We start from the raw sequence: 72089 nt of genomic DNA on the forward strand, positions 1-72089 counted from the left end.
TGTTTGAAGACTAAACTAGAATAATAACGCTCTAAATCCAAGAAAACCCTTACAAGCTGCTCCAGTTTCAACAGTGATCTGACACAAGAAAACGTGTTACAGTTATACAACAGCGGGGGGTGGGGGGGGGGAGAGAGATCTCTTCATCCCAGCAGTAATACAAGCGTATAGATCTTGCAGCTTTGTCAACTCTCTGGGCTCCTTATATATAAATTATAGACTGTGAGTTCTTCATTGTTGCCTTATGATCACTCAAACCCAACCTCTGGCTTTTAAAAAAGAAACAAAAGAAATTAAACCTGAACCTCATCTGATTCACACAACATTTAGAGAAGATTCAGATGTGAGTTTCCCACATCAAAAGGGAGGCTGCGGGTTTTTGGATTCATGACCATTGAGGCTTGGGCTCCTCTTCACTTATGTATTTAGTCTTGGCATGTTAAAAGAATTTACAACAAATATATATTTTGCTTTTGCTTTTACATGTGGCAAGACACACTCTTATATTAGAGATCTGGTCTTGGCAAGTCACTCTGGTGGCTTACTGAATTCAGACAATACTTACTTTGGGGACATTCCACATCATGCCTCACTTTGACTAGCTATTGTGTCATTACAGTGGAGGCCTCTCTGTAGGGACCTTGGTATTTTCAAATATTCATCTTAGCAGGGCTTTTTTTTAAGCAGGAATGCACAAGAATGCAGTTCCAGCTGCCTTGGCATCAGGGGTGTGGCCTAATATGCAAATGAACTCCTGCTGGGCTTTTTCTACAAAACAAAGCCCTGCATCTTAGTCTTTTCAAAAAACATTTTTGTTCTCTAGGTTTCTCCCATTTCTCATATAACATACCTTCCCTTCTGTTGAGTCAAGGAACTGGGTCAAAATTTAAGTTCCAAACCAGATTTATGACATCACTTCTGCATCACCCAGAAAAAATAGACTAGGCCCAAGACAAATCTCCTCCCTCCTGCTCTGTTTCCTGCCAGACTACATCTAAAAGCAAGTAGTGCTTCCATCTCTGTTTATAGCCACTACTATAAGAACACCACACTTCAGTTTTAGTGTATTTTATGTGTGTTAATTGCATTATACTATACTTGCAAAAACCAAGTTGGTGCTGTGCCTGTAAGGGAAGGTAGGATAGAGTTGCCAGATCCCCCTGGCCACTGGCAGGGGATGGGGGTGTAGGGTTGCCATATCCAGGTTGAGAAACTCCTGGAGATTTGGGGACGGAGCCTGGGGAGGAGGGATGTCAGTGGCATACAATTCCATAGAGTCCACCCTCCAAAGCATCTAGGGGAACTGATCTCTGTACTGAGATGAGCTGTGATTACAGGGAGTCCCCAGGTCCTACCTGGAGGCTAGCATCCCAAGTAGTAAAGATTGGGGAGGAACACCTTTGCCAGTTGTAACACCATGTTGATCATTTTCCTTCCTGTTGCAGGTATAAAACTTGACCGTAGCCAGTGGTATGAGCCTTGGGCCCAAACTAAAGCTTTTAATCTATTGCTTGCAAGTTGTGCCTTCATATGATCAAGCCCTTGAAAACAGAACCCAAAACATACATTGTCGCTTTTTTGTTTGATTGATTCATTGGTATTGTATTCTTTACTGTGTAAGGCTTCAGAGAGAAAGCAGGGTGATGTCTCCACTTTTTATGATTCTGCCTAGGTTCGCCATAGCTGTCCTCCCAAGGAGCAAACCTCTTTTAATTTCATGGCTACAGTCACCATCTGCAGTGATCTTGGATCCCAGAAAAGTGAAGTCTGTCACTACTTCCATGTCTTCCCCTTCTATTTGCCAAGGTGTGATGGGGCCAGATGGCATTATCTTAGTTTATTTTATGTTGAGTTTCAAGCCTACTTTTGTGCTCTCCTCTTTCACCCTCAACAAGAGGTTCTTTAGGTCCTCCTCACTTTCTGCCATTAGAGTGGTGTCATCTGCATATCTGAGATTGTTGATGTTTTTCCCGGCAATCTTAATTCCAGCTTCTGCTTCATCCAGGCCAGCATTTCGCATGATGTACTCTGCATATAAATTAAATAAACAGGGTGACAATATACATCCTTGTCGAACTCCTTTCCCTATTCTAAACCAATCTGTTGTTCCATATCCCATTCTGACAGTTGCTTCTTGACCCTTATACAGGTTTCTCAGGAGACATGTGAGATGGTCTGGTACTACCATCTCTTTAAGGACTTGCCACAGTTTGTTGTGATCCACACAATCAAAGGCTTTAGCGTAGTCAATGAAACAGAAATAGATGTTTTTCTGATACTCCCATTCTTTCTTCATAATCCAGTGAATGTTGGCAATTTGATCTCTAGTTCCTCTACCTCTCCGAAACCCAGCTTGAACTTCTGGTAGTTCCCGATCTACATACTGCTGAAGCCTAGCTTGTAGGATCTTTAACATGACCTTGCTGGCATGTGAAATGAGTGCAATGGTGCGATAGTTTGAACATTCCTTGGCATTACCCTTCTTTGGGATTGTGATATAAACTGACCTTTTCCAATCCTGTGGCCACTGTTGTGTTTTCCAAATTTGTTGACATAATGTGTGCATCACTTTAACAGCATCATCTTTTAGAACTTTAAATAGCTCAAATGGGATATCATCATCTTTGTTGTTAGTAATGCTTTCTAATGTCCATTTGACTTCACACTCCAGAATGTCTGACTCAAGGTCAGCGATTTCACTGTCATGGTTGTCCAGGACATTGAGATCCTTCTTGTATAATTCTTCTGTGTATTCTTGCCACCTCTTCCTGATCTCTTCTGCTTCTGTTAGGTCCCTACTGTTTTTGTCCTTTATCATGGCCATCTTTGCACAAAACATTCCTTGATTTCTTTAATTTTCTCGAAGAGATCTCTTGTCCTTCCCATTCTATTATTTTCCTCTATTACTTTGCATTGTTCCTTCAGGAAGGCCTCCTTATCTCTCTTTGCTGTTCTCTGAAAATCTGCATTCAGTTGAGTGAATTTTTCCTTTTCACCTTTGCCTTTCACTTTCCTTCTTTCCTCTGCTATTTGTTGAGTGAATTTTTCCTTTTCACCTTTGCCTTTCACTTTCCTTCTTTCCTCATCAGACAGCTTTCTTGCATTTCTTTTTCTTTGGGATGGTGCTGATTGCTGCCTTCTGTACAATGTCACAAACCCCCATCCATAGTTCTTCCAGCACTCTATCAACTCTAGTTCCTTAAACCTATTCTTCACCGCCACTGTATATTCATAAGGGATGTGATCAAGGTCAAACCTGAATGGCCTAATGGCTTCCCCAGTTTTCTTCAGTTTAAGCCTGAATTTTGCAATAAGCAGCTCATGATATGAGCCACAGTCAGCTCCAGGTCTTGTTTTTGCTGACTGTACGAAGCTTCTCCATCTTTGACTGCAGAGTATGGAATAAATCTGATTTCTATGTTTCCCATCAGGTGATGTCCACGTGTAGAGTCACCTTTTAGGTTGTTGGAAGGGGGTGTTCGCTATGACCAGCTTGTTCTCTTGACAAAACTCTATTAGCCTTTGCCCAGCTTCATTTTGTTCTCCAAAGCCAAACTTGTCAGTTGTTCCGGTTACCTTTTGACTTCCCACTTTGGCATTCCAGTCCCCTATGATGACGAGGACATCTTTTTTTGGTGTTAATTCTAGAAGGCATTGTAGATCTTCATAGAACTGGTCCACTTCAGTCTCTTCTGCATCAGTGGTTGGGGCATAGACTTGGATTACTGTGATATTGAATGGTTTGCCTTGGATTCTTTCCCTACACATGTATAACTCTGACTATTGCCCTAGGTATAGTTTCTCCTCATTCCCCCTCCCCCAAGAGCATTACACTGGATTCTTTTGTTGCTTTTACTAGTATTGTGCCAATCCCATTATTAAGTGTACCAAATGAAAAGGCTTATAGATTCCTATCTGGAAGATCATTGTTATCATGTGATTGTCTGCAATCTGACCTTGGTGTTCAGTCTAAATAATTACTTTCTTTAATTCATACCATCACCTCAAGTTACAATAGTTTGTGTATAAAGGATAGAACTAGGCTTTTAAAAGAGAGGCATCTTTCCAATGGCTGAAGAAAAAGGGCAACCAGTCAAGGTCTAGACTCTGTATGCAGTTGGCTGGCCAATGCTGTTCTTATGTCTTTATCATTTCTCTCAGACTTATATCCTCTTCAGAAAAGACATTTATCCTCCCATTTTAAAAACATGTATTCATTATTTTTACATGAAAGGCAACTCCAAAGGAAAATATATTTCAACGTGTTATTCAAGGAAACACCTTAGTGTTCTCCTCCAAGCCTTCAGTTAACACATATTCCAAATCCTTTGTCTAAAAGAAAAGATGACATTCTTTGGTCATTTATATAGGACATAATCCAGTGTCAGCAAAGTATCCCTGCTGTAGTTGTTGTCCAGTATAAACCATCTACAGATTAACATCTCTGTGAGGATTTACATACATACATACAATAACTACACACTTAATAAAATAGCTAGATACTGTGGTTACATCTACAAATCCCCTTTCTTTTGACTTAACTATAGCCCTATTTCTATAATAGCTGCACTAACATAGATCCACGCAATCTTTGCTCATGAGGGTCACACCAATACAAGGTCATAGCTAGAACTCTTATGGCTACATCCCACTCACAGAGAGGTTTGCAAACACTGTCTCAGACTGACCCTCCCGACCATTACAAATATACTTGGGTCGTTTTCGCACTCACCTTCCGCCGGCGCGACCCCCCTCTTCACCGCGCAGGATCTGCACGGATTTCGCACTAAACGCTGCGGAGCAGCCAGAAAAGCCGGAAGCTCCCGTCGCAAAAGCCGCGCAAACGCCAAACTGCTTTTTGGCGGTTTCAGTTTGAGCGGCTTTTGCACCGGGAGCTTCCGGCTTTTCTGGCTGCTCCGCAGCGTTTAGTGCGAAATCCGCGCAGATCCTGCACGGTGAAGAGGGGGGTTGCGCCGGCGGAAGGTGAGTGCGAAAACGACCTTGGTGTTCAATGACTCCTGAATAATTGGCCATACACTCTCCACATTCGTATGTCCTCAAAAGTCACAAATGATGGATCTGGGTGCAGAAACCCCAGCTACCCCAGCAGAAACCCCAGCTACCTATCAGAAGAAAAGTCACATTTAATGCCACTAAAACTAACAGTTTAGTGGGCAGGACAGAAAGTGTTGTGGCCAGGCCCATAGGTGGGGGAGCCCAGGGGATAAAATTTTAGGTGGAGGGGCCGTGAGGCCAAGAATGACATCACAAAAGATGTCACAAATTTTTAAAAAATAAAATAAAACCCTGGGCAGCCAGCTGCAAGATAAATAAAAACCTTGCATGGCAGCCAGCTGCAAGAGTCCTCTCCCCAGAGAAGGCTGACTGACCCCCACTGTTTTCCCAATCTCTGCAACTGCACGTTTGGGGGAGCAGGAGAGGAGAGTGTGGCAGACAAACTCTGATGTTGGACAGCACTTCCTCATCCCAGAGATGGGAGAAGCAAAGAGAAAAGGGGGTAGTCCCGCCCCTCCACTCTTATTCAGACATGTGGTATTCTGACTTAGGATGGAGCAAGAGAAGGAAGCACCAGGGCAAAGAGTGAAAGAGGATGAGAGCCTGCCCCTTGTTGCTTTCGCTACCCCCACTGCTGCTGGTGGGACCCCTGGCCACTGGCAGCCTTAGCAGTGGAAGAAGGTGGAAGCAGTATTGTTGCTTGATCGGAGCAGTGGGGGTGGCCGGTGCTGTTTGTTTGGAGTGAAGGCAGATAAGGAGGCCAACAGCATTGTTAGGAGCAATTTGCTACAGTAGTAATGCTGCTTTTCAGAGTGGCAGCAGAAAGCAGAGGTGAGCAACAGTGGACAGATTGGAGGGGGCATACATATGGAAAGGAGGTTTGATTGAAGGTGCCTGCATCCCCACCCCCACCCCCCAGGGCCTCCCATAGCTACGGGCCTGGTTATGGCATGTGCACATGTGTTAGCCTCCACTGCAGCATGTGCACATATTAGTCTTTGGTGTGTTGTGTGTGTATGTCATGAAAAGTCTTCTTGCATGAACCTATATCACAGAGGGTGAGAAACAATCCATAGTGGTGTGTGTGTTCATGCATCCATGTCATGATGTTTCAGAAGGACTCTGCGGTTTCTCACAAGATCACTTATTTCACTGTTTCTCTAGATACTGGCTAAAAGCTACCATTCTCACAATGTCCTGCTAAGCTTTGTTTAAATCTCCTGGTAAATTTTCTTCCATTATATTAATCAGAAACAAAGGCAGGAGATGCCCTCTACTGATTCCCTGTGTCTCTGCAGCATAGACCACAGAGATAATGCTGTTCTGCTCCCTGTCATTTCCACCCCTAATAAGCATGTGTGCCTTGTCAACAAGCTACTGTAAATAGCCTCGAACAAGAGATCTGTTATAAACACACAAAAGAGCAAATTGCTCTTTGGTGCATCATCTTTTTCATCTTGAATGAGAGTCTCCCTTGTTTTATGAACACTCTCACTGTACCAGTGCTCCTAGGAGACAGCAGGAAGTTGCAATAAAAGTGATTTATAGATATACGATTCCTTAACCCCACCCCAGTTTACACAGACCTTCCTCTTGCTCTTTGTCTGGATAACTTAACTTGAGTAAACAAGCACATATGAGACAAGGAAACACGTCAGAAAAAATTGACATAGCTAATAGGCCCTGATCCAACTTAAACAGGCATACTTTAAAAGCAATAGAAACCAGTGGGCTTCAATGAGCTGCAATTAGTAGGTAGCACTGATTAAAAAATAGTCTTGTGCAGCTACTTTTACTTGGGTCAGAGTCTATATAGCAGCTAATACATACTATAAAAGGGCTCAGTCCTTCTATTCCTTCCAGAGTTTGGGGCAGAATAGATCTTATGGCATGTATTTTGCAACTGATGATCTAAAGCAAGAGTGACTGACTGACAGAATGTCAAAAGACAAAACAGAATGAGGCCCCTTTCAGAGAGGATCATTCTAACTACAAAATGGCCAATACGCTTAGCATGAAAGAGAATTAGTAGACAGCGAAAAATATTTTCGCTTTCTGCCTCTTTTCCATTGCTATCCAGAGCCAGTTTGGTGTAGTGGTTAAGTGTGCAGACTCTATCTGGGAGAACCGGGTTTGATTCCCCACTCCTCCACTTGCACCTGCTGGCATGGCCTTGGGTCAGCCATAGCTCTGGCAGAGGTTGTCCTTGAAAGGGCAGCTGCTGTGAGAGCCCTCACCAGCCCCACCCACCTCACAGGGTGTTTGTTGTGGGGGAGGAAGGTAAAGGAGATTGTGAGCCGCTCTGAGACTCTTCGGAGTGGAGGGCAGGATATAAATCCAATATCTTCTTCTTCTTCTTTCTTCCATCTTGGAACTCACGACACTTTATATCTTCTCCAGAAGTTCACCCAATCAAGCTGCTTAGATTCAGATATCTTGTACCATCCCCCCCCCTCCCCAATAATAGTATGGCCAAATTCAATCCCTAGAATATAAATTCCCTGTATTTTGGAAGGTATTTACAGCTACACTGCATTGAGAGCATTCATTCATGAATTGCCCACAATTACATGAAGGGGATCTCCCATTGAAATGTTATGTTTGCAACATGATTTGAAATAATATTTGTGACCTTATTCTTTCTCTTATGGACCCATATTTTTGGCTTGCCATACTTAAATTAGATAAAATGGCTCTTTCACCCTCTACCTCAGCATTTTAGAATTGTCCTCCATGCGGTAAGGCAGGCCTTCTAGTTACACTATTGCAATTAAGCCTGGTTTAATGTGATACTGCTAATCCAAAAGGTCACACCCATGTGACTTTGCACTTATACAGCAACTTTTAGCCCTTTTCCATTATTATGATCAACCACATGTAAAAGGAGATGGCTTGGTCTTGTTCATACATGCCATTGCCATGTTGTGTGAATGTGTATTTTGCTGCTTTGGTACATAGAGTCAGAGAAGCCAGATTTGTTGGGATGACTTGCTCATAAATGATTTAGAGTTGGGAGTGAGCAGTGAAATACAAATTGATGGGGTGTGAACTGGCAGAGACTGACCAAGAGAGAGATCTTGGGGTCGTGGTAGATAACTCACTGAAAATGTCAAGACAGTGAGTGATTGCAATAAAAAAAGCCAACACCATGGTGGGAATTATTAGGAAGGGAATTGAAAAAGGGTTGGAACACTTTCCCTATGAAGAAAGGTTAAAACGCTTGGGGCTCTTTTGCTTGGAGAAACGTCGACTGTGGGGTGATATGATAGAGGTTTACAAGATTATGCATGGATGGAGAAAGTAGAGAAAGAAGTACATTTCTCCCTTTCTCACAATACAATAACTCGTGGGCATTCGATGAAATTGCTGAGCAGTCAGGTTAAAACGGATAAAAGGAAGTACTTCTTCACCCAAAGGGTGATTAACATGTGGAATTCACTGCCACAGGAGGTTGTGGCAGCTACAAGCATAGCCAGCTTCAAGAGGGGGTTAGATAACAATATGGAGCAGATGTCCATCAGTGGCTATTAGCCACAGTGTGTGTGTGTGTGTGTGTATAATTTTTTGGGCCACTGTGCGACACAGAGTGTTGGACTGGATGGGCCATTGGCCTGATCTAACATGGCTTCTCTTATGTTCTTATGACTATTTGTGCATACTGAAACTGTAAAAAAATGGTTCGCAAATTGGTAGCCATGCATATTGAGAAGACAGTGCTACATGCAGTCTCTCCTTACATTCAATTGATTGTAACAACTGGAAAAGGGTTTTACTTTGATAGCATCAGCTTTAAATCAGACCTGTAGTCTGGGATGTAGGGCTTTCAAGCAACAGGCTGCTGAAGGCTAGATTTTAGGCTGTGTGCATAAAGAATTAAAGATATCCATCAGAAATAAAAACATGACACAAAGACGCCATCATACCTCTCTTTGGCCTCAAAGCACTTACTGGAATAGTCTTACAGAAGCTGATGGGAGTATTCCAGAATAAGAAGTACAACATTGTCTATATGGACTTTCCAAAGAAGGCAAAGAATTCTTCTTAAGTGGATTTCCCACCACAGTAGAGCTATTAAAGGCAAAAAGATGGTTGACAGTTATAGCTTATCATAGGTGAAAACAGCCTTGATGGCATAAAAACATGGAAGTGGAACATTATCATAGCATGACAAGGACATGTATAGTGCAGGACACAATTCTGAAGTGTCAAACACTTGATGGGGAGGAGGAAGCTGCTTTTTCTTCAGATTAAATGTCATGGAAGAAGGAAGCCAGTCATTACAAAGATGCCATTTTGGAAAAACACTCTGATAAGGTAAGGGGAATTCTACGGATGTATGTGAGACAGGGTGCTAGAGACAAAACACCAACAAGCACACTCTTTCCAGTAATATTAGCTAAAGTATAGTCTTAAATATACAATTTTAAGGGCAGGCAGCAGTTTGGGGGCAGGCTGTGAATAGTTTATAAAAAGAACTGATATCACACATTAAACTGCAAGAAGCAGAGCAAAATTAAAGGATTTGTGAAACAGCTAACAGACCAATCCTAAAGACATGTTCTTGGGAATAAGCCTCCTTAAGTAATATGGATCTGTAGACTTGCTAGGATTGCTCCTTAAGTCATTACCTGCATAGTTTTATACCAACACTGTCATCATTTTACCTCATTAAATCCTGAATTACAAGTTTTTTAATTAATTAAAAACAGTTTAACAATAGTTAAGACTCTCTTATCCTTACTAATTTTACACTGAACAGGCAGGCTCATGTCCTAAACAAGAATTCCTCTGTTTATTATAGACTGCTTATACCCACTTGGGCTGCCAGATGCATCGCTGTGCCTTCATGCAAATGAGACTTTTAATTGTGTATAAAGCAAGGATGTTTCCTCCTGTCTGTTTGAAATTTGGCCGGGGAGGGGGGGGAGGGGGGATGGGATGGGAATTCCCCTGAGTAAACAACAATCCCTGAAAATATTATCTTGGCTGGATAAAGGGGGTAAACTTATAGAGCACATTTGTGTTTCCACTGAAACCAATGAAAATGGAAACTAAATTGAATAATTAAATGGCATAATTTTAAATTAAACATTAAATTTTAAATTTTAAAAATAACTAAAATGCAGTTTTAATAACTAATTTAATGAAACTAAATCAAGGGTGTGTTTTTAAAAACAAAGATGATGGTGAATTTTAAAAACTGGTGGATTTCCCTTCTGGAGACCAAAAAATTGGTGCATAACCCAGTAGAGACCTTTTTTTTTTTAATACAGTGTGAAGTCTATTGTGATGAACTTCACACACACACATACTTAGTAATGGGTGTTTTCCTACTTCGATTTTTTTTTTTTGGTAAACACAGCTTTATTGCATGACTCATTTGCTCCTTAGAAAGAAAGAAAAATGTGTAAAAAAGCAAACAAATGCAATCCTTGTTAATAAAACAAGCTCTTGAATAAAAGTTTCACATGTATTTAAGAGTCTTGTTTTGTTGAGAAATCTGAGTTCTTCCAAATTGTCTTGGAACATACCATTTGGAAACAATTATTAACCACAGCGTTTACTAACCTTACTTTTATTTGCATTTGTTTTTCTTTGCTATTGAGAATTGCATTTACCACAGACCATGAAGGTCTCCACCATCTACAGAGTATTACTACCTGCAGAACTGAGATTCATCTCTCCTTCTGTGCAGAAGACTTCCTGGAAGAAATAGGAAGGCATTTCTTCTATCCACCCTTTGAGGCATAGATAATCATCTATCCCATCTCCTACCCCTGAAAGACAGAGTCACTCTAAACTCCAGATAGTAGTCTCCAAAATGGCTAGTACCCAAGCCAATCACCAATCCCCATTCACTGGATAGAAGGCCAGTTCTGATCAGCTGCAATCTTCTTTTTAAAAGACTTTTATAACCCTATTTTGTTTATTTGTTTGTTTGTTTCAATTTGTATCCTGCCCTCCCCACCAAAGCAGGCTCAAGGCAGCTTACATATTCATGTATAGACATGAAACACAAAAATACAATTAAAATTAATTGTAATCAGGACAGACAAAAGCAAAGATTTTTTTCTAACTAACTTGTGGAACACTGCCGCAGGGTATCATAGTGGCTTTTGAAAAGGATTATCAACCTCATGCATTTATATCAGTTATAGTATGCCTTTCTCACTGAGACTCTAGTGTAAATCAATACAATCAACAGGCTGAGTCATCCAACAAGCAGTGAAATAGGATTAGGATTGCAGGAATCTGAAACAAAATATAACTATTAATATGATATGTTAAACAAGGCAGGAATTACATAGTAGAATAATATAAATTGCAAGGGCTAGCACATACTGTTCACAGTAGTATAGTACACAGTCCCTATCCCTTTACCTCTCAAAGAAGGTTATAGGTTATAGAGACAGAAACACCTCTCCATACATCACCCCAACATCTTAATGCAGGGCATTGCTTGGGCCAAAGCGGACCAAAATGGATGCCAATTAGGCATCAGCCTGAGAAACAATTTCAAAATGTGACTCAGAGCTAGGGTTGCCAAATCCAATTCAAGAAATATCTGGGGACTTTGGGGGTGGAGCCAGGAGACTTTGGGGGTGTAGCCAGGAGACATTGGGGGCGGAGCCAGGAGCAAGGGTGTGACAAGCATAATTGAACTCCAAGGGAGTTCTGGCCATCACATTTAAAGGGACAGCACACCTTTTAGAATGCCTTCCTTCCATAGAAAATAATGAAGGATAGTGGCACCTTTTTGGGGGGCTCATAGAATTGGACCCCCTAGTCCAATCCTTTTGAAACTTGGGAGGTATTTTGGGGAGAGGCACTAGATGCTATACGGAAAATTTGGCACCTCTACCTCAAAAAACAGCCTTTCCAGAGCCCCTGACACCCGCGGATCAATTCCCCATCATTCCCTATGGGAATCGTTCCTGGAGGTGCATAATGGCTGTGGGGGTGGAGCTTCCCCCGCCGGCCAGCTGGCTGGGGGAGGGGGGAAGCCTTTAAAACCAGGGGATCCCCCGCTGGGACCTGGGGATTGGGAAGCCTACTCAGAGCAGCTGGCTGGCTACTACCCCCTCCTTGCCCTGGAGAGATCCATAACTTTAGAACAATGGATTGCCCAGGACCTATTGATTCACTCGGCATAATCTCATAAACACCCCAGCCTCACTTCCCCATACTCATTACCAACTGATTAAGTGAAAATTAATCAATGCTTAAATCTTTTCACATTCCCAATTGCTCTTCCCGTCCAGTGCTTGTATAGCCATCCAGTCTCTCACACCATTTTGTCTACCAGGGGTAAAACCATTAAGTGTGTTTTCTGGCAAGTATGTAATCCCTGTATAATTATGGCATCCTGCTACCCAGCAGTGTGTATGTTCCTGGTACCAGCTGTATACTTGATACACTCTCTCTTGCCTCTTGAAACACTGGCCATTTTGTTCTTCAACTTCCTGCTTCTACAGACCTCTTCCAGATTGGTAATTATCACTCTTCACTAAAATTCTCTGTCCTTTTCTCTGTGCTTTCCTTAGTTAGCTCTTGTATGTGTTCCACTTTATGTGTGTATTTTTGTTTGTTTCCTTTTCTTGTTAATGAAAACCTTTTCAGCTGAACATCTGCCTAGTATATTTCAAGAGTTCTCTTAAAGGGAAAAATTCTGGTATACATAAATGGAGAATCCCAGTTACCTGCCTCTTGCTCTGTCTCTTTTGCTAATTAACTGGAGGCTACCTATTTGGGTGATAGTTAGTGGCTTTTATATTTTTCAGGCTAAAGGCATATTATTCAAGTGGCTGGATATGGATTGTTTAGTCTGAATCCATTTGGGATTGTTTGATTATGAGGTACTTTTATTAGTTTTATGGGTTTTGTTAGACTTGGTATTTTAGTATTGTATGGTTTATATATTTTAATTTCTGTTAGCTTCTTTATGGTTTGAAGAAAGTAGGATATACATTATAAAATAAATGACTAGCTTGCATAAGACTAATTTAACATTTGGGACTTCTTTCCCTAAGTAGAAAGCCTCTTGTAGGCTTTTCAATACACATGCCTGACTCTTCCTTACAGGGCAAATTGCAGCAAGAAAGAAGGGGAAGGTTGGTTAACTACTGTTATTGCTATGGGTGGGTGCAACCCTGCAATGAGACATCATATTACTTCAGAATGGGTTGGCTGGTGTTTCAGGATAAGCAAAAGAATGCTTAGATTTAAATAAAAATCCTAGTGACTAGAAATACATTAGGTTCACTCCCCCCCCCCAAAAAAAAAATCTTCAGTGGAGTAATTTGAGTTAATACACCTTACCTGTCAAGTGGGAGCATGCTACATAAATGAGACAAGTTCAAAGAAATGATCATGCCTCAGGAATCAGATATGACATCACTTCCCAGGGATGCAAGCCTCAACCTTTACAGGGCAAGATCAGCCTTTTATCTTTCGACAGCAGATAAAATGAATAACTTGAAGTTCAAGGAGTGCACAGGCCTTAGAAACAGTAAAACTTCTTTTCTCTGCATGGACCTCTTTTCCTGGCTTCTTGGTCAAAAATCCTCATCCCATTGCTATGATTCTGAATCTAGGCACTGGACTTTCCACTCTATCAAAGCAGACTCATGCTCACCAAATCGATGTGTAGGATAAAATGCTGGATCTTTCGCTCTTACATAGAGAACACTCCCATTGGATTCAAGCGAAGTTTTAGTTTGCAATGGAGAGATTTAGCCTCTGGCTTGTAAATACTTAAGGAATTCAAATTAGCATTATATCACTTACTTCAAAAAAACAAAGGCTTTTTGTGGCTTCACATTTACCCAATACGTGGCTAGTTCAATCACACACATTAAAAAATCACCCAAGTATGTGACAAAAGGTATCCAGACTATAAACAGTACTATAAAAACATAGTATTACAAGTGTCTTGTCAATTTACCCATTAGTACCATCATATTAGAGAAAATACTAACATTTCAGTCATGACTATTTAGTAATCCCAACAAATCATGCTATTCACTTACTTCCAAGTAGGCAGCCATGTTGGTCTGAAGCAATAAAACAAAGTAAAACAAAGCTACTAGACTCCCACTTTGTTCTATTCCAAGTAGGTATACTTAGTTTTGGAATAAAGTTTTGTGCTCTGGTGTACACAGATCTGGAACAAGCAGCTGCCTAGGGTGGCTCAACTCCATTGGACCTAGGTTCTAGAAAGACACACTCTTGCTTTTGAGACAAGATAGTTAAAGACGTGGGGGAAAGAGTTCCCCCTTTTCCCTCATTACACAAAATGAATGGAATATAGGGAACAAAGAAAAATCATACAGGACTTCCCCACTCTCTCTCTCTCTCACAAATAGGGTGACCATAATGTCTGAAGGCCAGCCAGGGACACCTTAGGGGGGGGGGTGGAAGGTAGGGGTGTGCGTGCGCTCTGCACGCGCGCCGCCGGAAACAGGAAGTGACGTCACTTCCGGTGACGTCACTTCCGGTGACATCATGCCACCGCCGGAAACAGGAAGTGACACCACTTCCAGTGACATCATTTCCCCGCGTCACCTGCCGGAAACGGGAAGTGACATCACTTCCTGTGACATCACTTCCCCCAAATGACATCATTTCCCCCAAATGCCACTGCCGGAAACAGGAAGTGACTTCACAGCACTTCCTGTGACGTCCCCAAAAATCCCCCAAATATCACCGCCGGAAACAATTTTGTTCTCAAATCCTGTATATACTTCATCAGTATATGGGATAAGGCACTTTCTCAACTGTGCTGCATAATGCAGCCTATTTATTTTGTCCTGTTTGCTCTGTTGGCTCTATCTGCGCCACCTTCATCACTTTCGGTGTGTGGATCCCCCAGTGGGGTGGTCTCGCGACTCCCTCCGCCGGCTGTTTCTGATAGCCCTGCGCCCCCTCTTTCATTTGATATGTGTCCCGTGCGGGTGCCACCCTCCCGCCGGGAGATGCCGCAAAATGAGCCCCCTTGAGGCTTATGGCGGCAGGGCTCGGGGGAAGCGAGCTAGACTGCTGTTCTTTTGAGGGGTCATAGAGTGTTTCGAGCCCGCCCCTGTGGCATTGGTCCCATCATTGTGGGACCCAGGGGGCCGGCGCAGCAGCACGCCGAAGCAGCCTGTCACAGGTCGAGATGCAGGACAGGAACCCGGAAGTGACCGACAGGCTGCTTCAGCGTGCCACTGCGCCGGCCCCCTGGGCCCCACAATGATGGGACCGATGCCACAGGGACGGGCTCGAAACACTCTATGACCCCTCAAAAGAACAGCAGTCTAGCTCGCTTCCCCCGAGCCCTGTCGCCATAAGCCTCAAGGGGGCTCATTTTGCGGCATCTCCCGGCGGGAGGGTGGCATCCGCATGGGACACATATCAAATGAAAGAGGGGGCGCAGGGCTATCAGAAACAGCCAGCGGAGGGAGTCGCGAGACCACCCCACTGGGGGATCCACACCCCGAAAGTGATGAAGGTGGCGCAGATAGAGCCAACAGAGCAAACAGGACAAAATAAATAGGCTGCATTATGCAGCACAGTTGAGAAAGTGCCTTATCCCATATACTGATGAAGTAAATACAGGATCTGAGAACAAAATTGCACCAGAAGACACAAACACAAAGCTCCCTTACACTGAATCAGTGCTTGGGTCCACCAAAGTCAGTATTGTCTACTCCAGTCACAAACACAAAGCTCCCTTACACTGAATCAGTGCTTGGGTCCACCAAAGTCCACTCCAGTCCACTCCAGTCCACCAAAGTCCACTCCAGTCACAAACACAAAGCTCCCTTACACTGAATCAGTGCTTGGGTCCACCAAAGTCAGTATTGTCCACTCCAGTCACAAACACAAAGCTCCCTTACACTGAATCAGTGCTTGGGTCCACCAAAGTCAGTATTGTCACATAAGAACATAAGAGAAGCCCTGTTGGATCAGGCCAGTGGCCCATCCAGTCCAACACTCTGCGTCACATAAGAACATAAGAGAAGCCCTGTTGGATCAGGCCAGTGGCCCATCCAGTCCAACACTCTGCGTCACATAAGAACATAAGAGAAGCCCTGTTGGATCAGGCCAGTGGCCCATCCAGTCCAACACACTGTGTCACAAAAGAACATAAGAGAAGCCCTGTTGGATCAGGCCAGTGGCCCATCCAGTCCAACACACTGTGTCACATAAGAACATAAGAGAAGCCCTGTTGGATCAGGCCAGTGGCCCATCCAGTCCAACACACTGTGTCACATAAGAACATAAGAGAAGCCCTGTTGGATCAGGCCAGTGGCCCATTCAGTCAGGAAGGGAGGAGGGAGGGAGGGAGGGAGGGAGGGAGGGAGGGAGGGAGGGAAGGAAGGAAGGAAGGAAGGAAGGAAGGAAGGAAGGAAGGAAGGAAGGAAGGAAGGAAGGAAGGAAGGAAGGAAGGAAGGAAGGAAGGAAGGAAGGAAGGAAGGAAGGAAGGGAGGGAGGGAGGAGGGAAGGAGGGAAGGGAGGGAGGGAAGGAAGGAAGGAAGGGAGGGAGGAGGAAGGGAAGGAAGGAAGGAAGGGAGGGAGGAAGGAAGGAAGGAAGGAAGGAAGGAAGGAAGGAAGGAAGGAAGGAGGGAGGGAGGGAGGGAGGGAGGGAAGGAAGGAAGGGAGGAGGGAGGGAAGGAGGGAAGGAAGAAAGGAAGGAAGGGAGGAGGGAGGGAGGGAAGGAAGGAAGGAAGAAAGGAAGGAAGGAGGGAGGAAGGAGGGAGGGAGGGAAGGAAAGAAGGGCAGCCGCCCCCCCCCCCCGCTTTTGGCTTACCTGGATCCAGGGCGGTGGCGGCCTCTCCTCCGGGCTGCTGGCGGGGCTGGCGGCGGCTGCGGAGGCCGGAGAGGCCGGCGCTGGTCTCTGGAGGCCTCCAGGGACCAGCGCTGGCCTCTCCACGCTGCCTCCACTGGCCTCTGGAGGCCTCCAGGGACCAGCGCAGGCCTCTCCACGATGCCTCCGCTGGCCTCTGGAGGCCTCCAGGGACCAAAGCAGGCCTCTCCACGAAGCCTCCGCTGGTCTCTGGAGGCCTCCAGGGACCAGCGCAGGCCTCTCCACGAAGCCTCCGCTGGCCTCTGGAGGCCTCCAGGGACCAGCGCAGGCCTCTCCACGATGCCTCCGCTGGCCTCTGGAGGCCTCCAGGGACCAGCGCCGGCCTCTCCACGAAGCCTCCGCTGGCCTCTGGAGGCCTCCAGGGACCAGCGCCGGCCTCTCCACGATGCCTCCGCTGGCCTCTGGAGGCCTCCAGGGACCAGCGCAGGCCTCTCCACGAAGCCTCCGCTGGCCTCTGGAGGCCTCCAGGGACCAGCGCCGGCCTCTCCACGATGCCTCCGCTGGCCTCTGGAGGCCTCCAGGGACCAGCGCCGGCCTCTCCACGACGCCGGCGCTGGCCTCTGGAGGCCTCCAGGGACCAGCGCCGGCCTCTCCGGACCCCGTGCGCGGGTGGGGAAGGCGGGGAGTGAGGCAGCCAGCGTCCCTGCGCGTGCGCACACCGCTGTGGGCACGCGCAGGGACGCTGGCTGCCTCACTCCCCGCCTTCCCGGCCCGCGCGCGCGGCCCGCCGGCTCCCCGCTGGCTATACCGGGACTTTGTAATGGTCCCGGTATAGGCAGCCCGGGAGCCGGGAATTGGTGGCCAGAACCGGGAAAGTCCCGGGAGACCGGGACGGTCTGGCCACCCTACTCACAAACACACACACACATTACATACAAGATATGTAGATAGGAGAATTAACACTTACCCTGAGCAATATAACAGATTGAATTGGTACTGGAGGCATATGTGGGATCCGCCCCCCTGGGCTTTTTTGTAGTAAAGCCCAGAAGAAACTCATTTGCATATTAGGCCACGCCACACTCCTGACGCCAAGTCAGCTGAAATTGCATTCCTGTCCATTCCAGCTCAAAAAAAGCCCTGGATTCCCCCTAAGAAATTGTTTTTCCACTTTGTATGCTATGATTTTTCAATCCCAACCATAATTAAAGATTACTGGAGCTACACTTTTAAAAACCATTACCTTTACAACCATTAGATTTTACTCTTGAAAGCTCATACCCTGATAATCTTCCTGCTCTTTAAGGTGTTGCTAGATTCGTATCTAGCAGTTCTACTGCTGACCAACATGATTACCCTCTGAAACTTTACAAAGGTGTTTTCCAAATCATCATAAGCTTTTAAACACATCCTTGTTTACAAATATATCCATGTACCTTAGCAGTTTTTAACTTAAAATAAGGAGTCTTTCCCTTGCTTCCATCTTCCATTCCTTTTCCTTTTCTATTTTTTTCTATGCTGATATTATTAATCAGTGATACTATGAATCAAGGAGAAAAAGATATCTGGTACAGAGAAAAATCCTGTCTACCTACTGTGTATTGTGCTACCTGTGCACCGTGAAAACATTTCTGTATTTGCTATCTGGACAGACAGAAATCAGTAGTGATTATGTTTAGGTACTGTATGGTTTGCAAAGAGTGAATGTAGTAAAGAATGCATCACACTCCAGTAATGAAAGAGAATCACTTGATAGCTCAGTCACCTATAATGACATACTATAACTCTGAACTCACAACCTAACTACGTTATACGCTTTTCATGAGTATGTTCTCAGACCTAGTCAATAGAAGTGGTCTAGGAGTTCTGTGCTCAGAACTTACCGTAATTCCCAGGCATTCTGCACCTTATTTGGATCAGGACCATGGTGTGCAGGAATACGGGGTTTAAGCATTCTTCTTATGTCATTCTCCCATTCTGTAATAGCCCCAAGCTGTTGCTCTTTACCTTACTAGGGAAAATTTATGTACTCCATCATTTTACATTTTTCCAGTGGGGCAAAGAACCATTTCAGATCAGAAAAATGACACACAGGGAGGCTTAAGCCTCATATTTCCAAAGCACCATGATCCAAATAGGACCTCCATATGCCTGGGAATTAAGTTCCAAGTATGTAACTCTCAGACCACATCTGTCAACTGTCCACATGGAAGACCTGATGACTGTATAATGTGTGAATTGATCCTCAGAGGTTAATATCTTTGAGTGCCTATCCAATGTAGCAATGATCAATGGGCTGTTTAGTCAATGTACATCCATTCCTTGATTACTACAACTATCATAACTTTAATAAAACAAACTGCTTCCATAACTCCTCATATTGCCTCAAACATTTCGGCTTACACACTCAGTTGCCAGTCATACATTAATCCAACAGACAGAAGTGATGCATGTGTGAACCAAAGTGACCTGTATTTCACATTCAACCTTTTGGAATGGTTTTGATTTGCATTGATACTCAAGCCAAGCAGTTCTGCGTTGCTAAGAGATGTTTTGCCACATTTTTAAAACATTTTGTAGGCACTCAGAACTTACCTGTTCCTGTATACTATTCGCCATATGCCAAACACCAACATCACTCCCCCCTTTTTCTGACATTTATTTATTTATTTTATGACTTCTATCCCGCCCTTCCCAACAAGTGGCTCAGGGCGGCTTACAACACAAGAATATAACATAAATAGAAGTTAAAGATAAAACATTTAGATTTAAGTATTAAACCATTAAAACATTAAAACATGTAGACATGCCTATTAGATAATGTATTCCTAACATGGAACACAATTTGTGCAGTTATTATTTAATTTTCAAATCCCTTCTGATATTCAACCTCCTGATATTCAACAAAAAAACAAGAGTCTGATTGGGATTGAATTTCTTCTAGCCTTAGTTGCTTTTTTTAATCCTTCCTGCCTTGAATAATTACGTAATACTTCACTTACAGAAAACAGATGCATTGTGTTAGGGCGGGGGGGAGGGGGGGGAGGAGAGAATGAAGCCTGGCCACCAGCCAAGGAAACTATTATTTTTACCTGAAGTAGTGCTCTGTCTTTATCCCTTTATGTTTGCAGATTTCAGAAGGAGTCACATCTTCCTGACCTCAAAATGTGTGTGGCAGAACTTCCAACACCTGCAGGAATAGAAGGTGGTTGTCTATTGTTAGCGGGCTTTGTCCTGACACTGTTCTGTTATTAATTGAAAGTCTGACTCTACACTGAAGAGGAATGTGCCAGTCCTGAGGCCTTAGGGGGAAAAGAGGCTGAAAGAGGAAGAGACAAGTATTATTTTAAGATCACGTTTTGTTTTTCGTGCACAATTGCTGCAGGTTTCCATCATCCTTACAGGTGGCAACATACCAGCTGCTGTTTAACCTGTGTCTGTTGACACATACGTCATATCACACTGTGATTTATAGAGGCTTCAGTCAAATCAACACTGAAGGATCTGGAAAGCAGGAACAGATAACAAACACATGGAGACTGTGAATCCACTGTCCATCAATATATCCATTATTATTCCAGGATCTGACATCCTCTTTTCCCAAAAGGCCTGGGTGCTGGTGAACTGAATCCAAATCACTATCACTTTTTTATTATTAATTATTATTATTAATAATAGTTTATTATATTCTGCCCATTCCCCCGTGGGGGCTCAGGGTGGAGCACAACATAAATAAAATCACTTTAATGTATTAATCATATATCACTTTAATGCTATAGCAAGTTGGACAAATCTTAGTTACCACAAAGGGAGCCTTCACCTTCTCAATAGTTCCTCACAAAACTTTGTTGTCTGAAATACTTTCCTCACAACTTTACCACTGAAAGTCCATTTGAGGATAGAAGCACTTGAAGCAACAAAGAACACTGAAGCAAAGTTTGAGGTAGCTTTAGCTTCATTCATATGCTCTGTTTCCCCTACAGAACAGGAAAGTCCACTTGAATTTCATATTAAAAGTAAGAAGGGCAGGCACACGAATGAATATACAAGTCTGCCCCCCCCCCAATAACTACTTTGACCTTAAAACAAGAACAATATGGATTGTAGATCTTTAATATAATCTGGCCATCTTTTCACAAGAAACATAAGACAAGATAACAAAAATTTTAGCTGACTTGACTGTTACTATTCACACTAAACTGTGGGGTCTTTTCCCTTTCACAATAAAAAGCTCTAGTCTTTGTAAAGCTATAATTACACAGGTTTTCTGCCCAAGGCACTGAATAATTTCCATTGCTTTATTGAGTGCAGATCCCCCTTTTTATAGCTGTAATCTTCTCTAATTCCTTTTCAGGTGACAACCAGTAATCTTCTGGGATCTTTACAGGTTATAAAGAAGAAACACTCATTGTGTCTATGCAAGCTCAGCCTGACAGAATTAGAAGGGCTGGTTTCTTCTTAAGCATCTGCATCCCTTTAGTTAAGTAATACACTCTGCCCAGACTTTTATGGCACTTCAAGGCATCCCTGACCTGACCTCCTTCTGAGTCAGTCTGCCTGAGGCTCCAGTAGCTACCTTTTGTTAAGGAGAATGGAAATTATAATAGTGAGGGGAGGGGGGAGGACAGGTTGACCCAGTGAAGAAAAGATTATACAAGGGAAGAATTGCCAATGGGGTTCATCCTTGTTAATGTAAGTTCTCCCCACCCCCAATACAAATCAAAAACAAAAAACAAACTAAGTTGGTCTTAAAGGTGCAATCGACTCCTATTTTGTTCTACTACTTCAGACCAACACAGCTACCTACTTGGATCTATCAAGAAGGAAACATGCAGGATTTTTACTTACAAATGATGTGCTCAGTTTTAATAGGTGAACCAATCATAAGTTGAAACATTATCTTTCTCTGTAGACTATGATGCTGAGCAAGCACAAGAGACACCCCCCCATGCTAGTCTAAAAAGGTAAAGGTAATCTCCTGTGCAAGCACCAGTTGTTTCCGACTCTGGGGTGACGTTGCATCACAATGTTTCAAAACAGACTTTTTACAGGGTGGTCCCCAGTCATCTACACTTTTCCTTAGCAAGTTGGGTACTCATTTTACCGACCTCAGAAGGATGGAAGGCTGAGTCAACCTTGAGCTGGCTATCTGAACCCAGCTTCCACCGGGATTGAACGCAGAGAGCTTGGACTGCAGTACTGCAGTGCCACTGTGCTGGATGGGGGAAAAGCAGATCAATGCCTGTGGAGAGGCCGTTTCCACAAACTGAGGAGACCCACATAACCTTCAATGATTTTTGGGAAACTATGTTTGTTTTAAATGTTAAATATTTCCCTAAAGGTAGCAAGTGCATAGGCATTGGGTTTACTGCCATGAGGTAAGTTTTGTGGTGAGTATAAATAAAATATGAAGATCACTGAGGCATAGGGTTGCCAAGTCCCTCCACAGTTGTGGGGGAGGGCTTGTTCCTTGCATGTGCAAAGCATGCACAGCATGATGACATCACCCGGAAGTGACGTCATCACGCTAGGAACATTGCACCAGGGACGATCTAGGACTAGTGATAAAACTCTGTGGCACCATAGAGTTTTACTGTGATTCCTAGAGCATCACACTGGAAATGCTCTAGGATTCATGGTAAAACTCTATGGTACCATAAAGTTTTTAGCACAAGTCTTATTATGTGCCCGGCGCAACGTCCCCAGCACAATTATGTCACTTCTGGGTTACATCACAAGCCAACAGGGCTCTTTGGAGGTAGGGATCCTGTTCAGCATCAGTATTTCGAATAAACAAGCAGTTGTTTGATACAAAGACTCGTTTTATTGATAATCCATTGTTGGCTGAAGGTATGGTACCTTGTATCACCCCTCTTTTTAATCTGGCATCTAGAATTTCTTGAACTTCATGGTGACTCTGATTCCCAATCTGGATAGGTTGTGGAGCTTGTGGTCGAGAGTGCCAAAACGTAGCTCCAGGATCTCGGCGTAATAGGCTGCAATGAAAGACAGGGTGGATTTTACTAAACATTTTTGGTAGTTCTAGTTCCACGGTAACTTTATTGATGACTCTCTTTATCTTGAATGGACCCAGGAATTTGTAAGCTAATTTCCTTGAAGGCTGAGACATGGGTAAGTTCTTAGTTGATAGGAAAACGTTTTCCCCTACTTTGAAGTCCCATACTGAAACATGATTTTTATCATAGTGTCTTTTATAAGTGTCTTTAGCCGTTTCCAGATTCTCTTGTATTACCTTCCACACTTTCCCTAAGTTTCCCCACCAATGTGGATAATTCTGGGGCAGTTCCCCCTGGTAGCAAGGGAAAAGGTTTTCCTTCAAAACCATTCACTACTCTAAAAGGAGAGGTCTTTGTGGAACTGTGGACACTGTTGTTATATCCATACTCCACAAATGGAAACAACTCTACCCAATTGGATTGTTGGTAATTTATATAGCACCGTAAATGCTGTTGTCGGTTCACCAAATTGTCGGTTCACCAAATGTAAAGTTTTCACATAACCAAAGTGCCTCGAAAGTTTACTACTGTGACAAAATTGTAGCACCTGCTTCTGGAGGCTTTCCGGAACATACAGTTTCCCTTCTCGGTACCAGAATCCTCCTCCTTCCTTAATAACCCCATCTGGTTTATTATCTCCCTCCTTTTCCACCTCGGTGATCAGTCTTTCTCCTCCCCACTTCTCTTCTATGTTTCCTTTTTTCGCTTTAGATCTAGTAGTAACTGCCCCCACTAGATGATTGGGTGATATAATAGAGTCAATGACTTCTTCTCTTTGACTGTTGTGTTGAGTTTGATCAATACATGGTTCCCCTTTCATTAGTGTCCCGTCCATTTGCTCAAATTGTATGGGTTGTGGTAAAGGGATCTTAGGGAGACCCAAAGCTTCCACTAACTTGGGCGTAATTATTTTAGTGCATCCTGAATCAATCAGGGCCCGTACAGGGGTCTTTAGCTTCGAGTTTAATAAAGTCAATGGGACAAAAAATAAAGATCCAGTTATTCTCACCCTTAATGGTGCCGTTAGTTCCACGACCTGCTGCTCGGCACCTCTCAGTGCAGGTCATTCCCATTTCCCGCCAGCTCATCCTCCCAGGACATTTCGCTCAGCTCATTGATGATGATGGTTTCTTCATCCAGTGAGGTGGTGGCCACTGTGCTCCCTTTCACCGATTCTTTAGAACAACTAGTAGTCTTCTTTGGTGCGAATGTGCTGGGCTTTGGAGTGAGGGGGGGCCTCAAGATCATTCCGGGCAGTTAGCCGCCAGATGATTTAGATCCCCACACCGGAAACAAAGTTGTGGAGTGGCCGGCTTGTTGGTTCTCCCAGCGGCCCAACGAGTGTCTAGTATGTGCCATGGGGGGGGGGGTCTGCACCTCAATCTTGTCTTCTCTGCTCTCACCTTGTCCTTTCTCCAGAGGGCTCGGGAGTTCACTGTTATCTGGAGCTCTCTCCGCAATTGCTACAGATATTCAAAAATACTACCAGTTACTATCATGTGGTTATAACTTCCCTGGTTCCCAGACATTCCTGCTTCTCTTGATAAACGGTATGAATGGGAACTCTTCGGGGGAGGCGCCTCCTTTCCATCTATCATCAAAGTTACTTGCATTCCTACATTTTCTAACCAGAGGTGAGAAAGGAAGAGAAAGGCGAGAAAAAGGAAGGGGGGAGTAAGCTTTGAAATGCAACCACGGGAAAGAAGAGATTTCAGAGCAGAGAGAGAGGAATTGAATTCCCATAATTGTATTGATCTAATACACAGAAATAGCATGCTTGACAGATCCCCCTAGCAGCCTGCTCCCTGCCAGTGGGTTGGGGTCCTCCCAGGCAGGGGATCCCCTGCTCCCAGCAGGAACTTGGCTGCCCTACTAAGGCAGGAATTGTGCATAAAAACACAGAAGATTGCCCTGGCCTGGATAGCCCAGGCAAGCCCAATCAGATCATTAGGTCTTGCCAGATCTCAGAAGCTAAGCAGGGTCGACTCTGGCAAGCAGAAGTGGAATTCTAGCAGGAGCTCCTTTGTATATTAGGCCACACACCCCTGATGTAGCCAATCCTGCAAGAGCTTACAAAAAAGAGCCTTGTAAGCTCCTGGAGGATTGGTTACATTAGGGGTGTGTGGCCTAATATGCAAAGGAGCTCCAGCTAGAATTTCACCCCTGTTGGCAAGTACTTGGATGGGAGACCTCCTTGAAATACCAGGAGTTGGGAGGACAGGGGCAGGCTTTATTCCACCATCTTTCTGAATATCTTCCAGGCCCCCAGTAGGATCAGTCACCAGACGTCACCGTGACTTCCGAGTGTGCACACACACACACACATAAAATACAAAAACAAAACAAAACACACAGATTTATTTATTTACAAGTTGATTTCAAGAACAGACCAATACCACAGATCTCCAGATGGTCAGAAGGGAAACCCAGGTGAGGCACATAAATTCAAGTTTGTTATATCTTTTGAGTGTGTTTGAATTCTCTTTAAGCTTTCAGGTACAAACAAGCTTTTACTGACTAGTCACTAGGTCGTATGCTTTCCACCTACACCAGCCTGCCAATTCCTAAGAGTCAGACTAAATCAAGAGTGTCAAAATCATTTGTTATGAGGGCCAGATCTGATATAAATGAGACCTTGTCAGGTCGAGCCATGTGTATCATAGAAGATATTGAAGAAGATATTGGATTTATATCCCGCCCTCCACTCCGAAGAGTCTCAGAGTGGCTCACAATCTCCTTTACCTTCCTCCCCGACAACAGAAACCCTGTGAGGTGGGTGGGGCTAGAGAGGGCTCTCACAGCAGCTGCCCTTTCAAGGACAACCTCTGCCAAGGCTATGGCTGACCCAAGGCCATGCTAGCAGGTGCAAGTGGAGGAGTGGGGAATCAAACCCGGTTCTCCCAGATAAGAGTCCGTGCACTTAACCACTACACCAAACTGGCTCTCCAAAATGGGCCTCCAAACTGGCTCTCTCATAAAATGTAATGCCAAGTAGTAGAGATATAAATTTTATAAAGGACACAGAAAAATACAAAGGTTTTTTAAAAGCTTAAAATAAAACATGCTTAAAACATTAGCACTCATTGGTCTTAAAGGTGCTTTCTTTGTATCTCTCCCATGGGTATCTCTCCCATGGGATTCAGGAACTGGGCAAAGGAAGCTCTGGCTCTTTCCTTCCTTCCCCGGGGGATCAGAAGAGGGAAGAGCCTCAGCCAATAGAAGAGAAGCTTGGCTCAGTCACTCTGCTGTGTGACTGAGAGAGCCTAGCAAAGCAAATTCTCCCTCCCTGCTTTCTCCTCAAAGAAGAAGCCTCAGCCAATGGAAAAAATAGAGGCTTTGCTCTGTAGCTCCTGTGCAATTGAGCAAGCCTAGAAAAGCAAGCTGTGATGCAGAAGGAAGCAAGAGAGAGGGAGAAGGATACATATGACATCCAGTTGCTCAGAGGCCTGATAGGAGCCCTCGGGGGACCTGATTTGGCCCCAGGGCTGCATATTTGACAACCCTGGACTAAATGATAGGTCTGCTCATAAGCAGAGACAGGTCTAACTATCGGGTATTCTGACTGCTTTTTTTATGAGCCAGACCTGAGCTCTCATTCCTCTCTCTCCTTGAGGCAGAACTCAACTCTTCTCTGCTATGCTTCTCTCCAACATTCCACCCCCTTTCCGAAAGGTGATTGGATGCTGGAGCAACACTCCCATAGACTCAAGCAAGCGGCTATTTTCCCCTTCAGGGGCAGGGTAGCTTCCTGTCCATCACAGACTTCCTCAAATAGAATGAACTGGTAAACAAAGTGCATGAAAGAGGAAAAATTAATGACACACCTACCAATATAATGCTAGTGTAAATTACAGAATGCATTTCATCTACAAATATCTGTCAGAATGTCCCCCAGATTAATTAGTAGTGGACATCATTTCTAGCACTCAAGTACAGTTTTAATTCTTACATCTATCTTGCTGGGGAAGAGGGTTTCTCATATATTGCACCATCATTTATGTTCCCATGATCAAACTGAAATGTGGTAGAAGTGGATGATGTTAGTCCCATTAGCTTACATTAGCCGTGCTCTGTGATTAATTACGTATATGGTTACGAAGGCATTATCAAATGATCTTCTACATGATGATCCTGCCTTTCCTCCAAGTCACTCAGAAAGGCAGATAGTAGCTGGATTCAACTGAGTGTTGCATGGGCAGAAGGAGTTCCACTCTTGAACTTGACTTTCTTGTCCTCCCCTTCTGCTGCTGATCCAAATATCACCCCTCAAAATGCTGCACCTGGGGGTCCCCAACCTCCAGGAGCAACATTTGTAGGAGGGGCATTTGGGAGTTGCAGCAGAATAGAGAGGCAAGAAAGTCAGGTTCCCTTGGTGGAAATCCTTCCAGCTGGAAACATTCTTTTGAGTCCAAGCCAGAATTCTTCCCTCTTCCATTTTATCCTCAGGTTATGTTGACAGAGAATGAGTAGTCTGGGTTTTCTGTGTCCATCAGACACTGTAACTGGTATCCCATACTTGCTGCAAACCAGTGGTCCCCAACCTTTTTGGCCCCGGGTACCAGCCCCAGGGTCAGCCTGCCCACAGTGGCCCAGGGCCAGCGGGGGGGTACCAAATTTGGCCTCCCCCCGTGATGCCTCCTCCCTGCCCCCCCCCACGGTGCCTCCTCTTCCTCCTCCCTCTGTTTCTCCATTTCCTCACGATGCCTCCTCCTGGCCACCCCCGCGGCGCATCCTCCTCCCTCCATTTCTCCATGATGCCTCCTCCTTCCCGCGATACCTCTTCCTCCCTGCCTACCCCCGTGGCGCCTTCTACTCCCTCTGTTTCCCCGTTTCCCCACAATGCCTCCTCCTCCCCACCCACCCCCATGGTGCTTCCTCCTCCCTTCGTTGCTTCAAGTTTAAGGCCAGGGAAGGCGGCAGCAAAGTGCTTTCCCAGCTCTTTAAAAGCCAACCCCTCGACAGGGAAACCGCGGCAGCAGAGCAAGCAACTGGCTGAAAAAGCCGTGCTGCCCATGCTTCCTGGAGGACAAATGGAGGGTGAAGGAGGTGCCGTGGGGTGGGCAGGGTGGTGAGGCTGCCCATCACGGGGGGGGGCAGGGCAGCGGGGCTGTGCAGCCCAGTCACCAACACTCCACGGACTGGGGCCAGTCTCTGGCCCGGGGGTTGGGGACCCCTGCTGTAAACTATTTGCTGATGTACCACGTATTCCAGCAACAAACTCCAAAGTACAAGTCATGTTCTTTCCATTTCATCCACATTGTAATGTGCATCCAATAATACTGACCCCGAAACCTGGTAAGAGAAGTGTATGAAGTATCAATGGAACTGGAGCCCTCACAACCTACAGGACTATTCATTCCAAATTCATTCAAATATATTTTGGTGTACAATCAAAATAACTGTATGAGTTAGAACTAGAAGTGGAGAATGTGTGAAAAGTCAAACCCAAGACTTGGAAGAGGTTCCTGAATCCTGACCTACATGGATGAATATTTCTTTTTTCTCTGCTACAAAACCCTATCCAGACACTGAGCATCTCAGAAGGATGCCATTCATTGTGGCACCATACCCTACCCTAGGAAAAGACAGTGCTTTAAATCAGACTACTCCTTGTATGTGGCATGAATGTGACAGCAACTTCCCAGAGAAGAAGATTGCAGATTTATACCCCACCCTTCTCTCTGAATCAGACTCAGAGCGACTTACAATCTCCTATATCTTATCCCCCCACAACAGCCACCCTGTGAGGTGGGTGGGACTGAGAGGGCTCTCACAGCAGCTGCCCTTTCAAGGACAACCTCTACCAGAGCTATGGCTGACTCAAGGCCATTTCAGCAGCTGCAGATGGAGGAGTGGCGAATCAAACCCGGTTCTCCAAGATAAGAGTCCACACACTTAACCACTACACCAAACTGGCTCTCCAGAGCCTGTGAACTGTGTTCTGGCCATAATGTGTCTCTGACCACATGTATAACTAATTTCACATCCTCATGCCCCATGCTGTATTCTTGATTGCTATAGAAAGCCAAAGAAAGCAAATAGCTTCAGTGAGGTAATTCCTGTAACTCCACTTAAATTATTTGTCTATGTTCCGATTAGGTATAATGCTCCTACAGTGGTAATTGAAATCAGTGGGCTAAGACCATAATAAATCTGCATAGCACTACAATTCTAATCAACTAATACATCCAAGCAAGAATAACCATTTCCAGAAAACACTGAGCAGAAAGCCTGAGAAGCAATCAAATTAGTAGTTCCAATATTTTTTTCCACAATTATTCAGAGTCTGAGCTATAAACATTCACCAAAATGTTTCAGTTCAGACCCAAGTTCATTACTAACGTTTGATAAGACTTTGTGCTGAGTGCCCTGCTGGTTGAAATATATACAGTCTAGCCAAATTTAAACATTTGAAGCCCCTTTAACTTTAATAGAAGAGACTTAGTCATTTATATACTATAAATGAAAAAATGAAAAATAAGGAACCAATAAAGTCAACAACAAACTTAAAAATGGTCAGCAGCAGCAGCAGAGTTTTTTTTTAAAATTGCTGCTGATGAAACCATTGAGCAGCAATAAAAGCAGCAGTTGAAGACCCAGTAAAATAATGAAATCAGTTTGCAGTAAAATCTCTTTAGCAGCAGTAAAATAAGCAATTAAGAAAAGTCAGGGACACAAGGAAAACAACCAGTTATATGTAAACCTAGCTGCTGAGAGCTTATTTTAGTAATAATTTATCTGTTGTGGTGGCAAATCTGACCATCCTGATTGGTTGAGACTTATTGGGACTGTGGGGTATCAGCCTTTGGCCCACCAAACTATCAATCAAGAGCACTTGCGTGCCATTGGTTGAGTCCGCTCCTTTCTCCCACCTGAGTGGCTGTTGCTAGCCAGCAAAACTGATTCTGTCAGTAAAACACAACCAGCCTTAGTTCTGGCAGTTACTGTGGGAACACACTACTGTGTCGGTCACATGTTGGTGACTATCTCTAGTCTCCCAATGGTTGGCTTCCCTGCCCCCACCTATTACAGGCCCAGGAATATTGAACACACTGCCAAAAGCAGTCTTACCTCAGAGACAGCCACATCTTCAACTGTTCTCTGTGTTCTTTTTGGCAACTGACCTCAGAAAGGGCTGCAGAGCTTTTGCAGCCTCATAAAAGGCCTCCCAGCACATGCAGCCCCCAAAGGCCACAGAAATAGCAAGGGAGGCCAGACCCAACTGGGAGTGTTTTCTTAGAGCCCATGGCTGTCCCCTGGGAAGTGCTAATCAGAGACTGTTTCTAGGCAACCCAACTGCTTTTGTCAGAAAAGGGAGAGGCCTCAGAGGAATATAATGCCATATGGTCTACCCCCAAAATCAGTTATTTTCTCCAGGATGGGAAGAGAGATCTGTTGTCTAGAGTACAAATTGCAGAGATCAGCTCCCCTTGAGGTGTGGGGGGAGCAGGAGCAGCGCTGAGGTTTTTGCTGCCCCAGGCCATCTGCATGGCTGTGCCCCCCCATGAGGGAGTCTGAGTGAGGCTGTGCAATTCCTTTCATCTGCCCAGGGCTGCGGGGCTGCTGTGCCTCACTCTGAGGCTGTCTCCCCTTGCAGGGGAGGCAGCTTTAGAGTGATGCCGTGCCTTCTCCTCCCTTCGCCCAGGTACCAGGCAGGGGGAAGGGGCTGCAGGGCTGCCATGCCTCACTCTGAGGCTGTCTCTCCTTGCACGGGGGGGGGCAGCCAGGAATGAAGCTGCATGGCCCTTTTCATCTATCCAGCTGCCAGGCAGGGAAAAGGGCTGTGGGACTGCCATGCCTTTGCAGGGGAGGCAGCTTCAGAGCTAGGCCGCTTTCTACTGAGCCCAGCTAGGAAGCCGGGCTTGGAGGAGAGCACAAACTGGCACACAGTTCCACCACTTTCAGCTTCCGGGGTCTGCAACCAGGGAAGCCGAGATCAGCTGTAGGCGAGGTAGGCTTCCCAATCCCCAGGTCCCAGCGAGGGATCCCCCATTTTTACAGGCTTCCCCCTCGCCCCCTGTCCCCAGTCAGCTGGCCGGCGGGGGAAGCCTCGCCCCCACAGTCACCATGTACCTTTAGAGCTCTGGCAGGCTTAGAAACCTGCAAACAGGTCTATTTTTAAAATGTGTGCCTTTAAAGCTGAGCAGGAAACAGGAAGCGCTTCATGGGAAAGGGTCCATAACCGTTTCGTCAAAGAACAGCCCCTCCCTTTGTTTTGCTTTCGTTTTCAGAGCAAGTAAAGTTCTACAGGAACCAGACCCAGTAAGTGTTTGTGTGTGAGAGAGAGGGAGGGGACAGGGGATTCCCTGGTTTGGAGGCCCTCCCCTTGCTTTAGAAAGCAGAGGGGGGAAGGAAATGTCTACTGGGCACTCTATTATTCCCTGTTGAGAACAATTCCCATAGGGAATAATGGGGAATTGATCCGTGGATATTCGGGGCTCGGGGGGGCTGTGTTTTGAGGTAGAGGCATCAAATTTTTAGTATAGCATCTAGTGCCTCTCGCCAAAATACCCCCAAAGTTTTGAAATGATTGGACCAGGGGACCCAATTTTATGAGCCCCAAAAGAAGGTGCCCCTTTCCTTCATTATTTCCTATGGAAGGAAGGCATTTAAAAAGGTGTGCTGTCCCTTTAAATGTGATGGCCAGAACTTCCTTGGAGTTCAATTATGCTTGTCACACCCTTGTTCCTGGCTCCATCCCAATGTCTCCTGGCTCTACCCCCAAAGTCTCCTGGCTCCACCCCTAAAGTCCCCAGATATTTCTTGAATTGGACTTTGCAACTCTAAGGCGAGGTGGCACCCAAGTCAGCCACCTATCTCACCAATTCCCACCCTCCAGCCTTGTTGGGGAGTGACTACCTTCACATGAGTGGGTGGGAAGACAGCAAGTGTGGGGCGCCCTCACCCAGAGCCTCCTTCTAAAACCCATTGTATTTTTCACCACAACGAGCCTTATTCCTAGTAGAAGAATAAAGACAGTTTTACATGCCACCTCACACTTTACAAAGAAGGCTGAAGATGTACAGCAGGGGACAGCAGTCCATGGAGGGGAGGGCGAGGAGAGAGAAACAATCTATCCCTTATGGCCAACCAGTTCATTTCTGTAAAAGGTGGCACCCTTTACAAGACCCAAGAGTTGGATCTTAATATTCAGGCAAGTTCATATAGAAGGTGCTACTTAAAGTAGCCAGGTCTACTGAGGCCTTCAAAGGCAAGCACCACCTCTTTTAATTGCACTCAGAAACCAGTTTGTAGGCTACACTGCTTTTTCAGGACTGGTGAGATGCATTCGAGTGCCTTGCTGCTCTATTCTGTACTCAGTGAAGGGCTACATTTTGGCTGGATCATGCCCACATCAACTATTCATGACACATTGCAAATAAATATTTTTACCAAGGGAAATTGAATGAACAAATATGAATGAATGACAACAAAAATCAGCATCACAGCACCCATAAGATATGGGGAAATTAGTGCTGACATTGATTTTCCCTGGATGTAAGGATCAAAACAATACAATGTGCATGAAGAAATTTTAACAGTCTAACAGTGACATCGTAACCAGAGTCACACCCTTGTAAGCATCAATGTACTTACAAGGGAGTAGTTCTGCTTAGGATGGTGCTATAAAGTGCAATCTAAAACCAATGAATTATTATATAAATACTAGTCTTGTGCCCTGACTTGGATAACCCAGGCTAACCCAATCTCATCAGCTCTCAGAAGATGAGCAGAGTTGGCCTTGGCTAGTATTTGGGTGAGAGACTATGGAGGAAAAGCAAAGGTTACTACACAGAGCAAAGCAATGGCCTTGAAAACTCTATGAGAGGTTGCCATGAATTGACTGGAACTTGATGGGGGGAGCATTATTTCAGCACTGTGCTTGTGCACATATTAGCAGATGTGATAACTATTAGTTTAATTTGCTCTGCTTCTTCAATGGGGAACAAATAGTCATGGTAATGTACCATCGTGTTACTGCCAACTGAGCCACTTCGGTATGGGAGTATCTTTATTATGCCAAAGATTATTCAAGAATGCTTTTAAATGATAAAAATGAAGACAGCCTTATAACAAATACATCTTTTCAGCAACATTCTCTCTCTCACACACACACACACACACACACACAGGTGGTAGTAACAAACCTGGAGCAAAGTTTTGTGAAATTCAGAATTAAGGGTATTGGTTTGTAATTTTAATTGGTCCCTGCTAAAAGAGAGCACGGAAGACATTTATTTGACTAATATTAGAACTAGCCACTAGAGGGCAACCATGCTCTGTGTAAACAAAATCCTCAGAATTCGCTTGCTTAGTTTCCTTGTTATTTATTACACGCCAAAGCATTCTTTGGGGATATGCTTCCTGAAACTGTGTATTTGGTGGTGCCCCAACAACTTGACACTTTGTATGTTAATCATACAGTATAAACAACTGTTCTCACATACTGCAATGCATCAAGTAAATCTGACGCAGAACATTACACACCCAGATTTAGGGCCAAATTAAGATGTGAGGGTGTCCCTTGTGATCACCATGCAGATGCCACCACCATTTTAAAATATCACGAGAGCACCCACAACACCCCCCCCCCACACACACACACACACACACACATGCACCTGATGAATTAAGAGCCTAACTAGATGCTATAAACTGCTCAAGTTCACCATGAGTACTTACAGCTATACTATAGCTGCTAGTTCCCAATGTCAACTCACAAGTAAATGTGCAGAAGGGTCCAATTCACATCACATGCTGGCTCTCAGCTGAGTGAATAATGCTCACCCTGTGGTCCTCGGGGTGTTTGAGCCAAGGACCACAAAAAAAGCAGAGTAGAGGGCAGAAATTCTTCTTTCATGGGCTCAAATGAGTCAGGCCCTTCAGATGGCAAATCAGGCTCTGCTACAAGTCTATCTATGAGTTGCCACCGGGAACTAGCAGCTGTAGTACAGCTGCAAGTCCCTATGGCCAACTTGTATGGTTCATAACATCTAGTTAGACTCTAAGTCCTTGTCTATTGTGCATGAGCTTTCAGAAACAGTTTCAGGCAGGAGTCAGAAGGATGATCCATGTGCGTTCTCAGAAACCACCCATGGTACACAGCAAACCATTCTTGAAACTAAGGGGAATTTCAAAAGCAATTTGCAGCTTCAGCTGAATGTGGTCTTCTGTTTTATGAGGGGAAGTTTTCAAATCCTACTGTGTACAAGGTCTTGTGTGCTCTGCCCTATCCCCAGAGATCTTGGACTCCCAGCATTTTTGTTGTTACTCTTCTGGAGTAAAATTAAAGAATCACATGTAGAATTAAACATACAGCATGCTCCATGGGAGCCAATGCTACCCCAAAGAAATCCAGATTTTTGCCCTTGAAAATTCATAAGGATTGTAAAGATTTGCCTAAAATAGGCTTCATTTGTAACCAATGTGTACTGAGACAGGTTTTAAGTCCTTGTGAAGGACTCTGTTCATACAGTTGCATAGTGTAAGACATCCGCTGCCTAACCTCTGAAGGAAAATTTATTCAGGTCTATTTCCCTCTCAGGTTTTTTTTATCAAATGCAGTTTAAAAAGGTTTGTAAATAGGTTATGAAGACAAGTGCTTCAGCTTTCCAATATCAGAGTCAATCTTTGCCTCTGTAATTTAAATCTTTCCTCTGAGGTTGCTTTTTTTTTTTTACTTTGTTCTCAATGACACAGTTGGAAATTAATGCTAACAGCCTCACTTCCTTTGATCATTTATCAGAGAAATCATTTCGTAAAAAACATTTAGCTAAATATCAGAAGAATAGAACATCAGAAACAAAATGCTGATAACTTCACTGTGATACTACAAATGGGAGGAAATTTGCCCAGGCTGAGGGCACCCTTGGAAAAGCATCCCAAGAAGGAGACCCACCGAAAATCTGCATGGCATATCAATACACAGCTGACACAGTTTGCAGAATGTCTTCAGAAGGAAGAATGTCTTCAGCTGCTAGTCGATGGACATATGGCATTTCTGTGATGCAAACTGGTACATGACAACAAATGGTCATGTTGCAGATGATCAGCAATTAACAGCACTTTGGACCACTGATTTTGGAGTCCAACATACAGCAGAGCAGGAAAAACTCATTGGAGTGCTTAGACCAAGTGCATCCATTCCATTCTGCCCTAAGCCACCAGCAAAGAATCTATAATCAACCATTGTGAGCAGTGCAGATCAATTCATGTACCTCAGTCTTTCAGAATCCTCTGGTATCATAGCCAAAAAAAAGCAGTCTTCAGTGACCAACCACAAATTAACTTTTGTCTTGTATTGTTGATTGTGCTATTTTACTTTAGAGGACTCCTGTCAGTTTTCAAAGTGTGACAAGTTTTGTTTTGCCAGCTGAGGGTTCTAGCCATATATTTTAATACCCTCTCTTATCATTCTCATACATTCCTGACCATTAGCCAAAATCTTCTAAATGCAATATAACTGGGTTCTTTTCTTTGTTTCTAATGTTTAGTGAAATTAATAGCCACTGCTGTAGTACACTGACATTTCTCTTCACAATCATGAAGACTAGAAATCTTTCTATTGATATCAAAAGCTGAGATTCTCAAAACTCTAACATGAGCTCACAGGATGTGAAAGTGCCTCAGGAGTAGTTTGTTATCTACTTGTGGAACATACAGACACCGCTAAATATAGATTTTAGAGAACTGTTGGCTTGTAAGTTCATAGGCTTCATTCCCGTTATTCCGCAGAGGTTCTTTTTCATCTGCTGTGTCCATGTCTTTCATCTGTGGAAAATAGGCAGGAGATGCTTTGCATTCATAATGCCTGTCGAGGGATTTCAAGTGTATCAGCATGTGGAGGGCATAGGCCAGAACAAGAAGCAAAATCAGAGACATCACCAGGCCCATCAGAATCGCTGGCGGGAATAAGGAGGCACAGTCTTTTGCATAAGCAAATTGTCCATCTTCAATGTTAAATCCTTGAATCTATTAAGCAGGGGGGAAAGTGTGAATTAGAAATCTCCCTTATCTTGGCTAAAGATATTTTCATCCCTATTGCTAATGAAGACATGAATGGTTGTATATGGCATTGGTATTAGCATTCCCCTGGTTTGAACTGACTGTGTTATTACTGCTGACACAAAGAATCTATGATGAGTTGATTTGTCAGGAAAGATTTGCAGAGTTCTTTCTGTTTGCAAAATCAATCAATGTTGGTGTTCAAGAAACAGCCAAGCACCACTGGACAGCCTTTCCTTAACTCTTTTTGGACTGACTGCACTGTTCTGACTCATTTGTCTGTTATTCAAGTCCTGCCATCTTACCTTCCACATAGCCTGTTAGGTCAGTGGGGGAAATTTGGGGGGCAGATCTAAAGACTGGGATATATTCAGTTACCATGCAATACTCACAGTGCAGTTTAAAGCAGAGTTAACCCTTTGAAATGCACCAAAATGTGCCACCATTCTTTGGCAGTTTTGTGGAGAATAAGACAGTGCCAAAATAATGGTATTCGACATACATGCACCCACCTGTGAAGCATAACTGATATCTCCCATCTTAGTTTTCAGGAGGGTAGTAAAAAGAACCTCTCTTTTTATCAAGTATTTGGGTTGGCCTAAGCTTTGTTTATTGGGGCATGATTTGGATAGCAGTGCTGGATGATACTCCTTGGGCCTGTTGTTCTGTATCGCTCCCAACAGCTGATCTGTTGTTTAAGCAGTACTGTTTTGTGCTTTTATATGGCACTGCATTACCACCTGTGAGCATTTGTTGTGACTTTTGTGCTACTGCACAGGCAACAATCTGGCACTGGATGGGCAGACAAGAGAACAGACTTGACCTGTCTGTGTGCCATTGCCAGGCATTGAGATTTTCCTGCCCATGACCAAGAGTGCCACAGATTTCTGTTGCTTATGCCACAAGTTTTCCAATCAAATTCATGGAGTGAAATAACCACCAGCACGCCAACTAAAGGAACTCCTATAGGATCTGATCAGAGACCAACAAGCCATACAATTGGACCATTAATTTTACCAGACTACCTCTGATTACATTTGAATACACAAATAAAAACTGTGGCACTTTCAAACAAATCAGGATAACTTGTACTTTACAACCTGAGTGATTCCTCCTTGGCTAAATTGTCTGTTCTGTTAGCTTTGCCCTCTTGTCCCTGCCCCCTTATCCTCATAAGGAGATAAGAGTCAGTAACAGGAATTATATCCTCTCCTTAGCTGACCTCATTAACTGATCCGAGCGCGATCTCCTCACAGAACTGTGGAGGCTGCAGTCTTCCCCAAATCACTTACATTGTCTATGAGATAAAGACATTAGGGCAGTATGTGTTTTTGCCACCAAATGGGCCCTTTCCTCTCACTGGGGAGGGGCTGTGGCTCAGTGGTAGAGCATCTGCTTGGCATGCAGTATGTCCTAGAGGTTCAATCCCCCGCATCTCCAGTTAAAGGATCTGGCAGCAGGTGATATGAAAATAGCTCTGCCTGAGACCTTGGAGAGCTGCTGCCTGTCTGAGTAGATGCTACTGACTTTGATGGACCAAGGGTCTGCTTCAGTATAAGGCAGCTCCATGTGTGTGTATGTTCACTGTAAAGTTTAGATATGGAATGTGTGATATATGACATCACCGTGATGTGTGTCACTATGCTGTGCATTTCTATGCTCTTCTTGCAGCTACATGATGTCATATCATGTGTTTCTGCAACTAAAGGATACAAGCAAGAGGTTGAAGACTTAGACACACAGCTGCCATGTTCCACAGTAAAGAAACGTGGTGTCATAGAGGCTAGGTAGGCTATGATGGTAAGTACCATTAAACTTAGTGGGATATTCTTCTGACCAGCTGTGCTTGGGATTGCCCTATAAGCCAAGTTAAGTGTGGGTGGTTTCTTGATCACTCTATTATTTTCTTCTTTCTTGACTGAAGATGACAGGCTGTTATTTAAGAATACAGAATCCTACAGAAAGATTCTGAAAAGTCACTGACAGGCTGTTTGACTCACACACCAAGTCTCATAAGAGTTGTGAAACTATACTCTCTCATATGTCAAGTACAAGAATTGTCTTTCCTGTTTAATCTTTACCTCTTATTTCATTCCTGGAGATTCTTGTAATTTGCTTACAGTAGGTAATTAAGCATCCTTGATAACACAGACAGAGCTTATTCTGCTTGGTTTTGCTTTTGCCATATTACCTGAAAGTCAATAAAAGTAATTTCCCAGAGCCTGGCTGCATCATTTGTGGAGCTGGGTGTCAACAGCGCATCATATCTCTGGAGGTTGCTAACATGTTCGCAGTGATAGGAATAACTCGCTGGAGCATGTATTCGGGTTGCATTGAATGTTGCTTGTACAGAATGGTTGTATATGAGCTGGATTCTATGCAAGGTAAACCAGTTTTGAATAGACAGCTTGTAGTAACTGTTTGTAAGCATAAATCTAGGGAAAACAATCAGAAAACAAGAGAAAAGAACAACAATTTAAGTATATGTTACTTTGTCCCAAGGGGATTCACTAAATTCATTTCATCTTTGCATAGGTTGTCTCTATCAGGCCAGAAAGTATTCTTTGTTTCCTTCTATCATCAACTCCTCTGAAGTACCCTCCCATGTAAACAATCAGAAATTGATAAGATAGTGCCAAAGCAAAGATGGGAAAGAAAATTATTTCCTCCATGTCTTGCTAGCCTTACTAAACCCCCTGATCACAACTTCCTTATTTCTGTGTTAAGTATTCAATAGCACTGGTAGCATTGATTGTATAGGAATGCTGTGTTTTTAATGTTTTTAAAACTGCAACCTAAAAAATAGAAGAGACACACAAATCTAATGTTTAATTTTGCTTGGTTTCTGTCTGATGCATTATCCCATTCTAAGCTCTTTCAAATATTTGTTCCATAGGAAGGTTGTTGAGAAACACTGAAATTTGCTCATGACCTGCCCAGCACGGAACGGAATTTCAGTACAGGAAGGATAAATGCAGTGCTAATAGTGCCAGCCCAATCTCATCAGCCATGGGAAGCTAAGCAAGGCTTGCCCTGGCTAGCATTTGGATGGGAGACCTCCAAGGAATATCAGGGTTGTGATGTAGAGGCAGGCAACGGCAAACCACCTTTGAACATCTCTTGCATTGAAAACCCTACAGGGTCACCATAAACCAGCTGTAACTTGATTACACTTTCCACCACCAATAGTTCCTGAAATTTTTCATAGAATTTATTCATTAAGCACTCAATGCTGAAACATTTTTGGCCAAAGTTTAAAAAAATTAAGCTTCAAATATATTTATTTATTTAAGGAAAACCCTTCACTTTCCCACTGAAAGAAGAGGGGAAAGAGTGCTAAACTCTGACTGGACAGTGCTACAGGTATATGGGGTCCCTGACCCTAAGGGGAAGGTTTCATAGCCTAAATAGGCTCCAGAACCCATCACTGATTCTTGATTCTTAGATTGCAACTGCAGGCCTTTGCCTTGTACCAACTCTGCGTGGTTTTCCAGCTGAACCTTCTAAATGGGTAAAACTGATTTTGCATTTGCCATTCATACTCTGGTAATTACCAGATTAGACTCCTAGAACATGATCCACATTGTACTCTTCACTACCCAAAGGAGTCTTGGAGTGGCTTACAATCACCTTCCCTTCCTCTCCCCACAATAGACACCCTGTGACTAGGTAGGTGGGGCTCAGAGAGTTCTGAGACAACTGTGACTAGTTCAAGGTCATCCAGCAGGCTTCATGTAGAGAACTGGGGAATCAAACCTAGTTCTCCAGATTAGAGTCCATTGTTCTTAACCACTATACCACACTGGATCCACTACACCACACAAGACCCTTGAAGATTGTTTAGAACCTCAGGTCTATATAGAATGACTTGGGTTGCCAATGGATAGATGTAAATTAGTGAGAACGAAGTTTATTCCAGGCACAATATAAGCTGCTGCTCATGACTTTAAGTCCTATGTGATTGGCCTAAGTAGTCAGGGCATGAATTCTCCTATGAGGGCAGTTCCAGATTCAGTCCTGTAGGGAGAGGAAACTGTTGTCTATCAGAAACAGAGTGGCTCAGATTTGGGAAATGTGCTTTCCACCGATGATTGTATTTGTCTCAACAGTCTCTTTCTTTCGTTCTATCAGACATTTGAGAATTAACGGAAGCAGTTTTTTTATTGTTGCTTTTAGGTCATTTAAAATTATTGTATCGTATTGTTAGGATTTACTTTATATTTCTAAATTTTTGTAAACTAGCTTGTGAACATTGTCATGTAAAAGGTGTCCAGAAACATTATAATTAAGTAAGATTATGGATTAAGGAAAATATTCATATCTACCTACCTGATAACAAATCCCTTCAAATTGTCAACATCACCAAAATTAAGGGAAAGCCTATGGCAAAAAACAAAGGGTTTGTTCAGATGAAAAAGTGTAAAACTGTATAAAACAGGAAACACAAACTAAATTTATATACAACAAGGTGTCTAATGTTGTTGTACAATCTAGAATTTCTAGTCTAAACAACCTTACTGAAGTTTGAACACGCTTCAGTACTGCTCATTCTATCCTCACTGTCTCAAGTGATCAATGGGTAGAGCAAAGCTTTGCCGTGAGTCCCTGGAGAGATGTGTTCCACATATTATTTCAATCAGGGCTGAGAACAAAGGGCTGGAAGTGATCACCTTATGTTCTTAACCAACTCATGGGGAAAAGGCTCTTAGGATTATGAAATAGGCTTGGATCCACTGAATCACAAGTGGAATTTCAGTCACAGAATGTAGCTTTCCTGCTGGATCTTTGTTGTTTCTTTTCTGAAAAGTCGTCCTTGAGGGTTGAGGGATGGGATGGATATGGCTTAAGAGGATATAGAAGGAAAGAGGAATCAGCAGAAATTTCCCCAATACCAATGAAAGAGCCCTTCTCATTCAACGGCAAGACTTCATGAGACAGGAATAGCATGTAAACAATATATCAGCATACCAATCTAGAAATCAGTCATTAAGGATCATTAATAATGGATGGAATCATAATCTCTAATGAACTAGGTACAAAACTTTAGCTGAGAATCTCAACATCAGCTGTGCCTATCTACCTTGAGACTGCACCTTAAAAGTTCCTGTTATTTTATTTATTTATTTACTTACTTACTTACTTCATTTAAACCCCACCTTTCTCCCCAATGGGGACCCAAAGTGGTTTACATAACTCTCCTCTTCTCCATTTTAATCCTAACAACAGCAACTCCGTGAGGTAGATTAGGCTGAGGATGTATGAGTGGCCTAAGGTCACCCAGCAAGCTTCTTTGGCATGATTTGAACCTGGTTCTCCCAGATTCTAGGCTAACACTCTAATCACACTGGCTCTGTTGTGGAGCTGTATGGAGGAGGTGGCTAGGTCATATGGAAGATTTTAACAAGCAGTGCTGCAGGTCCAATGATGTTTTTGGACCACACTAGTCAATGGAAGTCTTTACACAAGCACTGTCTTAACATTCCACAAGCAGCCAAAAATTATAGAGAGAGAGCACAGGTAGACTGCACCAGTTTACTCCCCTGGCCCTGCCTCTCCCCTCAGTTGACACTCAACAGAAGTGTCAAAACGGGCAATCTACTCCATCCCTGTCTTGACAGTGTGCTGTACTGTCTTCTTGATTGGAAACATCTTTCCAATACCCCTCTTAGGACATAAGTCTTGCTGACCTTGTGACCTCTTGAAATGAATTTGAGGCACTGACAGTACTCCCCGGAAGACATGGAGAGATTTAGGCCCACACAATGTAGACCACCTCAGCTCCCAGTATAAAGACTCTTGAATGCATGATGTGTTGCGTTGTACAGGAAAATGCCTAACATACCACATAGACATGGCTCCATATCTGTGGTGTTGAACAGTTGAAGACTTGAATGGTTATTTGGGCATAATTCTGGATTCTGTGCCTATTGGTGCTTGTGAATACATACAGTCTTCAGAAACTACTACCAAGAACAGGTTTTTTGCCAATACCACTACTGGATCAGTGATAGGGATGAGCACAAACTGGCTCACAAATCCTTGTTCATGACAAATTTTGGCCAGTTTGTGGTTCACAAACTGCAGCCCAGCCATGAACCTCCAGAAACTTTTAAGGAAGTTTGTGGAGGCTCATGGGGAGCAAAAGGTGGGGTTGTAATACCTGCTTTCTTCTCGCTGTGAAAATTGCCATACCTGAGCATAAGGAGCAGGCTGCTCACAGCAGCTCAGCTGTTTATATCAAAAAGGAGCTGAGTGCTGGAACAGTTTGCTCCATAAGACTCAGTTCTTTAAAGGTGCTTCCTTGGGTTCAGCTCCAAGCCTTTTAAACCAAACAGCTGAGTGACACTCCACTGCTCAGCTTTTTGGGTTAAATGGCTCCCAGCCATTTAAACCACTGCTTTCTGCCCTCTGGTGCTTTCCATGAGGAACAATTTCTGTGATTTTCCATGGGGAACAAAAAGCAGTGGTTTAAATTGCTTGGAGCTATTTAAACCTCTATTTTCTGCTCCCCATGAAAAGTGGTGGGGAGCAGAAAGCAAAGGTCACAAGCCAATACAAACCAGCTCAGTTTGCAAACCAACCTTCCAGTTCATATAGGTTCGTGGTTCAGTTCATGGTTCAGCCATGATAAACCAAACCACTATCCCTAATCAGTGACAGAAAAATACCACTACTACATTTTGTGAACATTTCCAGACCTCATGCAGTTCAGGTTTTGAGTGGGAAACAAACAGATTAAAAAAGGTAAAACAAGCTTTTAGTCACAAAAACTCTACAACAGAACCAAAATTCTTGTCTTTTGGAAAAGCTTTGTTTTGATGGATAAATTTCACATTGTAGCTCTTAAATACAAAAAAAGAGACACAAACACGGATTTTTCTATGTTGCAACTTCCCATTATATGACATAATCTTACACAGCATTTTCTTCACTGCAGTTTGAATCAGCAACATCTACAGTTGCATGAACACCAAATGCCTTGTCTGTTAGGTCCAGCTGAGTTTGATTCTGAAACTTAATCATGATTCTTCTGGCCCAGAAAAGTATGCAAGGGCTCCCATTCACTGTGACATTAAGAGGACTGTAGTGACTGTGGATGACGGACTCTCTCTCTGAATTCTCTTTACTGCTTATGTTGTAATTCATAACCTGGGTAAAAAGATCAAAATTGCAGTTAGAGCTTCCAGACAGAACAATAAATATTAAGTGTGGTGTGCCATGAACACCTAACCATTGGAAAGACACCTAATCCCACTTACTCCAGTAATACTAGATTTCCATAAAGTATTCCACTCTAAATGGCTTGTGGGACACACAACATTTTAGTGTTTACATGCTACCACAAGTCACCCAATATAAAGGTCAATATGGATCAGACACAATAAGTGCTGTGGTGGGCATTCAAATCCTGGCTGAACCACAAAGCTCATTAAGCAGACTTTGATAAATCACAATCTCTCAATTTCACAGGATTGTCCTGTGGATAAAATTAAATGAGGTAAGTGTTGCAAAGCACTTTCTGTTCTGCACCATAGAAATCTTAGAATCATAATCCTCAAATGAAGACCAAGAACTGCAAAGACACAATATTCACTAATTTGGAGACAACAAGAGGCACACATAGAACTGTAACTACATCAGTGTTCTAACTGGAGAGATTTTTGCAGTATTTTCTCAGTACTTCACTTTTATTCCAGATTAACTAAGGTGAACAACAATTTGTGCTATAAAGACTTGGGATTTACCTCTACAAAGCATTCCACAACTATGTGATCATCAAAGATCGTACTGCAAACTGAGCCCCAGCTCTTTGATAACAGTCTCCAGACTAGATTCCTCTCTCAGAGAAAAATCTGAAGTGGTTCTTTTAAACTCATTTAAAACACTCTAGTATGTGTTGTAATTCATTACCTGGGCAAGGGACTTGCAGTTAGGGCTTTAGAATGCCTTGTTAGAATGCCTAAAACATCATCCCTTTCCCTCCCCCAGTGAATCTATGCACAATCAAGTGTTTGACATACAATGAATAATAAGTATACATGGAGACTGTGTACTTGTTTAGAGATTTATACCTTCTCTTATACTCTTAACTCAGAAAGGGCTCCCAAGGTAGCTTCCAACATAGATAAAGAGCAATAAATAATACAGAATAAAGCCTATTAAAACAACCACAATACAATAAAAACTGGCCATAAAATCAGAGAACTTGCCATTAATCAGAGACCAATAGCCATAAAATGCAATAGAACAGCAGCTAAGAACACCAATAATGGATATCAGCTTTAGACCACAAATTCATAAAATACGATTATATGATTTAACCTTCCTCTACTTAATTAGAGCAGAGTTCAAGTCCAGTGGCACCTTTAAGACCAACGAAATTTAATTCTGAGTATTAGTTTTTATGTGCATACTAACCCTCTAATACTGTCTCTCAATGGGCAGTGAGTTGACCTTAAACAGACACTGGGCCAAATCCCAGGCTTGGTAACAAAGTCACTGGGTGTATTTCAACACATATTTATCTTCATTCTGCAGTTTTCCAGTCTATAAAATAATTATTCTTTGTTTATTTCAATTACACCCTTCCCCCCAATAGTTCAGAACACTAAGCATGGAAATCTATTATGATTTCTCATCCATGTTCTGGCCTGGTTTCAGAAACAGGATTATACCAGGTGCCCACTAGAGTTGCCAGGTCTGTGATGGAAAAAACATGGAGACTTTGGGAGTGGATCTGGGAGAGGGTGGGGTTTGGGGAGGGGAAGGGGAAGGGCCTCAGCATGGTACAATGCCATAGAGTCTACCCTTTAAAGCAGCCATTTTCTCCAGGAGAGTTGATCTCTACCAGCTGGAAATCAATTGTAAAAGCAGTAGATCTCCATGTCCCATCTGGAGGCTGGCACCCCTATTCTATTGAAAGATAAGGCAAGAATGGTTCTGTGCATTTTTGGGATAGACAAGCTATAAGGATAAACAGCAGAAGCCAGCAAGCAGGAAGATGAACTGCAGGCTTGTCAGGATCCACAACCAACAGCTGGTGCAGAACCATTGACAATCTCCAGCCCTGAGCCAACAGGTGAAACTAAGTTAATCATTCCCAGCCCTCTAGTATCACCTACATCCTTTGAGCACCACAGACAGAGGCTACGAGCAGAACTACAGGAGTGACCACAATGTGCTCGCCTCCTGGCCCGATGCCAGCTGCTTGAGTAGTTGCAGAAATACTCCTGAGCAGCTGGCTGCAAGTTTGACCCTTAGACACAGGCCTATATAAACCAGCCAAGGGAGGCTGTTAGGTGTGGAAGCAAAAAGTAATTTTACTGCTGACTCTGTGACCACTGTGTTGGACCCTGCTGGGTAGAAATCAAATCTGTAGCAGCAGTTGAGGAGAGAGAGAAAGTATGAGAGAGATTTAAAGGTGGTATGAGAGAGAAAGAAGAATAGTTCTTATGTGTTTGATGGAAGGAGAACAAGAAAAGGAGAGAGAAAGTGAGACAGAGATTGAGAAAGTGAGACACGGTAGGGGAGAGAGGAGGAAGCAAAGGGGAGGAATGGGATGGATGCTTCTGCAACTTTCTTGTGGGTCTCCACAGGGAGCCCTGATCTGGCAATGGTACAGTTAACTCTTCTCCCTCACACACCCTTTCCTCAGTGTTAACCAGTTTCTGGACTTACAATTTTAGCTGATAACACAAAAAATGGGCAAATGTGTGTTTCACTGCCAAGCAATCTGATTTAACTACATGTTGAGCACATTCCAACACATACCCAGAGCCACAAATATGGTATGATGTTCACAGATGAAGGAACTTCACATTAGACATGGTACCATACTCTAATGCACAGACAATGTATATACTGAGATAAAGTAGCATAATATCTACCCTACAGAATTCAAAAGGAAGGCACTGTTATCTATCCCATGGAAAAACTTACAATGTACTTTTATAGTACCTCCATACCTGTGCAATTGCTACTTGCTGTAAATTAAGTTTTGGCTTCACACCACCATCGTATCGTCGGCCTGCAGAAGAAGAAACCTATCAACAGCCCAGCTTTCTGCAAGGATAAGAGACTTGAATACAAAGTCCTGTTGCACAGTCCAGAATCACTAAAACAATACTAAGAAGGAATTCCAATAATAATCTGCCTCTCTCCCCATTTAAAGTCCCCGTGGCCAGCTGGCTGGTGGGGTCTTTAAATAGGGAGGGAGGCTGATTGGTTCCTTTCACCTCCTCTCTGCAAGGAAAAGCAGCCCCGAGTCTTCCCCTTCCCCAGAGAGGAGGCAGCACTTTTGCGCTGGTGCTGCCCCCCCCAACCATTTTTTGAGTGGGGCACATTTTTTTTTATTCTTGCCTCCACTCAAAAAATATGTAGATCTGACCCTGCATCTGTCTTCCTCTTTATTTTCTCTGATTGCAAGTTCCTTGGCAAGCCATGAGAGCCTCTCGTTTATTGTATCTTGTGGCAGTTCCATCCACCACAGAGCACTCGGGTAACGTAAGAACATAAAGAACAGCTTGCCGGATGACATCAATGGTATATCTACTCCAGCATTTTTCACACAGCAGCCAACCACTTGCCCTGAGTCAGAGCAAAGAAAAAAGGCAAGGGTATAGAGGCCAAGGCCCTCTCCTTTTGCTTCCTCCTAACACTATTATTCAGAAGTTTGGTACCTTTGTAGATGAAGGCTCCCTTCAGTCACTATGGCTAATAGCCACTAATGGACCTCTCCTCCATGAATCTTCTAACCCCAGAAGGAGAAGAATTGGTTTTATACCTCGCTCTTCATTATCTGAAAGAATCTTGGAGCAATTTACAATCACCTTCACTTCCTCTCCTCACAACAGACACCCTGTCAGGTAAGTGGGGCTGAGAGAATTGAACAAATGAACATATGAAGCTGCCTTATACTGAATCAGACCTTCGGTCCATCAAAGTCAGTATTATCTACTCAGACTGGCAGCAGCTCTCCAGGGTTTCAAGCTGAGGTTTTTCATGTCTATTTGCCTGGACCCTTTCTTTTTTTAGTTGGAGATGCCAGGGATTGAACCTATGACCTTCTGCTTACCAAGCAGATGCTCTACCACTGAGCCAGCATCCCTCTGAGAAACCTGTGACTGACACTTCATGTGAAGGAGTGGGGAATCAAACTTGGTTCTCCAGGTTAGAGTCTGCCTCTACACCAAGCTGCTCTCAGTTTTCAGTGCTCATGTCCATCACTACTTCCAGACTTTCCTGCACTCTGAATCCTGTGTGTGACTTCCCCATTGCTGTATCTCCTTGTCCACCACTCACTCTTCCATTTGGGCACACCAGTTCACTTCCCACCAAAAGGAACAGAAGTGTATATAGGATAGAAGCCACAGACATTGTGGAGAAAGCAGGAAAGGTTGCAGGTGGCTTCATTTTTTCCTGTTTATTAAATTTCCTTTCCTGTGAGGGAATGAAGTCCTTCTCACTGTTCTCCCTTGTCCCTGCACACTCATGGGGGAAATTCTATAAGTTTTTCATTCACAGAATCATAGAGTTGGAAGGTACCTCCAGGGTCATCTAGTCCAACCCCCTGCACAATGCATCAAATTCACAAATACCTCCTCTCCATACACATTAGAAAATATTCAAGGCATTTCCACTGCAGACTATGAAAGAAAGCATAATCTGAGTACTACTGCGTATGCAAAGCCAACAAAGTATTCCCTAACTCTTTCTTTATTTTGTAGGCTGTATTTTCAGAAGATAGGGGGATGCAGAAGTTAAGGTCAAATGCCCAGCCAAGCCTTTTTGCACAAGTTTTGTATAAGTATATAGGTGAATGATGAGGCAAGTAACAATCACCTGTTTTATACAAACAAAATCTTGTGAAAGCACGGAGCCATGAAATATCCTCAAGCTTTGACCAGATTTTCACAAAGATAAAATACTTTTATTGGGCTTTTATTTCATGGTTTTATTAGGAACTGTGTATTAGTGAATAAGAACATCTCTATGTGATACTATCAATAGCACTTCATTAAAAGGAACTTTGAAACCTTACCATTTCTTTGGAGCAGGTCTTGGTCAGGGAATACAAACCAACTGCAACAGAGCAAACACACAAACAGTCAATGGGCAACTGTGTTATTTTTCAGTTTGTAGACTGTATTTAAATTGGAGAATCTCAGTGTGTAGCTGTCCTGCAATTTCAACATGTCTCATAGATAACATTTATTTTTTAAAAATGGGAGTGGATTTTCCAGCATAGGCATGCCTTCATGAATGTTTTCTCTAGCCCCTCTACTATAAACGTATTCTGAGTAGTGAAATGCTTCTAATTTTCTCTCACAGCAATCCTCATAAGAGCAAATGGAGAGCCAATGTGGTATAGTAGCCAGAGTTTTTGAACTAGGATGTGGAAGGACCTGAATCCACTCTGGATGACCTTGAGTCAATAACTCCCTTCCAGCCTAACATATCTCACAAATCTGTTGTGAGGATAAAAGAAGGAAGAAAATCAAATATGCTGCCTTGAGTTCTTTGGGAAAAGGGAGGGATTAAAGCATACACGGCTGACAGAATAACAAGTATTCACTTCTAAGGTAGAAATCAAAGAAGTAAACCTAGTCAGTGCCTGGAGAAAGTGTCTGATCTTTTTCTCTTTATTTAATTCAATTCCATATTGCAATGTGTTTACTTGTCCCACCAAACTTAAAGGATACCAGTGAGAATCAAGTGTACCAAATGTCAAGTATATCTCATAAATCTATTGTGATTAACAAATCAAAATGTCCCAGGATGTTTCTATATGTGTCTAGAATATATGTGTTTCTTTAAAATAAACTTTATGGTCATTAAAACTGAGCTTTTCATTCTAGAGGGACATATTATAGCAGGATGTTTGCCATGTTCAAGATTAGTGATTGGGATGGGAACCTGTTTTGAACAGGTAACTCAGAACAATATAAAGAGAATGCCAGAGAGTGTTCCCATGACAGAATTGTGATGATTAATTATATCTTTCTAGAAAGATAAAACAACTGGACATAGCCATGTCATATGATTTAGCATGGCCCTAGAGAAGTTGATAGTAAATTGATGTTCACTTTAGTAGTTCATCTCAGAGGATGCTTAATTGGTTTGAAATATCTATTAGCTGACACTTAGGACAGGCTGTCTGATGTCTCCTAGAAAGCCACCTGAAAATGAAACCATGCTTCACGCACAAGTAACAAGATTTTACTCTCAGCAGGAACACATCCACAAAATGCTAAACCTACCTTCAGAATGAAATATTCATAGCTCAACTAGTAATCCAACAGTGAGAGTTAGCTGTGAACTTCTGCAAAATACCACAGATTGACAGATACAATCGGCAGTTTTCTATATCTCCAAGGAGGCAAGAGGTAGACGCAGCAACAAAGAGATCTCTTTGTATGACTGTTATTTGTGTCTTTTGTATTCATAGATTGCCAGGCCGTCACTGTGGTATCTAGGAAAATAAGATGTGTTCTTTGTATTCTGCCTGCTACAAATGGTTCAGTGAATTGCCTTACAATGTGTAGATGTGTTTTGTGAACATTTTTTTCTGTTGTAAAGTAAGATGATTGTGAATGATTGCCCTAGCATTATTAAGGATAATTTCACACAGCCAAAATCAGTCTCAAACTGGCCGAACACAAGGCTGTCTTAACATTCCAGTCCTTTCCCTACTGGCTATAGGTCTCAGAATCAGATAAGTTTCCTTGCCCTATTATTCAGGGGGAAAGAGATGGGCACCATACATGCAAACAATTTGAGTGTGTGTTTTAAGTAGTAAGAAGTTTGGCACTAAAACAAACACTGTAATTTTGAGAAGAGTGACCATTCTGCAAACAAAAATTAATCCCACTTGTCACAAGTTTCAATCATCCAATCCCCATGTTATCTGTTGGATGTATGATTAAATAATATCTATGTAAAACAGTTTTGGCCAATGTCTATACATCTAACATATTGTCACTCAATGCTTAATTTTAATGAACCTGTTTTTAGCACATATTTATTTAACAGAAACAGCATTCATAGCAAATATCACACCAATTTAATTCATTATTACAGACACCCTGGTTATGTGACTCAAATTTCTAGCATGAGCTGAAGTGGTCTCCCCTACAGGAATAATAGCATGTTATTGTATGACACCCTCAGGAGCCTTTATGTACAGATTTGTCATCTGTCCCTCCACTGAGTCACTGTACTCAAAGGAACCAAAAGGAAACCTGTGCCACAGCACCTATAGTTTGATAGAGCAGCTAACCATACATATGCACTAAATCATGCTAGCTATGGGAGCAGATACTGTGATGAAGAGCAGGAAGATTTCTGGTATCTAAACACAGGCTACATTTATTTATATCATCATATGTGTTTAAATAATTAGGGAGCTTTAAAGGGAAAATATGTATGTGACATCACTTGGAAAAACCCCAATACTAAATCAAAAACTACTTTTTCAACTTTGGAGGAGAAGGGAGGGGGCCATATGGGACTTTTAAATATGCTGTATGGATCATGGCCCATGATAGCCAATTTGGTGTACTAGGAAGGATCTCCAACTTGGGCTATTTCCACAATAATGTTTTGCTCTGCATTAGCTACTGCAGCACTGCTTTAGGAGCAGTCACATCTGTTCTGTCCCCCCCCCCCTTTATTGTGATCATTTATAAACCTAGTTTGATATGATCTTTTTAGAAAGATTGGTCAAAGCACCTTTGGATGTCATTCTTCAATAGTCACACACACCAGAAGGCTTATTTTTAAAAAATTGAATTGCTAGAGTGCTGTTGTGTTATAGCGCTATAATAGTCTACTGTCACAACTTAATAGTACTCAGCTTTCATTTTGAAAGCATCTAACCCTGTTTATTCCAGAGTGATGAGGGGAAGGAGTACATTTCACCCTATAACACCACAATAAAAAAGGCTAGAGAGTTTTAATGAAAGCTGGAAACTAGTGGAGCATCACAACATATCATTATAGTACTATCATGATCCAGCAACTCCCTCTTCTTCTTTTTAAATCTCTCTGCTAGAGGAAGGTGAAATGGTAGTATGGGAGGAGGGTGAGGAAAGGAAAATGCAGGGAAAACTGCTGTGTGGATACTCCATTGTCACTATGAATTCTGCATTAGCAGCATCAGTGAGAGCTAGACAGAGAATCGTCACCATTCAGAAGCAGCCTTGGACTAAGGCAATCTGAGTTCAAATTAGGCATTAAGTTTACTGAATAACCCTGTCTAGTCACTGTTGCATTGCTCAGGACCAAATCAGTCATTTGTTTAAAGCAAGTTGAGTTGGATGGGCCATCTCCACATAACGTGACAGTTTGTATTGCCTAATACTGTTTGTTTAAGGCCAATCACTGACAAGCAAGTTGAGCTGAATAGTAGTTATTTTGAAAGTGTTTCTTGAAAATCTGATATTTTGTACAAACCTATTCCCTCTGATTTATTGTAAAGATGGATCACATTGCTTCAATTGCTCTGTATGTATGACAACTGTTAAACATTACTTTTCTATATTTCTGATTGTGTATGAGTAGAATAACTCACATTTTAGTATACAGAATTCTTTCAAATACAATGTATAGTTTAGCATAATTTTATGTGCATGAGTTTGTGTGTGTGTTTAACATCCCTTTACACTGTAGCCCCAGTATATTTGTTACAGGAGCAAAGCTAGACATTCCATGTTCAGAGTTCCCAAGAATTTCCCCTCCCTTTTGGAGCAACAGTCACAGAGAACTGGCAGTAGAAAGAAAGCTATCCCTTCTCCTCCTGCCATTTTCCTGACCCAGTATGGCATCTATTCAGGGTTGCCAAGTCCAATTCAAGAAATATCTGGGGACTTTGTGGGTAGAGCCAGGAGCAAGGATGTGACAAGCATAACTGAACTCCAAAGGGAGTTTTGGCCATCACATTTAAAGAGATCACACACCTTTTAAATGCCTTCCCTCAACTGGAAATAATGAAGGATAGGGGCACCTTCTTTGAAGGCTCATAGAATTGGACCCCCTGGTCCAATCTTTTTGAAACTTGAAGGGTATTTTGGGGAGAGGCACTGGATGCTATGCTGAACATTTGGTGCTTCTATCACAAAAGACAGCTTCCCCAGAGCTCCATATAACCACAGATCAATTCTCCATTATACCCTATGGGAATCGGTCTCCATAGGGAATAATAAAGGAATGCCCAGCAGACATTTCCTTCCCCACACCCTTGCTTTCTGATGACCCTGAAGCAGGGGGAGGGCCTCCAAACCAGGAGATCTCCTGCCCCCACCTAGGGATTGGCAACTCTACATCTGTTATTTTATAAGCAAAAAATGGAACTTGGGACAAGTATAATTTAACCCTCCATTTGAACTGCTTCACAGACTAGTTAAAAACCATGCTCATAACCCAAAATGTCTTTGACAAAGGCCTACCATATAAATGTAATACAAAAACAAACAGGCTGTCAGAGACTTTGCATTGCCTGCAGCAACTTTAGTTCTTATGCCCCACCATAGTCTGTGATAGAATAATTTTCAGACATTTCTGTGGCGCTTCACACTGTTCCCTGGTAAACCAAAACTATCTCCTCCCATGCTACCCAGTCCACCAAATGTGAAGAAAGTAGTGACTGAAGACAGGGCCTTTTCTGTGGTGGCACCTCACCTCTGGAACTCCCTCCCCTTTCAGTCTCTAGTGCCATTTCACATGCTTTTAGGTACCAGACCAAAGTAACACAAATTTTTAATGATGGATTGTTTGCATCTTTTCATTAATTTGTTTTTAACAGTCTGCTTTTGTTCAAGGATAGTTATTATGCTGCTGTATGACCTGGTATAGTCCAGTCTTGTGAGATCTCAGAAGCTGAACAAGGTACTTGGATGGGAGACCAACTAAGGAAGATTGCATGGGAAGTCAGTGGCAAATCACATCTGCTTCTCATTTGCCTTGAAAGTCCTTTACAGTTGTGACTTGACAGCATTTTTGTGCATATGTCCAATGGCTTGTTTTTATATTGTGATGTTGTTTTAAGTGTAAGCCACCTTGAGCATGACAAAGAAATAAAATGCGGTCTTAGACCTTTGTAGTAACTGTGGTATAACTGACATAACTGTTCTAAACGTCTCATGGGTACTGGCACTAACAAGTAATGTATTCCTTATACACCCATCCCAGGCCAGAGCTCATTTAGAACCATTACAATTTGTTTTTAATTCAATTTAATTTTTATCATTTAAATGTTCACTTCTATAGGCATTTATATACCTTAGAGGAGAATAGTGCAGAGTCTCCCTTTTGTGGTGATATTAACTAGACCAGTGGCAGCCTGCAATCTGGTTTAGTTAATTTCACCATTCTAGTTACTGTCAGCTTGTATACATTGAAGTTTGCTTTATTACCTGAACTGTTTATTTACTGCTAACTCTCTCTCTCTCTCTCTCTCTCTCTCTCTCTCTCTCTCGGCTTGACTTCGCGAACGAAGATTTAAGAAGGGTGCAGTAGTCCACGTCTGCTGCAGGCTCGCTGGTGGCTGACAAGACCAATGCGGGACAGGCAGATCCGGCCACAGTGGCTGCAGGGAAAAGTCTGATTTGGGGTTGGTGCTGTAGCAGCGCGATTCTTCCTCAATCTCCTTTTGTCCTCAAGACCAGCTATGCGTGCGTTCTCAAAGGAAGAGACAGCCTGGTGGATGGTGTGCCTCCATGCTTTGCGATCTGAGGCTAGGTCAGACCACTGGTGATGGTTGATGCGACAGGTGCCAAGGGATTTCTTCAAGGAGTCCTTGTACCTCTTCTTTGGTGCCCCTCTATTTCGATGGCCGGTGGAAAGTTCGCCATACAGAGCAATCTTGGGAAGGTGGTGGTTTTCCATCCTAGAAATATGCCCTGCCCAGCGCAGCTGCGTCTTCAACAGCAGTGCTTCGATGCTTGTAACCTCCGCCCTCTTGAGGACTTCAGTATTGGTCACAAAGTCACTCCAGTGAATGTTGAGGATGGTGCGAAGGCTAACTAACTAACTGCTAACTACTTACTGCTAACTAACCCCATGCCTATTGCTGTATTAACCCTAGTATTGTAGAAGAATGTGAAGGATGGCCGGGAGGGATGGCCGAGGTGCCAAAAGGCCTTTTGAAGTGCAAAACATCTAACCGGTTCCCAGACGCCTAGCGGAGACGAGCAAGGCCACAGCAGGGGAGGAGAGACAGTTATGTAGGTGGGAGATAACAGGCGCCCTGGCTATCCTCAACAGAGGAGCCCCAGTTTTATTATGGGAAATGATTTAAAACCCCTATGCTTTGATGTGTATCCATATATGCTCATGCTTGCACCCCTCTCGTTATTAGTATCAACGAACTTGCGTAGTGAAATGCATTGCTGTAATCAATAAAAGGAAACTTTGTTTTTAAAAAAGCTAAGCCTGTTCATTGTTGAAACTTCAATGCCCCTTCGCTGACAATTACATGTATGAACCAGAGGAAATCATTTCTGTGAGCTCCCTCATCTCAGTGAGTCCTCCTTTCCATTCATCTAGATCTGACATTGAAGATCAGTGTCAGGCCAGAGTTGAGGTCAATTCAGTTGTTACCCACTATACATCTGCATAATTTATGCCTTCTGTAAAATACTTAAATGTAAATAAATAAATAAAATGGTTAACCAATGTGATATTAGACTGAAAAGATCCTCTGTAAAAAAAAAGAATGTAAATGCCTGCTATGAAATGACACTAGTCATCAACAAGGTAAGAAATGAGTGACTTATTCAGGTTCATGCAAAAGAATGGGGTTTGAAAACTGCTCAATTTTAAATGAATGTAACTTATTCAGGCAGGTAATTATGGCATTAGTGTTGCCAAAGGAACAAAATCACATTAAGTGTTTTATTTGTAACGTTATGTTAACCGGGAGAGAAGATATTCACAGATTTTTACAAAAGTTTCAATGGAAAATCAAGTAGTATAAAGTCCAAAGTCAACCAGATTCTTGTATTAAGTTCTGCATTATTCTGAAAGTTTCACTTTTATAGAAAGGAAAGGAAAGGTCCTCTGTGTAAGCACCAGTCGTTTCCAACTCTGGGGTGATGTTGCTTTCACAACGTTTTCATGGCAGACATTTTACGGGGTGGTTTGCCATTGCCTTCCCCAGTCATCTACGCTTCCCCCCCAGCAAGCTGGGTACTCATTTTACCAACTATGGAAGGCTGAGTCAACCTCGAGCTGGCTACCTGAAAACTCAGCTTCCACTGGGTGTCTAACTCAGGTCATGAGCAGAGCTTAGGACTGCAGTACTGCAGCTTTAACACTCTGCACCTGGACAGCAAATGACATATAAGAACCAGAAGCCTGAATACTGATGTACATCTCCATTCACATAGAAAGACACATCCATTTTTTTCAAAAAGGCTTGCAATTCACAGGTGGCTGCTGGCAAAGATCTTTCTTGCTAAGCAACCATTTGTTTATCAGCGATCCAAGTGTATTCTCTTTTTAATGACTAATAAACTTGAGGGCAGTTCCAAACTGCATCATCTCCAATTAATGTTGATAATCTACCAACACAAAAAGCTGCGTTGGTCAGTTCCTAAAAATAGGAATTTGATACAATAGTAGATTATTTGTGATTGCTGCTCTGTTGTGCCCACTGAACCTGCTAGAATATTTGGACAAGCAACAAAATGGAATTTGCACAGGATGCAGGTGAGCCTTCTGGATTCCAGATATGCCAGTTTTCATCCTCATGTTTGAAATGCTCTCAGTAGTACAGTTGAGATCCAAAGAACTGCAAAAGGAGGTCACCTTTCATGCCTCTCTGAGTGTTTTAATCCTACACACACACATACACACACACACTATCACCTAGAAAGCTGCCAATGACTCTTAGGAACTGCAAAGGATCAGGGCTGGATCTAGAGGGGGGTGCTTGCCCTGGGCACCAACGGTGGGGGGGGGCCCAAATTGGGTATGGAGTCAATTGTATTCTATGGGACCATAAGACAGAATGACCCAAAAGGGGGTGTCATTTTTTAATCCCCCCCCCCCCCTCAAAAAACATGTAGATCCAGTCCTGCATAGGATTCAGCACAGCAGGCTGCAGCTCCTGGGAAATCTGCAGAAATCGAATTCCCCTCCCTGGAGTACACAGAAGTACCTTCTACTCGCAGAAGGAGACCTTCTGGCCCAACAATGTAGTCCTGCAGAAGAAACACCTGCTTCATACTTGTTGATAAGTGGATGAATTAGGTACCTATGTTCTAATCCTATAGACATGCTAAAAAGAGGTAAATTAGCATGAGTTTATTTGCAGCATTTATACCTCACCTTTCTTCTCTTATGAATTCTATTTAAAATTCTTCTATGGTGTAGCAATGGGAGAGATCTAAAACTACAAACATATTTTGAAGATAGCAATTTGAGTGTATCACACACAGCAACTCAGAAACATTTTCGCTTTTATGGATTTCACTGAAATTGCACTGTGAGGAAAGATTTAAAGGGGAAAAAATCTAACAGAAGATTTTGAATTCTCAACAATGGCAGATTCTTTCTCTGCTAAAAAAAAAATTCTCCAGATGGACATACAATTATCAAAATGTAGTTGCATTGTTCAAATTATGATGAACCAATTGTTCAGTCAAATATATAATAAATGGCTACCAAAAAGACTTTGGTGGATGCTTGTATGATTTGGATTTGACATCAAAAGCCACCAAAAGACATTTGTAAACTCCAGCCTCCAAAATGCCCAAGACAGGTACAGGTACATTAATCAGCTCACCTGATACCTGCAGCTTCAGAGTCATGATGAACCCTGAAATCCCAAATGTACTAGCAGATTCAGTGCAGGCAGCACAGAATAGTAACTCCAACTCTCTCTCCTATATAGTTCAAATTAGGGCTTAAGATTCAAATATGTATTCTACTAATGCTTTAATAAGAATTCCCAGGTATTCCTGTTTTTAAGAATACATTCCTTTTTTAAAAAAAGGCAAGTGCAACGTGCTTAGGACTTTAGAGCTCTTGAGCAAGTATGATCCACCGACTCTTAATTAAACAGATTTTCTAAAAAGCTAAGGAACCCACCCTTACAAAGGACTTTGATTTGTTTATAAGGTCAGCTCTTTCAAAGTTTCACTTGTTCCTCCAGTTCCTTTATTTACCACTGTATCTATATTACACTGAGCACATGAAAGGGTATTTCATGTTGCATTTAAGTTTGTCTTATTTTCTAGTTGTTTCCTGATCAGGATGGCTTTTTGTAAATAAGATGAATCAAAGTTACGCTTTGGGCTTATGGGCATGATCCTGCTTTTGTTAAAATAAAATCCAGGACCCAGGGCCTAATACTCTGAAACAGCTTGTTTAATCTAGAAACATAATCATACTTCATGAATACTTTATTAGAAAAATAGCCATTATGTGGGAACATTGCATGATCACAGCAAACAAACAACTTGAATGCTACATTATGTTTTCGTTTATCAGTTAACTGAGCCACAGATATCTTAATACAAGCTTAAGCAAATCACCACATGCCCCTGTTACCCTAAATGCACAGACCTGATCACTCACGGTGATCCTTAGCGTTGTTACCTGGCCAGCTATTACTAGCTGTGAGGCACAGTGCATATTAATTCAACTGAGCTGTTTTCCCATCCAGAATGATTTCTTTCTATAACTTTCCTTGACTCAGACACTTGCTGAAATATTTGAGAACTGTCTGTAATGCATGAAAGAATAGATCTTACACTAGATTTACTTATTTTCCAGTAAAGCTGAACGTATACCCACTTCTCTATAACACACTTGTTTGGAAATTTGTTTAAAATCCTGCATATAACTGTGTTTTGGGTAGTATGTTTACACACCCATTCTCTTTCATTTTTATCTCTGTTATTAACACTTCAGAAGGATGGTGAAGTCACAAACTCAAAGGGGGGGGAAACTGCAAAAGAGACTGTTACCATCCAGAGTCTTTAGATATAAAACCATATGAAAGATGCTTCATTTAATCAGCAACATACAATCCAGTTTTCTCAAGAGGAGTCCCACTGATGTTAATAGCCCTGCTTTTGAATAAATGGCATGCAGCAGTTGGTATCATTAATTTTGAAACACTTTTGTTCTGCATAAATTTTGCAAGGTTTAAAGAAAGATAAAAGAGTCTACCCCTTACCTATTTTACCTTTTAAAAATTCTAGCCCCACCATGCAGACACAACAAACACACCACACCATTCATTCAGCTATACCCATGCTTTTTATTCAAAGGCATGAAATCACCAACCTCCTCTCCATTCTTCCGAACAATTGGTCCACGGATGCTGTAAAGCTCACAAAGAAAAAGAAAAGAAAAAGCCTAAATGTACTGTTGCTTTCCATTGAGAGAAGAATCTGTCTCTCCAGCACATCTGCTCATATGTAGCAAAGAAACCTGAGCCAGTATTCTCAGAATCCACCTGATGGACAGCGGAGCCAACCAATAGGAAGCAATGTTGGACACCACATGAGTTGCCATGTATTGTCTTCCATACATAATAAAAGGCTGTCTTAGTCTCTTGAAAACAGCCGGCTTCCTTTTGCTAAATGGAATTGTTGTTAAGGAAGGATTAGAGACAATAGAAAACCTGAGGAAAATGCAGCTAATATAAGACTGATCTTTTAATAAAAGATGTTAAAGCTAGCCCTTCGTAACATAAATGCAGTTAATTTGGTTGCTGAAATGCTAATCCTTCCTAAAGAGCACAGAGAGATCACTATTTAAGAATGGGCTGAACATTTCAATTCAGAGAGAGAGAGATCACAATCTTTGGAGAACATGTCCAAGGCAAATGCACTGAAATGAATGGCACAAGGCTTGCAAATAAATGTAGTTTTCCCACCAATTTTTCTTCAAAAATATATGTTGTGTACTGCATTTTAGAAACCCAGTATTTTACAATATATTTCCTTAAAAGTCAGTCTGTCATAAGAATATAAGAGAAGCCATGTTGGATCAGGCCAATGGCCCATCCAGTCCAACACTCTGTGTCACACAGTGGCCAATATATATATGTGTGTATATATATTATACACATATATATACACATATTATACATATATATGTGTGTGTATACACACACACACACTGTGGCTAATAGCCACTGATGGACCTCTGCTCCATATTTTTATCTAAACCCCTCTTGAAGGTGGCTAAGCTTGTGGCCGCCACCACCTCCTGTGGCAGTGAATTCCACAGGTTAATCACCCTTTGGGTGAAGAAGTACTTCCTTTTATCAGTTTTAACCTGTCTGCTCAGTAATTTCATCGAATGCCCATGAGTTCTTGTATTGTGAGAAAGGGAGAAAAGTACTTCTTTCTCTACTTTCTCCATCCCATGTATTATCTTGTAAACCTCTATCATGTCACCCCGCAGTCGACGTTTCTCCAAGCTAAAGAGTCCCAAGCGTTTCAACCTTTCTTCATAGGGAAAGTGTTCCAGCCCTTTAATCATTCTAGTTGCCCTTTTCTGGACTTTCTCCAATGCTATAATATCCTTTTAAAGGTGTGGCGACCAGAACTGCACACAGTACTCCAAATGAGACCGCACCATCGATTTATACAGGGGCATTATGATACTGGCTGATTTGTTTTCAATTCCCTTCCTAATAATTCCCAGCATGGTGTCGGCCTTTTTTATTGCAAACGCACACTATCTTGACATTTTCAGTGAGTTATCTACCACGACCCCAAGATCTCTCTCTTGGTCACTCTCTGCCAGTTCACACCCCATCTACTTGTATTTGCAGCTGGGATTCTTGGCCCCAATGTGCATTACTTTGCACCTGGCCACATTGAACCTCATCTGCCACGTTGACGCCCACTCACCCAGCCTCAACAGATCCCTTTGGAGTTCCTCACAATCCTCTCTGGTTCTTACCACCCTGAACAATTTAGTGTCATCCGCAAACTTGACCACTTCACTGCTTACTCTCAACTCCAAATCATTTATGAACAAGTTAAAGAGCATGGGACCCAGTACTGAGCCCTGTGGCACTCCACTGCTTACCGTCCTCCACTGCGAAGACTGCCCATTTACACTCACTCTCTGCTTCCTATTAATTAGCCAGTTTTTGATCCGCAAGAGGACCTGTCCTTTTACTCCATGACTTTCTAAGGAGCCTTTGATGAGGAACTTTATCAAAAGCTTTCTGGAAGTCAAGGTAAACAACATCTATCGGGTCTCCTTTGTCCACATGTTTGTTCACCCCCTCAAAGAAATGTAACAGGTTAGTGAGGCAAGATCTTCCCTTACAGAACCCATGCTGAGTCTTCCTCAATAACCCGTGTTCATCAATGTGCCTACTCATTCTGTCCTTGATAATGCTTTCTACCAACTTTCCCGGTATTGAAGTCAGACTGACTGGCCTGTAATTTCCCGGATCTCCTCTGGAACCCTTTTTAAAGATGGGGGTGACATTTGCTACCTTCCAGTCCTCAGGAGCAGAGGCAGATTTCAATGAAAGATTACAGATTTTTGTTAGAAGATCCACAAGTTCAACTTTGAGTTCTTTCAGAACTCTCGGATGTATGCCATCCGGACCCGGTGACTTATTAGTTTTTAATTTGTCTATCAGTTGTAGGACCTCCTCTTCTGTCACCTCAATCTGACTCAGGTCTTTCAACACCCCTTCCAAAATTAGTGGTTCTGGGGCAGGCAAACACTTCTCATCCTCCACAGTGAAGACGGAGGCAAAAAAATGCATTCAGCTTCTCAGCCATTTCCCTCTCCTCCTTCAGTAATCCTTTTACCCCATGGTCATCCAAGGGCCCCACTGCCTCCCTGGCTCATTTCCTACTTCTAATATATTTGAAGAAATTTTTATTGTTGGTCTTTATGTTTTTTGCAATATGCTCCTCATAGTCCCTTTTTGCCTGCCTGATCACAATCTTGCATTTGATTTGCCATTGCCTGTGTTCCCTTTTATTAATTTCACTTGGACTAGCTTTCCACCGCTTAAAGGAGTCCTTCTTACCTTTTACAGCTTCCATTACTTTGTTGGTTAACCATGCAGGCCTTTTCTTATGCCTCTTTGTGCCTTTCCTAACTTGTGGTATGTATTTTATCTGAGCTTCTAGGATTATAGTTTTAAATAGCCTCCAAGCTTCCCCAAGGGTTTTGACCGTATTTACCTTTCCTTTCAGTTTCCTCCTCACATGCCTCCTCATCTCAGAGAATTTACCCCTTTTAAAGTTAAACGTGGTTGTGGCAGTCTTTTTGGTCAACTCCCTATTTATACAAACGGTGAAATCAATAACATTATGGTCACTGCTCTCAAGTGGCGCAATCACTTTTACATCTCTCACCAAGTCTTGGGCATTACTTAGGACCAAATCCAGAATCGCCCCACCCCTGGTAGGTTCTGAGACCATCTGCTCCATAGCACAGTCACTGAGAGCATCAAGAAACTCAATCTCTTTCTCTCGACCAGAACACATATTGACCCAATCAATCTGCGGGTAGTTAAAATCACCTATTACGACACAGTTTTTACATTTAGCCACTATCTTTAAGCCTTCTATCATATTATAATCGTCCTCTCTCTTTTGATTTGGTGGGCGATAACAATGTCCCATAGTTTCCTTTTGGGCTCTATATTTCAACACAAAGCATTTCAAAAAGGGAATCTAATTCTCTGACCTCAGTCTTACTGGACCGTATATCCTCTCTGACATACAGAGCCACCCCAGCTCCAACCCTTCCCTCCCTATCCTTCCGATGTAACTTATATCCAGGATTCACCGTGTCCCACTGATTCTCCTCATTCCACCAAGTTTCTGAAATTCCCACAATGTCTATGTTTTCTCCCAACACTAAACATTCCAATTCACCAATTTTACTTCGAACACTTCTAGCATTTGCATACAAACATCTATAATTTCCCAGGCAAGCTAGGCCCGCCACCTTTCTCCTGCCGCCTCGAGACTCTGGCATACTGCTTGTCACCATCACAGTGGACAACTCTGATCCGTTACCCGGTAGAAAAATAGCAGCCAACCCTTCATCTCTTTGAGACGAGTCCTCCCGAACCAGAGACATTTCATCTACTGTCGGCTTTCTTCCAAGATTTAGTTTAAAAACTGCTCTGCCACCTTTTTGATTTTAAGTGCCAGCAGCCTGGTTCCATGCGGGGACAAGTGGATACCGTCTCTTTTGTACAGCTCCCGCTTGTTCCAGACAGCATCTCAGTGCCTAACAAACATAAACCCTTCCTCCTTACACCATCGTCTCATCCACACATTGAGACTTCTAATTTGTGCCTGTCTCTCCTGCCCTGCATGTGGAACAGGTAACACTTCTGAGAAGGCCACCTTAGATGTCCTGGCCTTAAGTCTCCCACCTAGCAGCCTAAATTTTTTCCTCCAGGACCTCACGACTGCATTTCCCCACATTGTTGGTGCCAACATGCACCACGACCACAGGCTCCTCCCCAGCACTGTCTATCAGCCTATCTACTACACGCGTAATGTCCTCTACCTTCGCACCAGGCAGGCAAGTCACCATATGGTCAGTACACGGTTTCGCCACCCAGCTGTCTACTTGCCTAAGGATCGAATCACCAACTACCCAAACCCCCCTCTCCCCCTGCCCAGGGATGGTTCCTTGGTGCGAAAGGATTCCCGCTCACCAGCCGAAGAAGAGGTCCCTTCTGAGGGCGCATTCCCCTTATCCTCAACATGGTGCCCGATTCCCTCTCGACCCTCACGCTCTCTGGCAGCAACGGGGCTGCCAAACCAGTCACACAATTCACTGCCACACAGCTCCTCCAGATCATCTGTAGGACCAGGCAAATTGTTGCCATACACAAGGGCTGAAACATAGCCAGTCCACCCACAGCACTTGCATGCTCCTACAGCTTATTTGGCACATGCAATAACAGTGGGCTATCCCTCCTATCAAGAATTTGGCTCCCAGCATGGGGCTCTCCAAAAAAAGAACTAGAGTTTAGGCTGCCAGACAAGCTTTTGATCTCCTGGCTATACTACACCTACTGCCATATGATAATTAATTAATTTTGCTGGGTAAAAAAATTCATGCTAATTGCCCCTCTGTAATTCAAAATGCCCTTTGTGTGCCAGTCTTGTGAACACACAAGAAACTACCTTATACTGAAACAGGTCCTTGGTCCATCAAGGTCACTATTGTCTACTCAGACTGGCATCGGCTTTCCAGGGTCTGGTGATGTTTCATATCACCTACTGCCTGGTCCTTTTAACTAGAGATGCCAGAGATTAAATTTTCTGCATAGCAAGCAGAGCCTCTGCCTCTGAACCACAGCCCCTCCCCTCACTACCAGAATGCAAGACTCAGGGCTATAGCCAGGATTTTAAAAGTTGGGGGGCTTTTTAAAAAGTCAGGGGACACCCTTTTCCATCCACTGCAGAGTAGGGGCAAAAGCTGGAGGCTCTGAAAGTGGCCGAGGCAGACAATCCTAAAACTTCGGAATCAAGAAGGGACTGCATCTTGCAAGCAAGCTGGGAGTGGTGGTGGTGGTATTTCCTTCCAACTCCCTTTCCCCACCCCATCACTTTGCAGCCAGCAGCTCTATTCGTTCCCCAGCCCCAGCCCATTCCATGTGGCTTCCTCTGCCTCCTGCTCCCCCATCTCTCTCCTCTCCACCTGATACTTTTGCTGCTGCAGGACACTGTGCTCTCCCGGCTCCAGGCAGGAGCCCTGCCTGGAAGTCAGGGGGCAGTGTCCCCCACAGGCCCTACTGTGGCTACGGGCCTGGCAAGACTCAGTTCTCAGTCTATATGACATGGACCAGAAACAGATGTATGTTGCACACCCTATCATCTATGCTATGGGTATCACTGTTGGGTTTCATCTAGGGCAGGGATTTCAAACATCCGACCTGAGGGCCAGAACCAGCCTTCCCAGGGCTTTAATCAGGTCTGCAGCTCTTTCCTCCACCCCATCCCCCTGCCCCTACTGTCCTCATCCTTTGAAGCACCAAGGCTGCAGAAGTTCCCAGCTCATTCTGCCTTGTCTTTGCCCACTGCAGCAGGAAGTTCCTCTGGGTTTGCAGAGCTGCAAAGAAAATGTAGAATGCATTTTCCATGTTTCCTTGCCAGTGACTGTGCTGCAATGTGTTTCAAGCTCAGTTGCACTTTCCAGCATTCCTACGGCCAGCTGAAGCTTCCTGCAGTTGTGTCATTGCAAATAAAGCGTTGATGTTTTCAGCCAGCTTGTTTCTGCTGACTGGACCTGAGAACTGGTGCCTAAATGAGTACTCTAATGTGGAAAACCACAGCCAAAGGCAGATATTACACTGGACAGCCATTGCAAATCTTAGTAGACCTAGGGAGGGAGGGAGAAGCTTGAAATGCCCAGCCATTTCATGTTTTCCTTGGCTCAGAGCATTTTATATTTTAGTGACTGCTGTGATTCTTGTGCTTTTTCTTGATGTTTAATTGTAAACATTGCATTGCTAAATCTCACTATTCCCCCACCTTTCAATTTTAAACAAAATATTGCAAGTGTTTTAAGCATGTTTGTATTTTAAGTTTAAAAAATTAATATATTTAATTATGCTTGTCTCTGTCCTTTAAAAACTTTATATCGCCGCTACCTGGCATTACATTTTATGACATTCGGCCCAGCCCCACAGAGTCCTATTTATGTCAGATCCAGCCCTCATAACAAATGAGTTCAAGGACTTGGTGGAGCTGTGACTAGCTTCTAGAAGGGGACCCTATATGCTGCAGTTGCAGTCAGCAGCCTAAACTATGTGGTGTTCGGAGTCACTTAGTTCTTTCCCTAGCATAGTCCTCTATGATTATACCAGGGTCTCTGCTGCTGTTAATATTATACCAGTGTTGAGGTCCTACCATGGGCTGCAGCAATTTATTCACGCCCTGCTCTGCCCCTAATGCCACCCAGAACTATGCTACCATAGCATACTGCAGGTGTATTTTTGTCACACACTGCCTTAACTTGGAAGCACACCAGCACACCACTTGTCATCCTAAACCCTTTTGACGTGGGGTTTAGCTGTTAACTTGGTTCCTGCAAGTCCAACTCAGGCAGCCTTGGTGGTGGCTATCTTAATTGCTTGCTAGTTAGTATTGCACATTCCTATTGGTGTGATTGTAGAACTAACTGACTGATGCCAGTCAAATGCAGCCTAGATATAAGATTACGCAGAGGCTTTAGCATCTGCAGCTATTAAGCTTTGGGATTTACCATCTTTAATTATTTTTTTCCTTGAGTGATACAGAGAGTATATGATAATCTCAAAATCCTTCAGCAGCCGTTACTTACCATGATACCATCATCATGAAAGGAAATCCAAACACAATCTTGCAATGAAATTCCAATATGTGAACCTGTTTTTACAATAGCAGAGGCAAAACACAATGTTCCTTTAAAAAAACAATTAGCCATGCTAAAGTATTCATTTGTGACAATATTGTGCAAGGAGAGACTAAAAAGGCAGCAGAAATGGCCACACTTGCAATTATTTTAAGAGAGTTGGAACAGAATAAAGGAAAAGCAGTGGAAGAAACTAGTCAGACACATCTAAAAATGTTAGTAGAAATTTATTACTACTTAATATCCTTTATCCACATTTGTTGTTCTTACAACGAGAGGAGGAAACAAGAAGCTGCTAGAGCTGGGGGGGATGTCCATATTTCTCCATAAAATACTGAGGGAGAAGATGAAAGATTCTTGTTGGTTTTATTGATTTTGAGAACATTCCCAAAACAATAAACCTAAAATACAAAATGACAATAAATTCAGGATGGTTTGAATCAGCTGCATTGACAGGTCCTAAAAAAGTGCAAAAATCTGTCATGATCTCGATTTGTGAGAATAAAGAAGTGGTAACGCTGTTGTGGTGCAGCAGTTAATAGTGTTAGCTCGGAGATTCATATCTAGTTCATATCTCAGATCTCCCACAGACACAATGGAAGCTTCAAAAGATTCTGTTCCACAGCTATGCTGTCCAACTTTTATCACCAGTTCCACATAAGGTAGAAGCATGGTAGAGCCATACTAACCAGCACTGGTTGTAAGTTTTACAACCCATTGGTTATAACTTGTAAACCCATGCCTAAGAAGGCACATGACTGAGCAGTTACAAAAATTACTAAGATACTCTTTGTAAAAAGGTTTGAAAACAGTAGTACAAGATGATTGTAGTATAAGATGACCTCATTCATTTTACAATATGCACTTGATCAATTTTAGTCTGTGCTAGGATTTCCAAGAACAGAATTGTGGCATTTACCTCTGATGACTAAGGGGCTGTCCCTGTTCTGAAGCAGAATCCCTTTGGTGGGTATCAAATAGCAGAGGAAGACCTTTGTGAATACTTGGAAGCATCTGGCTAGTCATTGTCAGAAACAGGATGTTAGAACAGATGGAGTCTCCAGCAGGGATTGGATTCTTAGTCATTTCAGATTAATTAATACAGAATGAAATCTTGTGATCTTATTTACTTTTTTGTACTTCCCTGCTTAGAAAACACAAAATGGTTTAGAAATGTAGCATCTGAGAACTGAAATGTTCTCAAGTCCTGGAAGTCTTTATGCACCAATACTAGATAACCAGGGAGGGAGGGTGGTTAACTTTTATACTTTAAAATGGTGATGGTAGTGGGAACTTGGCATACAGTCACAAACTGCCACATCTTTTCTGCCATTTACCCGTTAAAAGTTCAGGTTCCCAAAAGAAATCCTGGTGAGTGCTGATGTCATATATAGCCTAAGCCCCTCTGAGACCGCTTGTAAACTGCCCTGAGCCCGCCTGCAGGATAGGACGGAATATAAATCTAAAAATTAAATTAAGCTTTCTAGGCAAATTCAAAATCCTAGAAATGAGAGTATTTCTTCTAAAACAACTTCCATATGTGAATATTTAAGTGAGCAAAAGGGGATGGGACTCACATCTCAGCAGATTTCCCCACATATTACTAATAAAATCAAGTAGGTAACCTAAACCTCTAAGCATCAGTAGTAACTGGGAACAAAATGTAAGAATGAGTCTTGCAATGTTAGACCAATAGCCCATGTGAAGGAATGGACTTACAAGCTTTTCCCTGTTCCTTCTGATTGGATGCCCAGGAGTCTGGAAGAAACCAACAGCAACCCTATGCCTCCACTTGGTAATGTGCTATCTTTCCCCTTGCTCCCCAAAGGTACCAGTTACAACCTGAGTAACCACCAACTACTACCAATGATTCTTGGGAGCATCTGCTGCCATGCAGAGTCATACAATCTAATATTCTGGATTTGCATTGCCTTTTAGAGGCCCCAGCCTAGTTGCTGTGCCTCATCCTACCCTTCTACAAGTAAACATGAGAGCAGCCTATCAGAACTATTGTGGCTCAGTTATGGAGACCTTCTCTACTATTCTTTCTCAGTACCATATTCCAGATAGCTAAACTGAATAGATGTGATGAGTTTCCAGAGATCAGACTTAGAGAGTTCAAAAATATGAATTTTAATCAGGGCTTTTTTTTTGAGCAGAAATGCACAGGAACGCAGTTCCAGCTGGCTTGGTGTCAGGGGGTGTGGCCTAATAGGTAAATAAATTCCTGCTGGGCTTTTTCAGATTTTAATAAATGAAACACATGTTCAATTCAAACTTGGGGGCTTAGCAAGGGAACCAAGGAAAGGTGAAACCAGCAGATCACTTTTCCTTCTCTAGGTGTTTGATTTACAACAGGTGTGCTTTACTTTAGTTGCAGTAAGCTGAACTTCATCATTATCTCGCTGAGGTTCCTCTCCATTTTCCCCTAATCGTGAACAAGATGGAGTCTCTTGATGAAAGCTTTAGCCCAGCATGGTTCGTGCCCATCTGAAGACCTGCCCAAAGAGAGCAGACATCTCTCCTTCATCATGTCAACAGTTTTTATAACCCTCCCTCCTTTGGAACAGCCTACTTGTTCCAGTGGAAGTCTCTGCTTTATGACTCTAGGTTGGGGTTGCCAATCCCCAGGTGGGGGCAGGGGATCCCCTGGTTTGGAGGCCCTCCCCCCCCCGCTTCAGAGTAATCAGAAAGCGGGGGGAGGGGAGGGAAATGTCTTTTGGGAACTCTATTATTCCCTATGGAGATTTATTCCCATAGAAAATCATGGAGAATTGATCCACGGGTATCTGGGGGGGGCTGTTTTTGGGGGTAGAGGCACCAAATTTTCAGTATAGCATCTAGTGCCTCTCCCCAAAATACCCTCCAAGTTTCAAAAATATTGGACCAGGAGGTCCAATTCTATGACCCCAAAAGAAGGTGCCTCTATCCTTCATTATTTCCTATAGAAGGAAGGAATTGAAAAGGTGTGCTGTCCCTTTAAATGTGATGGCCAGACCTCCCTTTGGAGTTCAATTATGCTTGCCACAGCCTTGATCTTGGCTCCACCCCTAATGTCTCCTGGCTCCACCCCCAAAGTATCCTGGCTCCACCCCCAAAGTCCCCAGATATTTCTTGAATTGGACTTGGCGACCCTACTCTAGGTGTGACCTACTCCCAGGGGATGAGTAGTAAGCTATTGTCATATTAAGAACTTGAGATAAAATGGAGGAGAGAAAACTGATGCAAGTTGTTCTGGGTTCCCATTGTGGAGAAAGGCAACAGCAGAGTATAAATGAAGTAAATAAATAATATCACTGAAGATGGGGGTAGATAAAAAGTAAGCTAGTCAATCTAAAGGGGAAAAGGAATAAGAGAAAGGGAAATTATATGGTGGCTGCCAGGGAAAAAGAAAGAGGAAACTATGTGGGGAGGGGATACAGGGAACAGTGAGGTGCCCTCTGCAAGGTCTTGAAGATGCCCTACCATGCAAGTGGGCCTGGTGGATGGCCCTATGCAACTTGGCCAGAGTTTTCTCTGAAAGAGGCTGCCCACGCAAGGGAAAGCTTAAAATAGGGGGACAGATAAATGTAGGCTGGCTGGTGAATGGGAAGGAGAAGAAAGCAGGAACAGGGAAGAGGCTATGGGAACTTTCAGGGAAGGGAATGAGGAAATAGGGGGAGAGGGCAAATGAAATGCCCCTCAGCTCCTTTCAGATCCCCCACTTGTTTTTTTTAACTTAAAAGTTCCAAACTCTTTAAGTCTTTCCTTTTAGCAGGTGTGCTTTTGTCCCTTAATATTTTTTTTCCTTTGCTGTATGCTTTTTAGCTGTTTTTTGACCTAAACTGTACACAGGATTTCAAATAGCCAAAGTCACTATGGACATTAGTGGGTGTAGTGATACTGGCTGCTTTATTTACAGTTTCTTTCCTAATAATCCCTAGCATAGAACTTCATGCATATTGAATCTTTCCATTTGTACAATCAAATCATTTATAATTAAAATGTGTTTTTTGAACTTTCAAAACATATGAACTTTCAAAACATTACCAGCTGCATCCCAAAAACTTCTCATAAAAGTGTTTCCTTTCTGACTACAACCATCCATCTGCTTTAAAAAAAAAAAAAAAACTCCTTGAATTCCTACCAAAGTCAGTTGCTTTACACTATAGTAAGCAGTTTGGGAATCGCTGCCTTGGCATTTCTCCACCCCAAGTTTTCCTACATACAAGCATTTTTATAAAGTAGCAAGATCTAATAATGTGTCCATCTTACCGAATAATTCTGTAGATAAATTTAGGCTACATTGTCACTATCAGCACATGACCCAAATTTATCTACGCTGTAAGTTGAAGGAACTTCATTGGATCATTGTTATTCACTGAAAATTTATTTCCATGAGTCTATTGCCAGGTTTCACCAGAGTTATACAAAGGCTTTAAGGGCACAGGTCTCTAGATCCTCCCACCCTTACCTGTCAGATACTGGAAGGCCTCTTATCAAAGTCAGTGCACCATAACTTAACGACTGTCCCAAGTTGACTCACTGGGACTGCAGTCCACTGGTCTTGGATATAGTGTAAACTGTAAAGGAAATCCATGGCAAGGTAAGATGCAAGTCTTTCAGAAAATCATAATCTCCAGAATGTCAGGCATGGGATCCTTATCTGGGAGTAGATCTCCTTGCTGGATCTAACTACTCTTCCAGTCTCTGCTCCCTTCCTGGACACATATACTAGGGCTGTCCTGTTCTGGTGCCACTGTGGTTGATCCAGACTAAGACCTTTTACACATGCTTGAGTTACTCCTGATTTTCTTGGGAGTCAATCCACAAGCATTAGAATTAGTTTGGCAGGTGTAATGTATCAGCAACAACATGCGCCCGCGCGGAGGCAACTGGGCTGTCCCAGAAGCCTCCAGCGCAGGGCGCGGAATCACCTGCCAATCAACAGCTGCGGCGGGCAGTTCAACAGGTCAGGATTGGTCTGACCGACCCAGTAGGCTGTACCGGGAATTGTATATAAGCGGGGCCCGGCCCGCGTGCTCTCTCTCTTGCAACGTGCTCCGAATAAACTATGTTGCCCTACTCTCGTCTCCGCTTCGAGTACGTTACACTGGCGACGAGGATGGGATCTTAGCCTCAACGGCTACCACGGAGACCTAGGGCAACCACGAGTCCTGACCGCCGCCGCCATGGCCACACAGAACGGAACCACCGGCTACATCGAGACATTCGACCCCGCCAATCCCGAGGGCTGGGAGTCCTACGCGGAGCGGTTCGAGTTCTACCTCAGGGCCAACAAGGTCACCGACGCCGGCACGAAGAGGGACGTTCTCCTGAGCGTCTGCGGGCCAGCCATGTTCGAGATCGCCAAGGGTCTCTCGGCTCCCGTCCGCCTCACGGAGAAGTCCTACGAGGAGATCATCAGACTCCTCACCGGCCATTTCTCGCCACAGCCTTCGCGGGTGGCCCGTCGGTTCCTGTTCCACAGAAGGGACCAGGCAGTGGGGGAATCGGCCGCCGACTACCTGGAGGCCCTCCGCAAGATCGCCGGGAACTGCAACTTCCCCCAGCTGGAAGACACCCTGGCCGACCGATTCACGTGGGGCCTCCGCGACGAGAGGCTCCAGCAAAAGCTCTTCACCAAAGAAGAGCTCACCCTCCAGAGCGCCTTCAGCGAGGCGGTGGCGTTCGAGAGGACCTCCAGGACCTTCCCCAAGGCCCGGACAGAAGCCGCCCACCACGAGGAGCTGGACCGCGACTGCCCAGAGGAGGAAGAAGCCCACCAGCTGCGCCGCCCAGCCGGGCCACCCAGCAGAGCCGCCCAACGCCCCCGAGCGGCCGAACGACTCCCAGAGACGGAGAGGGTCCCGGCCATCAAGTGCGCCAGCTGCGGCGACCCCCACGACAGGCGGGACTGCCGGTACCGGACCTGGGACTGCCGGAGCTGTGGAAAAACGAGCCACATTGCGAGGGCTTGCCGAGCCAAGCAAAACCGCCGGAGGCCGACCACGCATCACGAGTCGGCGGAGTTCCACTCCACGGACTCCACGTCCCTGCAGGTACTGAACTTGCCCCTCTCCACCCCCGATAAAATCAAAATGGCGGTCCTCATCGAAGGGAACCCCTGCCAAATGGAAGTGGACTCGGGTTCCTCCATCTCCATTATAGCGGAGGAAACCCTGAGGAAGCTGTGTCCCCCCCAGCGGCTGCAACTAAGGCCGGCGAACTTCATACTCCGGGACTTTCAGAAGAATCCGGTGCAAATCGCGGGGTGGGCACGGGTGCAAGTCGAGCGGGGGTCCTTCTACGGCCCGCTGGACATCCTGGTGGTAAAGCGCCAGCTTGCCACCCTGCTAGGACTGGCGTGGTTCAAACCTTTGGGGATCCGGGTGGAAGGGGTGGGGCAAACCCTAACACCCCGGGGGTTCGGGGAGATATGCCAAGAGTTCCCTGACGTGTTCGATGGTTCTCTAGGGAGCTACAAGGGGCCGGCCATCTCCCTACCGCTAGACCCCACGGTCAGGCCGATTCGGCTCAAGGCGAGGAGGGTCCCGTTCGCTTTAAAGCCAAAAATAGAGGCCGAGCTAGACCGCCTCACAGCCCAGGGAGTCCTGGAGCCCGTGGACTACGCCACCTGGGAGACCCCCATCGTAACCCCCATCAAGCCAAACGGGGAGGTGCAGATCTGTGCAGACTATAAATGCACGATAAACAAGGCACTGCAGGATAACCCCTACCCAGTGCCGGTGGTGAGCCACGTTCTGGCTGCCCTAGCGGGGTCCAAGATCTTCGGGAAGCTGGACCTGGCACAGGCCTACCAACAGCTCCCGGTAGATGCTAAGACGGCGGAAGCCCAAACTATAGTGACGCACAGGGGGGCCTTCCGGGTGAGGAGGCTTCAATTCGGGGTTAGCGTCGCT

General features: G+C 43.5%; 1 protein-coding gene across 1 annotated transcript; it reads right to left on the reverse strand.

Annotated features, from left to right (window-relative positions):
• Nucleotides 1-34543: 34543 nt before the first annotated feature.
• On the reverse strand, nt 34544-58286 carry LOC132569547 (V-type proton ATPase subunit S1-like protein). Its single transcript, XM_060235739.1, has 7 exons — nt 58120-58286; nt 47867-47907; nt 45792-45853; nt 42743-42975; nt 40156-40206; nt 38018-38261; nt 34544-35793 (listed from the first exon to the last, which is right to left on the reverse strand). Exons 1-7 carry the CDS (start codon nt 58212-58214, stop codon nt 35491-35493), a joined length of 1029 nt encoding a protein of 342 aa, XP_060091722.1. The 5' UTR covers nt 58215-58286; the 3' UTR covers nt 34544-35490.
• Between the last annotated feature and the right edge of the window lie 13803 nt (nt 58287-72089).

This window comes from Heteronotia binoei, chromosome 4 (genome assembly GCF_032191835.1).
Source record: "Heteronotia binoei isolate CCM8104 ecotype False Entrance Well chromosome 4, APGP_CSIRO_Hbin_v1, whole genome shotgun sequence".
Taxonomy (NCBI): Eukaryota; Metazoa; Chordata; class Lepidosauria; order Squamata; family Gekkonidae; genus Heteronotia; species Heteronotia binoei.

Coding starts and splice junctions, on each gene's coding strand:
- LOC132569547 (XM_060235739.1), bottom strand. CDS start 58,214: ATGGAAAGCAACAGTACATTTAGGCTTTTTCTTTTCTTTTTCTTTGTG. Junction 42,976..45,791: donor AGCAAGTAGCAATTGCACAG/GTATGGAGGTAC, acceptor CTTTTTACCCAG/GTTATGAATTACAACATAAG. Junction 40,207..42,742: donor TGCAGTGAAGAAAATGCTGT/GTAAGATTATGT, acceptor TTTTTGCCATAG/GCTTTCCCTTAATTTTGGTG.